The sequence below is a fragment of the Bacillus rossius genome, chromosome 1 (assembly GCF_032445375.1).
Source record: "Bacillus rossius redtenbacheri isolate Brsri chromosome 1, Brsri_v3, whole genome shotgun sequence".
NCBI classification, from domain to species: Eukaryota; Metazoa; Arthropoda; class Insecta; order Phasmatodea; family Bacillidae; genus Bacillus; species Bacillus rossius.
Window position 1 is genome coordinate 297,271,797 of NC_086330.1, and position 72,089 is coordinate 297,343,885.

Below are 72,089 nucleotides of genomic sequence, written 5' to 3' on the forward strand. Positions count from 1 at the left end.
ACATAATGAAGTAGACATTGGGATTGGAGGCATTGAGAATTTGAAGGAAGGGGACTGGGTAAAGGTAAAGTTTTGTTTTGATAAGGGTATTAAGGTTTATATAGGAAAGGTGACAGGGAATATTCTGACAGACAAGTACCGGTACAACGGAAGCTTTCTTCGGCAGTCGAACAAGTGCTCAGACATTTTTGTGTTTCCTGATGTACCAGATGAGTATGAGGTGTTGGATAGGGAAAACACAGTAAAATAAACACATGTCCCTGTTCACCCCGACGTTGGTGGAATAGGGACGCCAATAAAAAAAAATTGATTGTCTGTAAAGTCGGTTTACGGACGATAGTTTAACATGACGTCATAACAAAACATTGATGAAATGATTGATCCAGAAGAAAAGAAAATATTATATTCGGCCTGAGACTGAGCCATAATAGGTTTTTGCAACCAAACCATTTAGGCATTAAAAATATTATATTCTTTGAGGAAGAATTTTTTTTTTAATTTTTCTATCTTTTGCATGTTAAATCTACCTCTGCATACTTTTATGAATAAAATTGAATCATTTTTATTGAATTATCACTATTATGTATGGATACAAAGGAGTGAAATTAAATGTGCATTTGAATTAATAAATTTACTTTTATTTGCATTCATTAATTCAAATATATTTATTACTTTTGAAATGTTGCGTGCGCCATCTTTATTTTTACAAGTACAAAAAAAAATTTCGCAGCTGCCAGGTTTCGAACCGACAACCTTTAGTTTAATAGTTAGGTACGCTAACCACACGCCCACGAGGCCATACTAAGGTAAAATAGTTTCAAATGTTATATATATATTTATAAAAACATTGTTATAAAATCGTGTTAATATTATAGCCCTACCGTGAACAAATACGCATCTCAAATACACCAAACTTATTTATAATGTGTTAAAATATTTTTTTAAATATTGTGCAAAAGATCCCGGGTGTATTTGAATTATTATGTGTAACTGTAAAAAACCATTGTTGGTTCTCGTTCGATCACCGAGTAGTTCGCGCCAAATCGTGTGCCGCAAATTTACCGCGATTTAGTGAATAAAGTGTTCTTCGCCGCTTCAACGAGTGAAAATCGTGTGCAAATAACATCTGTGCATGCGCACAAGTAAAGGTGAGCATCGGCTTAGCCGAGTTATTTTATAAAACAGTGTATAAAGACTCGTGTATGAAGGTAAACAAACAGTGTGTACCATCAAATGTGCCAGAAAATGTACCATATGCAGATAGTAACATCAGGGATATCGCGATCGATACTAATCAATGCCCAGCAGAAACTAACCAAATAAATAAATAAATATGTTTTGGGCGTCTCCAACATGGCTTCTCAGATAAAGTCGCAAATAATTCCCAGAGAAAAATTATTAGGTAGCAACAGTATTAATTTTAGCACGAAAGAAACTATGTCTAATAATATAAATACAACTACAAATAATACCTCAGATCTAAACAAAGGCGAAATGGCATCCAACACTGTGCAAAAACTGTTCGAACTGTACTGCCCTGCAAAACGCGAATTAGTAAATAGTGACTCGGTATATGACTACTTTGGTAACCTTTTTTATGTCGGTAGTGATGGAAACAGAGACATTATGCTCCGAGTACACCTCCGAGAAATCGAACAAGAAGTAACACCAGCACATCCCTATATAATCTGCAATAGAAATGAGTTTATTCCTCACAAATTTAATTTTGAGGAGGAAGCCCTTCCACAAATTATCCGGGAGGAGGAATTTGTGGAGTATATTATCCGCAACACTAAATCCCACGGACGAGACTCAGTGACAACGACGCCCAGACAAATGACACCACCAACACCTACCCAAATGGACACAAACAATGAGTGGGAAAGTGTAACGCAAGCCACAAGCAAGAAGAGAAATGCATCACACCTCCTCAACAGTCCAAAAACGACACCCAGCACCAAGAACAGGTTCCAGGTGTTCGGTGATATGGAAGAAGGAACTGAAGACGACACACTAGCTACGACAATTGATGCAGGAGTACCAACACAAGAATGGAATACCACTCCCAAGAATGGGAAGCCCAGCCCCTCCACAAGAAACACAACTCTGACACCCAGGACTACCACACAACAAAAACCAACATCCCACCAGCAAACAAACAAGAAAATCGCACATCCCCAGGCCACATCTAACAACCCCACACACCCGACTACCACACAACAACGAACAACGACCACCATCGCAACACCCAGCTTCCGAATGCCGCCAATTACAGTAAAAACGTCAATGAACCAATCATTCAACGTGCATAAAATGGCGTTGAATGGCCTGGTTAAAAATTAATATGCCACCGTGTGCTCCAGATTCAACATCAAAATAAGGACGCAAACAGCAGCAGACCACGAAGCAGTCTGCCAATATCTGAAGCAGAAAAACTTTGAAAGCTACACCCACCCCAGACCTGACCAGCGAAACAGCCGGTTCGTGGTCAGGGGACTTGGGGCGGACTACGACACTGAAGATATTAAGGAACACATTAGTGCACTGGGACTGGAGGTAGCCACAGTTATACGAATGGACAGAAATCGCCTGAAGGTGAAATGATACCAGTGCCTCTCTACCTGGTGTCACTAAATGGCACCACTCAACTGTCATCAGTCCTGGGCACGCACTACCTGGACCACATGCAGGTCCGGTTCGAAGCATATCGGGGCCAGCAGGAGATCCAGCGCTGTGTCAACTGCCAATGCTGGGGGCACTCCAGCTTCTGCTGCGACATGCGATCCAGGTGTGTGCGCTGCCCCGGCGACCACCCCTCCACCAGCTGCCCCAGGACCAGGGAGGATACCCCCACATGTATCAACTGCGTCGAGCACCACCTGCAGGACACCACCCACATCGTGGCTGCTAGAGACTGCCCAGTCAGGATGGCCCTGCTGCATGACAAGGTGACAACCCAAAACAAACTACCTACACCACATACAAATAGCATAGGCACTTTTCCACCACTGCGACCACCAAACACCACATTCGCCAGCACACTAAAATCCTTCAGAGCACAGACTCAAACACAAGCACCTCAACACACAGCCCAGACCCAAGCACCACAACGGGACACCCGCGTACCCCTAAACTTCACCCCCCGCCCACTAAGAGAGAACAAACCACAACCTAATACTCAAAAAGTAAACAGAGAACCCAATCCCCTCAGTGAATTTACTTAACTTATCAAAATGGTTAAAGAATTAAACCTACTCAAATGGGTTCCCTTTGTCCTTGACGCAGTCCGTAAGTTCAAAACAGCGCAGAATTACGACGAGAAGTCAACAGTGATTTTCTCCCTGCTTGAAGCCCTTGAAGTGGATGCCACTTCAAACCGCGCGCCGCCGACAGCCTCCGTTCCTTTCCCCCTCCCACATTGCCGCCACCTTCCCCTCCCTTCCTCCCCTTTGCCGATTACCGTGACGTCACTGGGATTATAAATTGGTGCGCCCCCTGTGGCCTCGGGTCTGTTCTGGTCCGGAGGTGTCGCGACATGATTTTGGTATGTATGCTCAAGCAGTCGTTACCTTAAATTAGTGTGAAGTGGCCATGCTCTTGTTGTTTAGGTAGCTTAAATTCTCCTGAGGTTAGGGTTTTATATTCTAAATCCTATTTCGGCCGCCACTTTTAGAAAATTTGGTTTTGGTTTCCTGTGTCTGCTTCGTTTGCTTTGATGTTAATTTTCTGTTTGATGCACGACTGCTGCGCGATACCCGAACCATGGCGTGACGCCCCCAGAATTAATATTCACATTCTTATTGTTGCCTTAAGTATCGATTACATTGACTGGCCCTGCTTGTACAAGAATGTATGTTTTATTCATTGTTGTTGGCCGTAAATAGTTGCTCTATTTTATCACTTGGCTATGGCCATTGGATCGGACAGACCATGAGCACAAGCACCCTGAATCTCCTCGCGAGGAGCAGTTAGTTTGACCCACTCGATTCTGTGTCATAAATTGTGTTGTTTTTATGAGTTAGTTTGTTAAATTTGGCTTGCTTTGTATAGTAATGTAGGGGTCTCGTTAGGCGTTAACCTCTTGATATATATTTGTATACGTTGCCTATGGCTTGATATTGTCCTCATGAGCGAGATTATTATATATGAACTTTTATATTTATTGCAATACTATGCGAATATTTGTCATGACTATGTGTCGAATAGTAGTCTCGAATACGATGACTTGTACCTCTAAATGCATCATAAATACAAAAAGTTAATGCAATTTCATATTGATTATAAACAATAATTTGTATAATTATTTTTGTATATTTGGTTGTGTTTTACATTTCCATCCCATGTTCACTAAATTTCACAACATGTTTTACTTTCTGCCATGACCCATTTAGCTGAATTTAATTCAAATTTATTAATTGTATAATTTTGTTTGTAGCCTCCCTAAGGCTGCACCCTGACTAATGCCTTCCCTTAAAATTATTATTTGGAATAGCAACAGCATCGCCAACAAGGCTCCCGAGTTTAACCATTTCATCTCATTTCACAAACCAGACCTGGTATTCCTGGCGGAGACCTGGCTCAGGGCTGGCGTTCCGTTCACAGTGCCAGGATATGTGGCGCACCGAGCTGACAGGATTGATGGTGCCCAAGGGGGCGTGGCGCTTCTTGTGTGCCAAACCCTGTCGCATCACCGACGGCAAACACCACAACTACACCACGTGGAAGCAGTGGCGGTCCGGCTGCACACGAACCCCACGCCTTTCACTGCCGTGGCTCTTTACATCCCACCAACCACCCCATTTCCAACGGAGGACCTCAACAGCCTCCGCCACCTCGACTCACGTGTCATCCTGGCGGGTGACTTTAATGCCAGGCACACCTCCTGGGGCTGCCTCAAAAATAACCACAGAGGCACTGCCCTCCGCAGATACCTGATGGGAACTCCACTTAACCTTCATGCTCCTGACACATTTACGTACCACCCCCACTCCCACACTGGCAGCCCCAGTGTCTTAGACCTGGTGATAGGCACAGGCCTTCCCAGAGTCAGTGATTTAAAAGTCTGCACCGATCTTAAATCCGATCACTTCCCCATCATAGGGACACTAGACACCACAGTCACCCCCACGACCACTAAACTCATTTTTAACTTCAAATTATCTGACTGGAAAATGTACCGAACAGCTATGGACCAGCAGCTCGACCTGCAACGCAAAGCCCGCACAAAGGAAGAACTTGACCAACATGTTCTTCACTATGCTGACACCATCATCACCTTAGCCGCACTGCACATCCCCAAGGTCAGACCTCACCACCTTGGGGTCCCATTTCCCGAACATATCAAGCACCTCATTTCAACCCGAAATAAGGCCAGGAGCCGATGGCAACGTACCCACCTGCAGCCGGACAGGGACTGCTACAATGCACTGTTCAGGCAGTGCAGAGTGGCTTTTATTGAATGGATGACGGCGGGCGAGGTCAAAAAGCTCCAGGCACTGTCATTCGCGAATGGCTCGGTGTGGCGCTTTGCTCGGGGTCTCCGCTCCACTAGGCCAGCGATCCCGCCTCGAGAGGTGGACGATGGAGTGGTGGAGTCGGCGACTGACAGGGCTGAGTGCCTGGCTGACCATTTTGCCAACTCATTCACCCCAGCACTCATACCACCTCGCCTGTCAAAGTTACCCACCCACTACCAACCTCCTCCTTCCCCCCTGCCTGGCTCCCTCAAGCTAGCCACACCCAGGCAGGTGAGGAAGGAGATAGATCGTGTATGCAGCAGTGCTGCCCCTGGCCCAGACAAAGTCACCCCACGCCTACTCAAATCCATCTCTCGCAAAGCTCTCATCTACCTCACCAACATCTTGAACAGCATCCTCATCACAGGCCATTACCCACAATCATGGCGTGAGGCCACGGTCGTCCCCATATTCAACGGGAAGGGCACCGCCAGCCGGCCGGCATCGTACCGCCCCATATCTCTGCTATCTGTGACATCTAAGGTAGCGGAACGCATAGTCCTGGCCAGGTTTGAGGCGGAAGTGGACCGCCTCCAACCACTGCCGGAGTTCCAGTTTGGTTTCAGGCGCAAACTGTCAACGCAGCACGCCCTGGCTCATGTCACCGACCAAATCACCCTCAACTTCACCCAAAGAACCCATACCGGGATGGTGTTGCTAGACCTTAGTCGTGCATTCGATACTGTCCATCACCAAGCCCTTATCCTCAAGCTAGCCTTTCTGGGATTTAACCCTGCCCTTCGTTGCATCCTTCACTGTTTCCTAGAAGCCCGCACATTCCACGTGCGGGTGGAAGGGTCCATCTCATTTAATAGAACCATCACGGCAGGGGTCCCACAAGGGTCTACGCTCTCCCCAATCTTATTCTCCCTTTACACTCATGACATTCCTACGCCCCCAGAATGCACGATTGTCATGTACGCGGATGATACCGCGCTTATGGTAACACATCATGACCCTATTCAAATCAAAGCCAGGCTGACCTCGGCCATCCGCTCAGTTACAACCTATTTTACATCCTGGGGCATACTCCCAAACCCCTCCAAAACTGAAGCCATTTTCTTTACCAGACGACGTCCCATCTCCCCCCAGCATTGTTTGTGGGAGGCGCAGTGATCAAATGGAGCGATTCAGTGAAATACCTCGGTGTGACACTGGATCGCACACTGCGCTTCTCACCGCACTTCTCGTCTGCCACTGCCCGGGCCTATCTCACATTCAACTCGCTATTCTTTATTCTCCGCCCCCACAGCCCCCTGCCAGCTCAGGACCGTGTGCGCCTCATCAAGGCATACATAGTACCCATCTTATTGTATGCATCAGTAATATTTGCTCATGTACCCGACATCCGTTTCTACCAACTAAATACATGTTTCAATAAACTACTCAGAGCAACACTCGGGAAATACAGACACGTAACCAAAATACAGCTATATGCCCTTGCAAACACTCAATCACCGAGATCTCTAGTCACCCAATACACAGACAAATTTTTCCACAAAGCTGCACAACACCCGTCCACATTCATACAGAACATTGGTAAACACAACATCACCAGACCTCATCCACACAAACTCATTACAGACTACCACCCTGGCAGACCACTCTGACTGGGTGGCCTTGAAATCTCCACTTGGACACCAACCAAAATGCCAGTGCTGTGCTTATAGTGTATATATGTACATAGTATGGACGCCAACCACAGTGCCATACAGGTGTCGCCATAAATGGACGCCAACCATAGCGCATTGTCTGTTTGTTAACTTAATTTTAAGTCCTTTATATTTAGTTTTCTTGTGATACCTACTTATTTATAATTATATTTAGTTAATTTTTTTAATATAGTTTCTGTAAATAATGCTAAATGAAATAATGCTTACAAACCCAAAGCAAAAGACATTGAGCTGAAGGCTCCAAAAACAATAACAAAAGGTTTTTTAAATTTTTCCTTTTATAATATGTTAATACTCCTAGTGCAATGTAAATAATTAAGTGATCATATGTAAAAAAGTTGACAAAAGAGCAGGAAACTGCTGGCATTTCTGTACAAACCTGCAAAACCATGTAACATGACAAAAAATAAAAATAAAAACTTATTAATTGTAATTATTGTTCAAAACGTACTTGAATTTTCAACATTACTTTTAAATAACCGTACCGATTGTGCTGAAAATCGGTGGACTATCGTTAAATTACATAATATTAATAATTCAAACGACGAAAATATGATTTAAAAGTCAAATCGATGGTTGTTCCAATCGAGTGGAAGAAAAATGCCACGCATGCGTACAATGAGCATGAAGAGAGATGCCACGCATGCGTACAATGAGCAAACAGAACACATCCGTAGTGGGACACTTTTCCGTGCCTGCAGCCGGCGTTCATCGATTTATTAGACGTCGTCACGTCAAAAATTTCTAAGTATTTGGGGAAGTGATCAAACAAAATTTTACTAAACAGTGTGACTAGCTTGTGATTTGTAGCATTATATAAATATATTACCAAAATAAAACAAAATTATGACACCAGATAATTTTCTAAAAAACATTTAAAAATATCCCTATTCACCCCAGCAGGTCGAGCATGGTTCTTTCGCACACTACCGTCATAGCGACGACGCGTCGCCGGTATGATGGCGGTGTTATGACGGCCGCGGGAAAATGTGAGCATGAAACCCATCGTCATAACTACCCCGTCTTCGCTAAGGCGTCTTACCTATGACAGCTCGGCATTCGATAATATGCAGAGGTTGGTAGTGAATTTACAGAAAGGAGGTGTTTTATTTGGCAGTTGGTGTATGTGCTAGCAATTTACAGCCAATAGAAAAGTACCTACACGAAAACAAGATGGTGGACATTCATAAAACTTAGGCATGATGTGTCTATCGAATTATATATTTTGCACAACTATATCATAGGCGTACCCAGACATTTCCATTAGGGGGGGGCCCTGCTAAATTTTTAAATCAGAAGCTGAATTTAGAATGTTTATATTTTTGTGCAGTATCAACGAGATATGCTTACTAGTTAATATTTATATCCGTATAATTTTAACAATCTTGAAAATATGTTTTTTTCTCCATAGAAAATGTTTAAAGAGTACTTACACATTTTTCCCCCTCGAATTTTCCAATAGCTTGGTCCAGATCTACCTTGAAATGAACTTCTTTTTAGTGAATGCAAACACAGCAATTCAGACAACAGAACTTTAACAAACCTCTTAATTTTTTTTATGCTTGGCCATTTTAAGGGACCTCGTGTTTTAAATAAACTAAGGCGGCTGTATTTCCAGAATGATAAAATGTTTAAAAATATTGTTAATAAGCACGCTGCAACACTGAAAAAGTTTGAGTGTCACAGTGCCAGGAATATACGAATATTAACAAACGCATTAGAGAAAATGCCGATCTTAGTGAATACATTAGGGGGGGCCATGGCCCACCTGGCCCCCCCTGTAGGCACGCCTACGAACTATATTCAATATTTATATCATTTTTCATTGTACGCCTGTTGGTTTTCCGTAAATATAAGTTTTACAGGCTATTTTTTGCCCATTAAAACACCTGTCACGTCTGTCTCAAAATACAGGTATAATAAAATCATTTTACATAGCAAAGTCTTTTATGATTATTAAATAGTATATAAGAAGGTTAAGAAGTGCACTAGAAACTGTGAAAGTTTATAATTATTAATTTGAAAATATTATTTAGCGATCTTGTGAAACGTGTTGCCCGTTATTATTAATTTTGTTTTCAATGGTCAGTTATTACTTTAAATCATATGATATAAAATAAATATAAATCACTTTTGTGACTCGACGTGAAACATTACAATACTAGACCTGATCTAATCATTATTTGGTAATTTTCGTCACCGTTTAAGTTAATTTTCCGATTTGAAGGTAACGAAACAACTCGGTATGCTATACGTCCCTTAAAGACTGTTCAAAAAATACTACTGTTATATTTAATTACATTATCCTTAGACTTGTTTATAGCATATATTCTAGTGCACTGCAAGTTTTATTCACACTATTTTGTACTGTAGTGAATACACTGATAATATTATTTATTTAGCATCTTGCAAGCTTGAAACAATATAACACGATGTCGGTGTTGTTAATTAAATGCATGAATATAATTTAAGTAAACTGTAGTTGACAGTATTGTGTCTGTATTTTATAACAACCGGAAGAGTAGAGGAACTAAAAATACCATTTACGGACTTAATTACTTTCTTTAAATACAAGCCTCTCCTTACACAAATTATAATTTTCGTATGAACTATAAACACGAAACCTATCAACTCTAAGTTAAACACTATTATTCCAACATTTTTACCATTTTATCATAATGAAAGTATTTGAGCGAATCTTAGGTGAATAAAATGTGTTTCAATATGCGATACAGCAGGAGCAAACCTAGCCACCAACGAGGGTGGGGAGTAGGCCTAAAGCCGCGTTTACACCGGAGTTAATAACACGAGTTTTTAACAAAAAGTTATTAACTTAACTGAATCGCCAAAAAATTTCTCTTAACAAAAGTTAATAACTCGTGTTTTTAAGGTTGAGTCCTAGCTGGAATCCCGGATACTCCGCAACCAGCAGTACATGAAAACACAGTGTCAGGCTTATAAATTTATTTTGTGAGAACTAATTGTGCGATTTTAGTGATTCAAATTTTAAATTATTGATAAAACCGTAGCTATAAACCTTGGAAAATATGTTTTCCCTACTAAATCAATTTCATAAAAAATTATAATAAAAACCTTTAGAAAGTGTATTTAAATGGGTTTATTTCTTCAGCAGTTTGACGATTTCTGACTTTCTAACTGAAATTTCACAATCGTATTTAGTTTGCGAGAAAGCGTAAACTTTTTTGTAGGGTTGTTATGAGTATGACTGTAATCAGTTAGTTTAAAGTTCATTAAATTGATTTTTTCATCAGAGCTGACATTTTTTTGAAAAAAATTAATTTGCCTTTGTAATAAACAGTTTTACACTCAACAGCATGAAAAGCAAAACAACCCTAGAAATTAATGTGAATTTTAATATACAGTTGGTTTCAACTAGCTAACTGCAATACTTTCCTGATAATCATCGGAATACCGAAATAATTGTAAATTGGGTCTAGGATGTGCTGCTTTCGCTGGCTAGTGGTATGTCTGGAAACTACTCGCTGCGACCACCTGCTGTAAGGGCCAGTGAACCCATTGATAATATTGTGTTGTTCAGACTTTTACCCAAACACATTTGACAGAATGGGCTCGCGAGAAATGAATGAATACGTGAAAGCAGTATTGTGCCGAGGGAAAGTGTTTCCTCTCTATGTCATTTAGAAACAGATAAAAACGATATAATTAGATCTGAAAACAAAGGTTGAGTAAAAATGTACAAGAACAGGAACTAGCCCAGCTTTCACTTCATGAAAATGGTCAGACTAGTATTTGAACCTGGGTCATCTTGAAAGTTACTCCAGGATTTTATCCGTGCCCTACCTTTTCCTCATGTAAGTCGATACTAGCTGACTATTATTGCCGTTCTTTTCTGAAATTAGTGTTTGATTCTCGAATGTTACACTTACATTTTAACACTAACTTACATCGCAGGTGACAAGCTTAATCAAATATGTTTCATATTAATGTTTACGGATAACTGATGAAATGTACAAGCAGTGAACAGGGATGGATTAAGCTGTATGCGAAAATGGCGGTTGACAAGAGTCCCGAATACCCAAAGGGCCTTTTGCTGAGCCCGATAGTTTCCAAGTAGACCTAGTTAAAAACAGAACAGGAAATGTAATTTTTAATTGGATTAAACAATATATTTTAAATGTATAGATTCATAACCGAAAATATGTTCTACTGAATGGGGTGCCTGCGATCCACTTATGAAAATGTACAAAAATTGTATGCATTTTCTTTCCGAAACCCAAACACTGGCGACAGATTCTCTGCACGCAGAACCTACATTTTATATCGCCTTCTTGTTGCCAGAACCGGCTAGCCCAAACCTTCAAGGCTTCTCCCAACACCCATATTCTTAGAAACGGGACAATGGTCACCTGGTGAAGGGACGGCACCAGCCAAGCCCCTGCTCCCCAGATGATGTATTAGGAGCAGGTAGCTGGGGCTGTGGAAGGGGGGTTACATGCGCGTGGCTACACCTCACGACCTGGCTCGGCAATTCTACCTCACTATCCCATTGCAACGTGAGCGGTAAGGGAGGAAGAATGAAGAAATGCAAGAAACGAAGAGGATTTCCTTCTTGCAAGAAGGTTACAAAGCGTGGCAAGTACAAAAGGACACACCAGAAAAGTGCCAGGTAAGTGCAAAGAATGTAAATATTTTGTAATTTTATTCGGCATGACTAAGTATTAGTTTGCTTACTGATATATTGCATGTTACATTAACAGCTTAGGAAGGCATAGATGGAGGGAAAAGGGGTCGCCTAGTTGGATTTGTCACTTTAAACGGAAAATCGCCTTTGCTTTGTTTAAAAATTGTAAAACCTTTATAGACGATGCTGCACTCACGAAATATATTAATCTGATTACAGATATAACCTAACTGGTTAATGCGTACCAAATACCAGAATCTTACATGGTATTTGTTAGCTTGTAAAGGATTGAGTAAGCAGAGTATTATTTATTGACGTATGAAAATACAAATAAGAAAAATTTCTGTTTCCAACCAACTGGATTCAATTCATGGAAAATAACATTAACACTATGCATTATATTGAAGCTATACGTTCTTTAGCATTATAATTACAATGTTTTTGGTTATATTTTTCTGTAAACATTGAATGGGGTATTGCATGAATTTCAGTGACAAAACTGACACAATCTGCATGTACAAAGAAGCCGACGTGTAGTTAATTTTTTAACATTTTGGGTTGATGTTATGTAATCACAGTAGTTCTAAATTAGAGCATTTCAAAGCCCGCACGGCGGTTAATCATCGAAATTCTTCAAAAATGACTCGAAATTCCTCAAAATGACTCAAAAATTTTAAAAAATTTCCCATTTTGAGACAAAAATTTCCCATTTTGAGAGAAAATATCCCATTTTATTAAAAAAAAATTTAAAAAGGTGACTGTGCCCCATTTAGGCTTCAATTCCCCCGGGAAATTTTCTCTCAAAATGGGAAATTTTTGAAAATTTTTTTGAGTCGTTTTGAGGAAATGTGAGTCATTTTTGGGGAATTTTGATGAAATTTAACACCAAAATGGCCGCCGTGACGTCACAGTTCGAGGTCATTGATCCTGCTCCTCGCTCCTCGCACCAGGCACCTGTCCCAGTAGCCCCATTTACATACTACGTACAAGGTTATGAATCCAAAATTTTAACTGTGGTTATAACTGAGCCTGTATCCTTTATGTATAAATTATGTGCCAATACGTAGCTCAGGGTTTCGCGAGTGAGTGAGAAGTTGTTTTACGGCCCTTTAACAGCTTAGTTCTTGAGAGCCGATGAGGGGTGATATGACTTGAATATGGAGCGACGCCGGGAATAAAATGCGGGAGAAACAGTAGATCCCCGAGAAAACCCGCCGGCCAACGGCATCGTCCTGGTACGATTCCCACATGCGATAATCTGGGTGACCCCGACGGGAATAGAGCCCGGATCGCCTTGGTGGGAGGCTATCGTCCTGACAACTAGACCAACCGTGACCCCCTTCTCGTTTCGCGTAATCAGAGATATGCTTAAATGTAATAATACACCTCCTTTCCACAACATTAGAAATAAATTACGAACAACAGAAAAAATGCACATAATTATTTCTTTTTTAGTGTAGGGTATGCCAGTTTTCACACTCCCGCTTTATTTTTTTTGCATTTATTAATGCTTTAAAAACTTATTATTAGGTTAGTCTAGTAATTAAAAACAATAAAAAACATTTAATCTTAACCAAATTTTTTCCAATGAGAAAGAGAAAGCCGTGTTTAAAATAGTTACTTTTATATTATGTATTTTACGTTTAGCATTCCTGCGAAAAAATAAATTTAATTTCTTGCAACTAGAAATAATTTTGCTATAATGAGACAAATCGCTCAAGGACGTCCAAAAAGGGATTTGTTTTTTGGAACTTTCAAAGAAAATTAGTATATAACATTAAAAGACGTCCATTTATTAACACAGACTTGTTAACTATCGTCACATTTGTTTTTTTCTTTTATTTACGAGAATATCATTCATGAACTGATCTTTTTAAATGAAACCAAAACATTTTGGCTTTCTGTAACACGCCATTATTGGGCGAATACAAACTTATCACTTTAATATTTTTCTTTCCACAGTCACGAAAGAAATGCTATTCTGCACTCCCAAGAATACACTGAAGTGGAAACCGACGATGCTACAAAACATCCTTCAACTCCTAGGGATGGTGACGTGCATGTGACAGAGCACTTTAGTCATTTTAGCGACGATTTAAAATTTCCTGTTGATCAGCTCATGCGCCTGTAAGTATTAGCCACGCAAGTAATCACATAAACTTTCAAATGTGAAAATTTTTGTAACGCTATAGAGCATCCCACTCTTAGATTGCAGTGTGGAAGTAAATGGGAGCATTCTCTCTCTCTCTAACACACGCCAACTGCCGTTAGCGCTGTCCTTGTTTATTCGTGCGTTGTTGCCAAATATCATACGAAAAAAAAAAATTAATTTTTCGGACCAAGCTTTTTTGCATATTGTACAGCATCGAAATACGCATCAGCCAATGCATATTTTGCATACTTAATAACATTTCAAGTGTCCAAAAAAATTAAAAAACCTAACTTCTTCATTGCGAACTGTTCCGAAGTATTCCAAAATGTTTCACATCAATAAAAAGGTAACCTACAGATATATTTAGTCCATATTTTTTTCGTTGATAAATTCATGTCTTAGGACGCCACCGAACAAATTTCGAAACAAAAACTCTTAATGTTTCAGTTATATAAATTTATTTATATACTGAAATGCATTTACTCACAAACTGAAACATCAAAAAGTTGATCAGCGGCAAAGTTTTTTGCTATTATAGATAGATGGGGGAAGAAAGCGAGAAAGATGTTCCAAATGAATTGAATTTGTTTTTAAAAAAAGAAACAATTCAATTACTCCTACAGTTTCCGTGTCCATAGCTGTTGAAGACGCGTCTTATGAGTGCACGAGCGCGCGGTAAAAGACGTTCGCTCACAAACTGCCGGCCGGCGCAGTGTTAATAAGTCACAGGAAGGTGTGTTTAGATAAGTGGGGTTCAATATTTTAACCTGTATATCATTATTAATAACATTTTTAGGATAATAATCAACTGAATTTATATTCACAAACAATGATATTAATTTGACTTTTACAAAGACATGCTATCACTTTTCAGAAGTTCTACACCCACAAGAAAGAATGGAGACCCAAGTAACGTAGGCGCAACAGGATCTGATGGATCGATATTGTTGGATATGGACACTTGTCAAATAAACGTTATTGAAAGTGCATATACCGAGCCTAGTGCAGCAAACGATTCTTTAGCGAGTCAGGAAGTTTCTCGTTATTTGCTGCCGTAAGTACAACATATTTCTGTATTTTACATATGCTTCTTTATACAGGGCATATTTCAGTTACTATTAGCGAAAAGAAATGTCTACAGTGTCTTGTTTTTGCTACTGTTACTGTAAGGTAATTTCAAATAGCTGTTACATGAGCGAAAACTCTCTTTTGCGTCAAATACATTTCACATACAATGGTGGGTTTATATAATTCATCTTTACGCAAATACATGCTATCATTTTTCAGAAGTTCTACACCCACAAGAAAGAATGGAGACCCAAGTAACGTAGGCGCAACAGGATCTGATGGATCGATATTGTTGGATATGGACACTTGTCAAATAAACGTTATTGAAAGTGCATATACCGAGCCTAGTGCAGCAAACGATTCTTTAGCGAGTCAGGAAGTTTCTCGTTATTTGCTGCCGTAAGTACAACATATTTCTGTATTTTACATATGCTTCTTTATACAGGGCATATTTCAGTTACTATTAGCGAAAATAAATGTCTACAGTGTCTTGTTTTTGCTACTGTTACTGTAAGGTAATGTCAAATAGCTGTTACATGAGCGAAAACTCTCTTTTGCGTCAAATACATTTCACATACAATGGTGGGTTTATATAATTCATCTTTACGCAAATACATGCTATCATTTTTCAGAAGTTCTACACCCACAAGAAAGAATGGAGACCCAAGTAACGTAGCCGCAACAGGATCTGATGGATCGATATTGTTGGATATGGACACTTGTCAAATAAACGTTATTGAAAGTGCATATACCGAGCCTAGTGCAGCAAACGATCCTTCGCTTACACATGAAGTTCCTCTTTCACCACTGCCGTAAGTAGAGAACGTGTTACTGCGTTTAATTTTTCTGGTTGTTGATAAGTATAAATCTCTAACAAGAGAGATTTAAAATATTGCAATGGAGCAGTATTTCATTCTATTTAATTAAGTTTTATATAAGAGTTTGATAATTGTGGTACAATTAACTCTTGTAGAAACATATCATTTGCTCAAATAGATGTGTGAAACATGCCTCGTGGGCCTATGCTGCTTGAATATTTTTGTTTCCAAAATTATTATTAATTGGTAAATAAACATTAATGAATATCAATCATTTTTGGCATTTCCGGAACAAATTCTGGAATACCATGCGCTTATATTATGTCGAACTATGGTCGAATAGAATTTAGGCTACAATGGAAACCATAGTGTAGCCTACTTAAATTTTTCTCCTTGACAACCGTTTCTTGTGAAGTGCTCCGTTTTCGATTGAAATCATTTTATTTTTATAAGTGTTTCCAAAACGAATTTCGGAAAAAGAAGTAGAAACAATGGGTGTATTTTTTTAGTGAATTTTAAATTATTAAAGATAAAGTTATCTTTAAAAGATTTGTGCAATGGGAGTGCATGACTTGATGTAAGTTTTTGGACATACGCCATTGCTAATGGCGTATGTCCAAAAACTTACATCAAGTCATTAAAGATAAAGTTGATTTTCTTTAATTTAAGTCTTCCCATGTAGGTTGTAAGAAGCGTTTACTATTTATTATATTAATTGTTAGGGTTTTTTAGTCATTGCATTGTAAAAAATTAAGTGGATTTCGTTGGATTTTGGATATGGTAATCCACAAATATTTATTTGAATTTTTACTTTATAAAATTTTTTTATATTTTCCCATGTTGGTTTCTTTTTTTTTCATATCTTTCCTGGTTTGATAGCACAGAAAAGCAAAGCATTGCATGGTTATTCCGCAATATATAATTTATAACCTGCACTCTTCGAAAACAGTGTAACAATATTTTAGGTATATTTAAATTGCGATTACTCACCACATATTCCCAGCAATATACATGTATACATATTACTATACGTTATAACACATTCACTATGTTGCCATGTGCTTATAACCATACGGTATTATTTCAGAGAACTGTTGATTGAATCACGACATGAAGTGGGGGACAAGGACAGCAACTTGAATAACATTGAAGGAAGGAGAATTTGCGACATACGTCATGTCATTACTAAAGCCAGACAGTTGGAGAAGCACAATTTGGAATGCAAAGCTCGCATTAAAGGATATTTTACTTATACAGGGGAAAAACGCATCGGCTTGAGAAGTGTGTTACATTTCAAGTGTACTTCCTGTGATGCCAGGACATCTATTGATACTGATCCCAGTGACACAGTAAACACTGCAGCAACATGGGGTACAGTAATGAGTGGAAAAGGACATGCAGTAATAGAACAATTATTTTCTCTGATGGAGATTCCACCAGCAAGCAGCTCAACGTTCATGAAAGAAGAACGGGAAATCGGAAAAGTAAGTGCATGTAAAAAAGGTAATGCTAAGAATAGATTACAAGTTGTATCTTGAACATGTCTTGGACATATTCCAAGATCTTGGTAAAACATTACAGAGATGCCAATTTGATGCTTTAGCAATCAAAACACCCATATACCTCAAATATTTTGTTTTAATTAAATTAGGGTCTCGGTTTAAACAGTCAGGACTCTTGCTTACACCACCGTGAACTGAGTTCGACCTCCTACGAAATCAACACATATTTTCGCATACGTGAATCGTGTATGATAATCTTGCTGGCGGTTTTTTTTTTAGTGTGTTACCCATGTTTCTAGGTATTTCTTTCCTGTATTGCTCCATTTTGAGGGTTACATTTCATAGGATTTAATATTTTATAACACTTAAGTTTATAATAACGTTTATCTGCAAAAGGGTAAATCAGAAAGAACCCATTTCCTATGTAAGTAATGCTGAAGATGAAATATTCAAATGAATGACTCCAAACAAAGAAATCGTATCGTGTATTAATTATAGCAGTTATATATAATATATAAGACAGTTCTTCTTATTTGTACAATACATTTCATGAACGTTACTTGTTATTCACTTGTATCATAAATAGTTTATGTCATGACAGATGTAAAGGTGATACTGCATCTTATTACAATCAAGTTGTCTTTGCATTACAACTCATAGGGAATTGCAAAACAAATGAATAATGAAGGGACTTAAGAATTTTTTTGTTTTATTTTGTTACAATTTAACAAAACATATACTGCTAGAAACATGAACTTATTTGTAAAGTACTAAATGACAGTGCTACTACCGATGTCACGCCTGACATTTAAATTCCGTAAAGATAGATGTAGAATAATTAATTTGCTGTCAGTGATTAACAAATATTTGTAACCTATTAAAGTGGTTCAACAATTGGCCGTTTTATATATCTTAACTTAGTATTTTGGCATATTTTTATTAACATATTATTTTCTTTAAACAGGTATGGTTCGAATCGTTGACAGAGGCTATGGAACAAGCTGCAAAAGAAGAGCATCTACATGCCTTAGAAGAAGGTCACGTTGACGACGATGGCATACCTTACATAACTGTTATAGTAGATGGAGGATGGAGCCATCGTTCGTACGGTCACAGCTACAATGCTAAGTCAGGCGTAGCTATAATTATAGGTAAAAAAACAGGTAAAATGTTATTTCTAGGAATTCGGAACAAATATTGCAGTATCTGCTCTTTTGAGTGAAAAAAGAAACGAACAACCTACCAAACACATCTGCTACAAAAACTGGTCTAGTTGTTCATCAGCCATGGAGAGTGACATACTAGTGGAAGGTTTCAAAGCCAGCGAAGAAACCCATGGTCTACGGTATTTTAAATACATCGGTGATGGTGATTCCTCTGTCCAAAAGTCTATAGTAGAACGTGTGCCGTATGGTTTGAAAGTTGTTAAAATTGAGTGCACAAACCATCTGCTAAAAAATTTGTACAAACACTTACTGAAGCTCTCCAAAGAAAACTCTGGGAACAAGAAAATTTTAACTCCAGCCAGAATGAAGCACATCCAAAATAGAATACGTCATCTCATAACCGAAGAATCTCGGAAAGATTGTCCAAGCGTCAGCTCTCTAAAGAATGACATACGAGCTACTATAGAGCATGTTTTTGGAAACCATGGCAACTGCAGAATTCAAAATTGCCCAAAAGCCAACATTACTTCCATCACTGATTTGGACACAGCGCCTGGTAACTTAGCGGCCAGAATTATTTCAATTATAGGAAATCTGGCAGCAAAAAGTGACAGCCTTGTGGAAAATTTGACGAGTAATGCAGCAGAAACTTACATGCATCTTGCAGCAAGATTTAATGATGGCAAACAGAGTTTCTTTGGCAGACGTGGTTCGTTCAATACCAGGTGCTATGGAGCTGGCCTTAGTTTTCAGCACGGTCCCGCGTGGCTCCACACAGTTTGGAAAAAGAAGGTAACCTTTGTGGCATAGCTTTATGTTTCATTGTTTCATTTATGTACAATACTTTTAACAGCATGAGTTAATAATTTTATGTTTTCAGGTTGGAAAAAGTCCAGGCCAATGCGTAAAACGCCTAATAAAAAAAAAACTAAACAAGAAGTCTTCAGCCAGGAAATGTCTCAAGTTTCATCCAAACAAGCAAAGTATTGGGGAAGCTAACAGTAGTATATCCAATCCTCATTATGGTGAAAACTGTCAGTTACCAGATGTCCCAGCGGAGGAAATGAAAAATATGATATCACGCCTGAAAATGCAGCTAACAGTAAATCGCCAGAGGAGAAATGAAATTGAAATTCACACAAGAGGACAGCGCAACAATGACATGTGGTACAGGTATGCGAATAATAGAAAAATATACATCTACGTGCTGCGTTAAACATCATATTTTTCATGTTCTCAGTACATTTCATTTGCTGCCAAGAAATATATGTTTAAAAATTTCTATTTTTAGTTCTGAAACTATTGTACAGCATAAGTAGAACCACGATTATTTCGCGGATTCCTTTCTCTCCATCGTAGACCTGATATGCCTATACGTAATCAAGCCATTTTAGTGTGCTCAATGGTCGACAGTACGTTTCCCATGATTTGACGAGTTGAACGTGATTGGATGAAGACTTCCTCACCTTGTTTGCTACTGGTTTAGCATCGTCAAGGGCGGGTCGTCAGAACTTACATCCAATCATCAACGCGAAGCTGATGTTCATCTACTTCCAGTTTACTTTGGCACTCAAGGAATCCGCGAAATAATAATGGCTCTAAGTATAAGTGAGATAAAAGAACATCGTTAAACTTAGTAATAAAATAATTTCTTTGAACAAAATTCCTTGTTAAAAAAGGTTTCAATTTTAACCATGAAAATGAAGGAAAATGGGAAATTTGGATTATCCTGCCATTCAAAGCTTATTTCGTTACGGTTGTATCTAAATTTACATAAAATTGTAGTAAATGACATGTAAGGACACATTTAAGCTGGAACAAAATATAATATAGTGAAGCAGTTTCATTGCTCATTATATTTAAACAAGCATTTTCCTAACCATATGTATATAACACGGCTAATTAAGTGATTTTGTTTTGGGAAGTGTAGGCTTGCGAATTTAACGTTTCTTGTGTGGGTATTTACAAAGCATCATAAATGTGATTTCACTGATTACATGTCATTCAGTTAATCACTTTTTTATAAAAATATTTCTTTTGGTTATCGTGTTTATTTTTAATTAGTTTAGGGATACTGAATAACAAATTGACATAGAAATACACATTAACAACGGAACTAGAATCAACCAAAAAAAAAACAGATAATTTGTCTCCACACAAGTGAATAGTAATATTGATCGTAAGCAGAGGACACATGTGACTGATTAAGTGTGGAACGTTTTGCAATTGGAATTAGGCGTATGTTGTATAACGTGAATAGTAAAGTTTGTTTTTTAGGGTTTAACAAAACCGCTGAAAGAACTCTGTGTGCAATAATCTATCAACTTCTTAACACGTCATTTTGTCGTGAACAAAATAACATTTCTTCTGAGCACATTCATGTCGGCTTTGAGACAGTCTGGAAAACATTACTTTCTGGTAATGCAGCGCTGCAACGATTACTAGGTGTTTATAGATGATAAATGACGTCTGAAAGTATGACTACGATGGAATACTCATTTCATCTTAGGTAAAGCCGTTTTATAAAGTAGTACACGATCTTCCATTACAACATCTTTAATATTTTCACTCTGGAGAAATGGTACGGGTATAAAGCAGGAAGCGTACTGCAAGAGAGATTAAAAATTATTTTCCTCGAGAAAACGCGGTCACAAAATTCTACTTTAAATTTTCTGATACAGCTAAATTCGATCATAAACAAATGACTCCTTTCAGTTGATGTTGGGATAAAGTAGCGCGAACGGCACACCAAACGCGAAGCGAATATTGTAGCAAACCAATCAGAAGTAGACGCGACGCGACGCGACGCGACGGAGTTTCCGATCAGACGAGAATTCTATTCGGTAAATACGCGTCGCGTGTGTTGCGCCTTTCGCGCTATTGTGATTTCAGCATGAAATGTCACGGGTACGTCTGCATTATTTTCAACTTCATAGTAATAAACACAATTTACTTTTCCTAAGGTACTTTATTTATATTTAAAGTCTTTGCGTTTCAAAAAGTAATGTAAAGGGGTTAAAACAAAAAATTGTTTACATTTTTTAGGGAAAGAAAAATGAGGCTCACTGCTTCGAACTTCGGTGCTGTCTGTAAGCGACGAACGGCAACAGCAAGCTTAGTAAACAAAATTTTGTATTCTCAACCCACATCTAGTGCCATACAATATGGTATTCTGAACGAAGAGGTCGCCCTGAAGGAGTATGCGACCGCAAATAATGTCCGTGTTTCAAACTGCGGTCTCTTCGTCCATCAAGAAAGAGGTTGGCTGGGTGGATCACCTGATGGCCTTGTTGGCACTGAAGGTATTGTAGAGGTTAAGTGTCCTTACAGAGCGAGGGATCTAACTCCCGCGAAGGCTGCAGAGAACTTGAAGAACCCATCATTTTTCTGTAACCTGGACGCTGAAGGAAATCTTAAACTGAAGCATACACACGACTACCATTATCAGGTCCAGGGGCAGCTCGCAGTTACAAACAGACAGTTTTGTGACTTCGTTGTTTGGACACCTATTGGAATATCCATTGAGCGAATTGAAAGGGACGAAGACTTTTTGCAGGAAATGATTGGCAAACTTGATTTGTTTTATGATGCATATTTAGCACCAGAGATACTAGATTCCAGGAGGATACGTAATATGCCTATAAGAACTCAACCACCATGTTAACCTGTTTCAAGTTGTTTTGAGTTGTTATTTGTTGTTTTAGTTTGCTAATTAATAAGAACTTTTTATAAAAACAATTAAACCGCCAATAAAACTGAAAAGCAAAAAATAAACCTTTTTGAGTCGGCGCCAAACAATCAATGAACAAAGATCACTAAGGTCCACATGAAATAAATCAAGTCCATGTACTACAACTTTTCAAAGGAATTTCCGTCTTGCAGGAGTGTTATTAATTCACGATAGATTCCAATGTGACTGATAGTATGTAGCCAGCTTCCATCAGTTATTCTAGCGTGGAGATTATTTTTTCCATGTGCTAATATTTTCCTGTACAAAGCGAAGCCATCAGCTGGTTTTACATGAATACCAACTGTGTCTGTTTATGTTGTATTTGATGATTCAAAGTGAGCTTTCACGTCACTATAAATTACAAACCACAAATGCAGTGATACATTCTGAGTGACCAAACTTCTTTTCGAATCCTGTTCCGAAATAAATTCGTGTTACAGCCACTGTGTATAAGAAATTTATTTTTAATTACTTTCTTTTCGGTGTGGAATGTGAATATAAAACAATTCAATGTTTAATATATTGAAAGTTTGAAACGTCGGTATATTAGGTATACGTATCATATGTCGATTTTAAAGATATGAGATATTTTCTATACATCTTTCTTTTCGGATTTTGCTGAGGAAAATTATGATTTGTAGCGTTTTAGATAGCTATTAAATAATATACAAAACCTATGATGATATTTATAACACATTTTATTAGACGATAATAATTCCATACTAGGCAGTAATTTTTATTTACATAAATCATCATCACTATTTATAACTTGCTTCTACAACTATTATTCGTATTTATTTGGTTCTTTATGTATGTACGTATATGTATGTATGCATGTGGTATAAATAAAGTTTAATGACAGTATTCTCATATAGAGGTAACCGTGATTAATTTTAAAATTGTGGTGTTATGAATGCGCATGTTTGTAAGTTCTGATTTGTATATTTAAATTTAAAATGTTGGTGAAAATAATATCAATAATTATAAAATGTGTTAATTTTGTTTTATTTTTTAACTTAAACCAGTTTTAACATTAGTTCATATGTACGACATGGTTCAGTATGAAAGCAGGAGAGCCTGACTCGAAAGACCGCTCTTTTTTTTTCCTAACCTAAACTAATTTAATCTAATAGTGTGCGGGAGGGGTCTGGGTAGGAAAGGCGAAGTGCGTTTCAGGCCGAAGCCTATATGGCCGTAACCTTGAGACACATAAGGTTCGTTTCTTTCAAACTTGGTGTAGCTACACAGGCTACACAGGCAGACAAATCTGTATATTATCGTTTCTTTCAACCAGATATGACGTCAGAGTCTTCCACATTGTGCATTTGTTTCAACTGTTGTAGCTCTGCCAGTATAAGTTTGTGCTACACAACTTACACCAGCTCTGGATGTGGTGTAGCTGGTGTAGTGTTGTTATGCAGGCGGGCAGTTCGAATTCTTTGGAAATTGATCATTTCTCAGAGAGAGTAAAGCTTGTACTATGATAGTGACGAATAATAGTGGAATATTTTATGTGAAAAAGTAAAGTATGAATATTAGAAATAATTTTTCCATTTCTAAGTGAAAGATAACCTCACTTCTGACTAAGTCAAAATGGCTGCTTCAATAACTTATGCTGTTGCAGAGGATATTGTATTATTTCCACTAATCAAATTGAACCATTCGTTAATTTTTAATTAATTTTATCTGAACTGTAATGAAATTGCGTAACGTGGCTGAAAAAATTAAATTCGGAGAAATCATGCAAAATCATTGAATTCATTCAAGCTTTCTCAGTGTAGCTACATTGGTGTGAATATCTGTGCAGCTGCACTACACTACACAGACCGCACCAACCATAGTTGAAAGAAACAAATCTATACCTACCGCATTACTGATACAGTCTTGTTTTTCAGTGGTGAGTAATGTGGACAATCGTTCAACTTCATTTAATAAAAAAAATATTTTATTGATCGTGTCCATATTTATAGCAATTACTGTACAAAATAAAACTGTTCTTCACAATGAGTATTTACATGTCGTTAAGCCATTATATTTTTTATTGTTTTTAGCGCAACATTTGGGAAAATGTGTTTTACATCGACACGGCCTTACGCAACAACTACAAAAATTATTTAAAAAATAAAATATAGACACAATTTGTAGCTACAAAACAAACAATCTGGAACAGCTTGAAAAAACAAAAAAACTTTTTTTTAATAATTACCCCTTTACCAAACTAGCCAAACTTACGAGTACATACATATTTATTCTATCTCTTTAGCTAAGTAGGTCAGGGGAATACAAATGGTGAGTAAATTTTCAGTTTATATGTACTTTTTTAGTAGTAAAAATAAGTGACAATTTTTCTAAGTATAGAACATTTTCTGAAAATAATAAGAATATCTCGTTGAATAGAGGCACACATTTAGTAACTTACATGATTTTTATTGATAAAAGTAAAGATTTACGACACCTGAAAAAATTTCGTAGTAGGCCTTACATACGATGAATAAATGCTGTAGTCACCTCTCTCTAGAAACCTTGACCATGCCTTCCCTTCAAGAACCGGTGTGTGCCTGTGTGCTGTGGATGAGAAGCGAGGGTTTGTGAGCTTGAGTGACAGGGGATTATCTCTGGAGACAATGGCACTATAGTCCGGTCGGCAGTCCACTCTCGCCTCCTCCTCTCCCCCCCCCCCCCCTCTCTTCGTTCGTAAGGACCGTGACGTGACGTAGGCGCACGACAAGTTGCCTAACGCTACAGGCGTTTCATTCGTTTAGACGAACGTTAGTGCTGCCATCTACTGGGCCAGAAACAGACCAGAGCTGGCTAGGACTCAACCTTAACAGAAAATTCCTTGTTATTAACAAGATTTATGTTATCCATCAAGAGTCAGTAAAGATCAAAGGAAATGTGTTATGTTTTAAACAAATGTTAATAACAAAAGTTAATAGCCTCTTTTAGCGCGTTAACTTTTGTTAATAACAGGTTCCTCTCTTCCCCGCAACCCCCTCGCCCGGCATCATGCTACACAGAGCGTGCCAGTGGCCCCTCAGTACACCAACTACAGCAGCAGACGAAACACGTGGAGACAGAGTGAGGTTAGTTTGTGTGTTTTGCTGCGATTTGTTAGAGTTTATTGTTGACGTGAACTGTTTTTGTTTATTTTAATGATGGAAAGTGAATGGAATCAGGAGCAAGTGATTAATTTGATAGATCTGTATCGCGAGCGCCCAGTGTTGTGGGACCCAACCAATGCTGATTTCAAAGACAGAAACTTAAAAAACTATGCTTGGACAGAAATTGGCCAAGCTCTACGCATGACGAAAGTTGAAGCTAAGAACAAGATGACAAAAGTGATAGGACAATTTCAACGAGAGAGCAAGAAACAAAAAAGTGGGTCTGGAACCAACGCAAAAGTAAAGTGGTTTGGTTACGAACATCTATTGTTTTTGAGGGACAAAACCGTGCCCAGATCAATGAGCGAGGTGGGCATCGGGAAGACTGAAACTAATGGAAGTATCAACACCGTGAAAAGTGAGAATACATTCAAGCCTATATTCAGTAGATCCTCCATTCTGTGTAAAAATGATGGACTCCTAAATAGGAAACATGAAGACGATGAAGACACTTCGACATCATCGAAAGCGAATTCATACGGTAATCTGGGTGAAGAGGATGTCTTCTACAGTGATTGTTACAGTGACTCTGAGGCTGACTACAATTGACACACACAGGCATTTCATCATCAGACTCACTTGAAAGATGCACGTGATATATGTCTTGTAATTTGTTCACAGCAGAAGTTTTTAACTCATCAACTAATTTTATCTTCTTTTTCCTCGCATAACCTTCTCTCCTATCCAATCTCACCTCTGAAGGGGATTTCAATGGTGATACTTCTACATTTAATGTTTTAATGAGACTGCTATTTAAAACACTTACTAGTTCATCCTCCGGAATAAAATTCTCTGATGTGGATGTTTCTTCTGCATCTTCAGCAAGTTCCAGAAATTTCTTTTTATAAAAAGTAACACAGTTGCTACACAAAATATCATTTTTATTTACTGAAACAGATACACCCACAAACTTTTGAATATCATCTGCTAAATCATTCACCTTACACATCCTCACACATTTACTTTTATACACACTTTTTTTGTGCCTTTTAATGTAGTCCACACATTTAATTCTCTCCGTACTATGAAAGTCAGACATTATTTAGTTCACTAGCTGAACATCACCCATGAACACACACAACACAACTGTAACAGCAAACGATTGGGAATTCCCTTGTAGTCTTGTAGTTGATTCCCCCTATGGTCACCAGGGATTTCCCTCAAGCTACCAGAGATTCCCCTTACAGCAAGCGCCTGGGAATATTCAGATAGGGACTCCCCCTTCATATTTCCCAAGGTTTCCCCTCATACAAAACCAGTAACAAATTATCACATACTATTTAGATACCAACAAAACATTTATTAATTGAGCATGCACAACATACTGAGGGCTGATCGCGCATTGCCGGTGATTTCGAGATGTTAACTATGGGCGCCACCACGTGGAAGGGCACGTGGACCCGGCGGAGTCTCTCACTCAGGGCGTGACGTAGCCCAAGTGGGGACGAGTTACCAGCCCTTTCTATCCTAGCTACCCAGACCTGGCCCGCTCTAGGCGTCGGGCACGCCACACTCCTAGACTCACTCACCACGTGATTAAATAAGTACTCACTTTATATTTATTCTCCAGATTTAATTTCACTAACACGTCTCTCTACACGCCCGTTACACGTTACACATTACACGGTTAAAAAGCCTGAGGCACGAATCGGTTTAGGTGAAGGCATGGTCCACACACGTGGCCATGCTGCAAAGTATACTTATTACACGGTGATGAAAAAACTCGACTGAGACAATTAATTAATTAAACAGCCCGCTGGCCGAGAGCTGCCCCGAGGATGACGAGCGAAAGAGATTCAGAAATACTTAACGAGACAGAATTACTTGGTCAGTGCAGAACAAAGGTTGAAGTCCCCGGGGTGCTGGCGCGTCTGCTCTCGGTCAGTGATGAAGATCGACTGGCTGAGCTCATCGCTCGCAGGTGGCAACATGGCGCCCTTCGCGCCAACACAATTACCGTTACTGTATTCTACGACTCCGTGCCCCGGCGAAAGTTGAGTAAATTACAGATAAACATTAAAAATATATAAAAATTACTGACAATGGAAAGTTTGTTACTATTTACTTATTTAATGATAATTCATATAAAAGCATTCCTATCCTCGTCCAAGTCCGTGCCTGTTCGGGTCCGCCCGGGCAACGTCTATAGTTATTTAAGGTAACTTATTTAAATTAAAGAAACACAAGTAAACTACACAGCACTGGGGCGAAGATGGATGAAAACAACAAAAAGGCTTACAATTAATATTAACATAGCAATTTTAGGGATCGCCGCACTGCTTCTAAGCGCCCTCTTGTGGTAGTTCGTGGCGCGCAATTCAAACACACGACTACGTACATGGCGGTACAAATGCCGGGGAAGGGGAGAGGAATGTTGAGGAAACGGAGACTGACTAGGCTCATGGGGCGTAGCCCCGGCTGACGTCAATTGCCCCCCCCTCGAATAGCCGGTCATGTCGACGTTTCCGCTGGGTCGCCTGTGGGCGTGGTCGCCCCCTTATCAACAACAGCTGTGCTTCCTCGCGATCCCTCGGGGTCGTAGCGTGTATCGCGGAGCCGGAACTGGGTCTTGTGACGCCCGGTCTCCCCTCTCTTCCCGCGGTGTTTCGTCTTCCTGCGGTTCGGTTACTGTCACCCTGAACGTGGAGTCTGCCAACGAGTAATGCAGCGGCCATAATGGCTCGTCCGGCGAACCCGGCCTACTCTCTACTTCCTCCGGCCACCTTATCAGTGGTTGGGATGTCGACTGGCCCTCCGTCACTCCGGGCGTGTCCCTGAGAAATCTCCTGAAAGGCGAGACGTCACTCCCCGAGTCTTCGAACAGCCGCCTCGGCCGGACATCTGTGACTGCGAGGGGCGTCGCCTGTCCCGCCCCCAGGTCCGGGAAGCCTCTGAACCCGCCCCCGTCTGTTGGGGTGGACGTGACCAGCTGTGCGGCCGCCCTCCCGTCTGTCTCGTCCGCCGCCTCCGTCTCTCTCTGCCGCGTCCCTGCTCCGTCACGTCTCGTTCCCGTCTCTTCCGCCCCGCCCGCCGCCTCCGTCTCTTCCTGCCCCGTCTCCGCCTCGTCCGCCGCCTCCGTCTCTTCCTGCCCCGTCTCCGCCTCGTCCGCCGCCTCCGTCTCTTCCTGCCCCGTCTCCGCCTCGTCCGCCGCCTCCGTCTCTTCCTGTGCCAAGCGCACATCGTCCCGGTGATATTTCGCGGCCCGGCCTGAGGGTAACTTTATCACGACCGCCGTGGGCCCCGCCTTGACCACCGCCACCGGGCCAAACCACTTTGGCGCCAGGCCGGCGCAGAAGTTGCGTCGGCCGGAGGAGAGGGGGTGGAGCCTCGCGTAAACCAGCTGGCCTGGTTTCAGTTCAGGGGGCGGGCGGGTCGTCTCGGGTGTGCGTTGTGCTTGGTAAGCTGCCTGGTTACGTCGCGCCCTATCGTGCGTCTCGGCCAATCGCCTCAGGCGTCCTTCGGGGCTCTCTACGTCCGGGTCCGTTTGTTGTTGCCGCACGTGATATTCCCCGGGGAGGGTGAGGTTCCGCCCCTGGACCATGGTGGCTGGTGTTTCGCCGGTTGCCGCGTTCACCCGTCGCCGGATGCAGTACAGAACGTCCGGGATGTGCGTGTCCCATTGGGCGTGGTCATCCGCGAGCCTCAACCGCAGTTGAACCTTCACCTCTTGGTTGCGTCGTTCCGTGGGGTTCGCGCGGGGGTGGTACACGGGGGTGGTGTGTAGGATTACCCGCCATTTTCTCCCCAGCTGCGCCCACCGGCGCCCGACAAATTGGGTGGCATTGTCCGACAACAGGACCCGGGGGTACCCCCACCTAGGAAAAAACTCCGTTTCCAGGCTGCGTGCAATGGTGCCGGCGCGGATGTTCGCCAGGGGGTAGGCCTCCACCCAACGCGTGTAGCAGTCTGTCACCACCAACAAAAATCTTTTCCCTCGGGGCGTGCGGGGATATGGTCCCATTAGGTCTATGGCGACTGTATGGAATGGCTCGGTGGGCTGCCTGGGTACCTGCTGGGCTGTCCCGTCGGTGCGGCGCGCCTTGTGCCTCTGGCAATGTTTACATCTCCTCACGCAGTCCCGTACAAACTTGTTTACCCCTGGCCAGTAGAACTGTTCCCGCAGATCGCGTCGCGTCTGGTCTGCGCCGGGGTGTCCGGCTAGCCTGTTCACGTGATACATGTCAAACACCTCCCGGCGGGTGGCGGCTGGCGCGAACGTCCGCCATTGGCCAGCTGTCCCCTTAGGTCGCGCCTGCAGTGTCCCGTCCAATACACGGTAGCCTTCACATTCTCCGCTCCCGCAACGGCGCACGATCTCCTGTGTGTCTGTGTCCGTGAGTTGGGCCGCTCGCACGTAGGCGTCTAAGTCATCAAGCTCCGCGCCTGGCGGTAATGTCGGTGTGACGTTAAGGTTTAGGGCACACAATGCGGCTTGGGTTGTCGGGGTGCGCGGGGTCCTGGGTATGCGCCCGCTGGGTGGTGGCAAAAGCTCCTCCCACTCCGCATCGTCACAGGCTGTGACGGTGACGTCCGGATCTCGCGACAGCTCGTCCGCTAGTTCGTTCTGTTTTCCCGGTACATGCTCGACTTCGAAATCTAAGGCCTGTAGAAGCATGGCCCAACGCGTCAGCTTCGAACGTCGCCCCTGCATCGTGGCCAGCCATTTGAGACATTGGCTGTCAGTTCTCAGTACGAATTTCTGCCCCTCCAGGTGTGGGCGGTAGCGTCTGAGGGCCCAAACTACGCCTAGACACTCACGCTCGTTCACGCTATACCGCTGCTCGACGTCGCCGAACTTGGCGCTTGCATATTCAATCACCCGAGGCTCGCCGTCGTCGCCGAGTTGTAACAGGATGGCCCCGATGCCCTTCTCGCTCGCGTCTGTTTGTACGATCAGGGGTCTGCCTGGGTCCAGCCGCGCGAGTAAGTGGCACTGTTGAAATCTGCGTTTTAGCTCGTCAAAAGCGTTCTGGGCTTCCACGGTCCACCTGAACGGACGTTTGGGTGACAGCTGTTCTGTCATCGGCGCCGCTACTACCGAGAACTCTGGGACGAAGGCTCGCAGCCAGTTAGCTAGCCCCAAGAACTTTTGCAGTTGCTTGCGCGTGCGTGGGGGCTCCTTGTTGATAATTACACTCAGCTGTTTTTCCGTGGGTCGGTTTCCGTCCGCGTTAACCACTAAGCCCAGGAAATCTAGTTCTGTGGTCCCCAGGTGGCATTTTTCGCGATTGCATGTCAGACCATGGCTCGCCAGGCGTTCCAAGACTAATGCTAAATGATGCGCATGTTCTTCCCACGTCTGAGACCAAACAATTATGTCGTCCAGATACGCGGCCGCAAACTTGCCCGAGTAGTTGTCTAAGACCCGTGTCATCATCCCTTGGAAGGTAGCGGGGGCGTCCTGTAGGCCGAATGGCATCGCGCAAAACTGAAATCTCCGCCCGTCTGGGGCTGTGAACGCCGTCTTGGGTCGGTCCGCCGGACGTATCGGCACCTGCCAATACCCAGATTTTAGGTCGAGGGAAGAAAATATCTTGGCGTTACCCAGGCCTGAAAGTGTGTCGGCTATGTTCAGCAGGGGGGGTGGGGCATTAATTGTCACTCTATTGATAGGTTTGAAATTGACACAGAAGCGTAGTTTCCCGTCTTTTTTTTCTGCCAACACGACCTGGAAATTATACGGACTTTCGCTAGGCTCAATTATCCCGTCATGCAACATGTCCTGAACCTGGTCTAGGATGGTCTGTTTACCAACGTGGCCGTAGCTACCGGGTGGGATAAACATTGGCTCGTGAGGATGGGTCGGGATGGCATGCTCAGCTATGGTGGTACGTTTCAGCGGGTCCGCGGACGCAAACACATTACACTGATGATCGAGGACCTGCTGGATGGTAGCACGAAACTCGGGGGGAACTCCGTGCTGGAACTCGTCGAGACTGACCTGGTTTACTGCTGGTGGAGTAGGCTTACCCAGCCCGTGGATGGTCCGCCGCCCCTGGGTGCCGACGTGGACGCAGCCGGCCCGGATGTCGATGGCTGCGTGCTGCTCGTAGAGCCAGGGTAGCCCCAGAATGACGTCATCACGTAACTGCTCCACCACCAGCGCCGTCGTGACGGACCGTTGGTCCCGCACGTCCACCTCCAGCGTCGCGACGCCCTGGGTGTAGCAGGCGTCCCCCGTGGTAGCCAGCTGGAGTTGGCCCGGGTGGTACTCGAAGTTGTCACGGCCAATCACGCGTGCCGCCACACAGTTGTGGCTGGCGGCGGTGTCAACAAGCGCGTGGACTGCGCGCCCGTTGACAACCACCGGAATGCGCAACAGGTCGGCCTCCGCCGCTCCCACGTGACCCAGGAGAGGCCCCGCCGCCGTAGGTCTGTTGTTGTTAGGTGAGGCGGGGGAGGTGGGCTGTCTTAGCGCGCCGCCCCCTGCCGTCCGTTTCCCGACGGCTGCTGCGCCGCGAAGTCAGGCCGGAACTTGTTCCTCACCGGGCAGTTCTCGTGCCAATGGAACGTGCCTGGTGGACACGTGTGGCACTGAGGTGGTGGGCTGCCGCCGGTAGTCCGTCTCCGCCATGTCAGCTGCGCGTGGCCGCTCGGTCCGGGTTCGTCGCGCCTAGCTTGGTCTCGGGTGGGCGCCGTGTAGGGCACCAGCGCCTTGGTGTCGGCGGGCGTCGTGTCTTCCTGCTTGGTGCTCAGGGTGGCGTGGATCCTGGTCGGTCTGACAGCTCGTAGGTCCTGCTCTAAGACGCGCGCCTGTTGGACGAACTCCTCTGCCGGACGCCGCGTCATCGGGCGTAAATACGGGCGAAATTCCGGGCGCATCAGCTCAACTACCCGCTCCAGCACTCCGGTAGGTTCTTCTCCGGGAAACAGCCGCTTGTACAGACGTATTTTTTTCATGATAAACGCCTCCGCCGCCTCCGTCGCGCCTTGCTCGAGACAATACAGCTCCGTCCGCACTCTCATCTCTGTCTTCACGTCCGCGAATCTGGCCTCGAACAATCTCGCGAACTCGGTCCACGGCATGTCATACTCCTGGATGATCTGCCACCACGTCTTGGCGTCGCCTTTGAGCGCGGTGCTCACCCTGTTCGCCCACTCACACTCCGGCACTCCGTAGCGATTCAGGCGTTCCCGACACGCGTGTACAAATCTCCGCGGATCGTCGCTGGTTCTGCCCGCAAATTCCGGTAGCTCCACGTGTCCTATGAGAGGTACCCTGCTCCGTGGTGTGTCGGCGGCGTCTCTCACCGGGCTGCGGCCTGACGGGCCCGCTATTCTCACGTGGTGGCACCACTGGCACGTGTACCACCCGTCTTGAAAGGAGATTATTTCGGACTTCGCGAAACACGCCGTGTGCTTGAACGCGCGACAGTTCCGGCACCAGCCTCCCTCCCGCGTCTTGCCCTCACACTCCGCATCCGTGCACTTCCCGTGTCCCGCCTCAAACTGATCCGCCCGTTCTGCCTGCTCGTGGTTCGGCTGCGCTTCATACTGTCCTACGCACACGCACGTGTCCGTCCACGAAGAAATCGCCGTCCCGCTCACCTGGCGCGGTCGCGCGCACATAACACAATATAAGCTATTCTTTTGAAACAACTCACTTGCCTTAATCGCGCCCGGATTTTTGTCAAGTCCGTGGTTGTCCGACATGGTCGTGTGGTGGTGAGGCCGGTCGATTGCCCCTCTTCCCTTCGCTACGCGACGCGACGCGGATGGCGGTACACACACACACTGACCTGGCCCGGCTGCTGTTGTCGCGAGGAATGCGGCCACCTGGCTGCTCGCAGCGAATTCCTGGAAGCGCGCGCCCGGCTGGTCACGTGGCCGGCGCGCCAGAGTCCCGCTATGCGCTCCGCGCGAACAATAGTTCCAGCGCGAACTTTAGTTCCGCGCGCTCCGCGTAACAACCGCCTATCTCACACGCTCGTACAGGTCTGGTTTTCGCGGAAGATGTAACTCGCCCCACGCTCTTGGGCGCCATTTGAGGGTTGATCGCGCATTGCCGGTGATTTCGAGATGTTAACTATGGGCGCCACCACGTGGAAGGGCACGTGGACCCGGCGGAGTCTCTCACTCAGGGCGTGACGTAGCCCAAGTGGGGACGAGTTACCAGCCCTTTCTATCCTAGCTACCCAGACCTGGCCCGCTCTAGGCGTCGGGCACGCCACACTCCTAGACTCACTCACCACGTGATTAAATAAGTACTCACTTTATATTTATTCTCCAGATTTAATTTCACTAACACGTCTCTCTACACGCCCGTTACACGTTACACATTACACGGTTAAAAAGCCTGAGGCACGAATCGGTTTAGGTGAAGGCATGGTCCACACACGTGGCCATGCTGCAAAGTATACTTATTACACGGTGATGAAAAAACTCGACTGAGACAATTAATTAATTAAACAGCCCGCTGGCCGAGAGCTGCCCCGAGGATGACGAGCGAAAGAGATTCAGAAATACTTAACGAGACAGAATTACTTGGTCAGTGCAGAACAAAGGTTGAAGTCCCCGGGGTGCTGGCGCGTCTGCTCTCGGTCAGTGATGAAGATCGACTGGCTGAGCTCATCGCTCGCAGGTGGCAACATGGCGCCCTTCGCGCCAACACAATTACCGTTACTGTATTCTACGACTCCGTGCCCCGGCGAAAGTTGAGTAAATTACAGATAAACATTAAAAATATATAAAAATTACTGACAATGGAAAGTTTGTTACTATTTACTTATTTAATGATAATTCATATAAAAGCATTCCTATCCTCGTCCAAGTCCGTGCCTGTTCGGGTCCGCCCGGGCAACGTCTATAGTTATTTAAGGTAACTTATTTAAATTAAAGAAACACAAGTAAACTACACAGCACTGGGGCGAAGATGGATGAAAACAACAAAAAGGCTTACAATTAATATTAACATAGCAATTTTAGGGATCGCCGCACTGCTTCTAAGCGCCCTCTTGTGGTAGTTCGTGGCGCGCAATTCAAACACACGACTACGTACATGGCGGTACAAATGCCGGGGAAGGGGAGAGGAATGTTGAGGAAACGGAGACTGACTAGGCTCATGGGGCGTAGCCCCGGCTGACGTCAATACAAAAGGTAATGACATTACATTTTCAAAAAATTCTAGAAATGTTTACAGGCAGAAACACACTATCCAACAAAGTGCATGCTATTAATAAAGGTGAGGACTACAAAGTTACAAATTTTCAGATTTTTAAAATATGGGGTTTTTCAGTAATTTTCAATCAAAAATGGCTCTTTTGTCAAATTTTGAAAATTTTAAAGTTAAATTTTAATAATTCCATGCATCATAGAATTAAAAACAATTTTTCCTGTAAAGCTACTGTAATAGGTCTACATATTACCAGAATTACTTTTTATGAAAATTGATTATTCCACATAAAAATTTTTTTTTGAAAATCCAAAAAAATCTAAATTTTTTGCCAAATTTTTTAGTTTCCCCCCCTTAAAGATACTGTCGTTGGGCTCATTGGAACTATTCCACTCTGTAGTTCACTATAATAGGTACAAAATAAAAAAAAATCAACAAAATCAGTAAAATAGTTTTGAAATGCCGCTCATTTAAAAAACACCCCTTTTTCCACCTTTTTTGATTTTGAACCAACTTCAAAAGGCTATAACATGGGGAAAAAATTTTTTGGGACAAAATCCTTTTGGCATACTTCTTGTCTGCACTGGTTGTAACTGCTGTAATTTTTTAAAGCAAATCTGAGATGGTGACCTGACACATTATCTTGCTAACTGCCTGAATTGAGGTGGAATGGCTCTACTACCTACTGTAGCCGTTACGAAGGTGAGACTTCTGGAAAATTTTTATTTAGTTTTTCGTTTCATGGTCCATAGACCCCAAAACCATCGTCAACTCAAAAGTTTATATATATATTTAGGGTAGCCGTGAAGTGACCATGGTAAGTAGATGTTCCAAAGATGTTTTTTTCAGCCTGTGCTTCAAGGAAGATAGGTTTTTTGATTGTCTTATTGCCTGGTCTAATTCATTCCAGAGCCTCCTACTCGTAGTTGCAAAATATCCCGATAGACATTTGTATGAGTGCACTAGAATAACCAGCATAGAGTTGTGTGTGGATCGTGTGTCATGACTATTGTAAATGTGTAGGTAATTAATAATGGCTGACATTTATAATGAGGTTATCCTGGCTTCAATACCCTGTAAGCAAGAATAAGTGTGCACATTTTGTGTCTTTCAGTGATTTTGAACCATTTTAGCTGCTGATAGTATACACACGTACAGAAGAACTATATATTTGTATATATTTATTTATATATAACTTTTGAGGTGACTATGAATTTGAGGTCTATGGACCATGAAACGATAAATTATGTAAACATGTCCTGCAATTAGCATCATGGATACGGCTACAATATGTATGTAGTATTTCTTTTAAATCTACCTAAAAACAACAACATACAGACAAATTGAGAACCTCCTCCTTTTTTTAAGTCGGTTAAAGATTTAGACTTCATTTTGTTAAATGTGAAATTTATTTCACTATTTATCGAAGCTGGTATAAGTTCCTGTTTTATGAACTTTACTACTTTACTAGCTGACCCGGCAAACGTTGTTTTGCCATGTAAATAATTTTTAGCTGCAGTACCCGGGCTGAACACAGGGTGATATATTAATATTAATCTTGGTAATGAGACTGTATGTCGATAAAAGTAACAAAAAAAATATCTATCAATGTAACAATTATGAGTGAAATAAGCTGTGGATACATTCATAATTACTTTCTACTTAAGAAGAAAAACTACCTATTGTTGCCGTTTCCATGACTATTAATAACACCAAACAACATTGATAATCAGTTTATTATTAATTATAATTTATTAAGACCATTAATTGAAATAAAAACTATCCTATCTCTCAAGTTGGAAAAAAATTACATATAAATGCCAATTTTCATCGAAATTGGTTGACTAAGAGTTCACTGGAAACAAACATCAGGACACTGGATTTATATATATTAAGATTTAGGAACACTGGGCTAAACTTATTTATTAAATAAAATCTATTTCCTCTAATTTTCACCACTTATTGAAATGCAAACGGTAATGACGTGTAAAGATTATTTGTGTAAATTTGCAAATTTTATTTCTCATTAATCTCATAAGCAATGTCACTTTAAGGTTTTGTGAATTAAGTTGCTAGGAGACAGCACGAAAACTGAAGTCGCGACGAGTGGGCACTAGTTCTTTGTAGGTACTTCCTAATACATATTGCTGCCATTAGTGCTAGGATTGGTCACAATATTTTCCTGGTTTGGAATTTTTAATTATGTATTTACTAACTGAGTTTTGAGTGAATGTACGTGTCACGCACACAAAGTTGTTTAATTGTAATTTATTTCCTTCCTTACGAACATGTTATGACAATTATTTGACAAACTGTGTGAATGTTGTCTGGAACAACTTTGTACTGAAGTAGTTATCAATATACATGTTTATTATTTTAATACTGCTTCAATTATAAATTCAATGATATTAACATCAAATCTGGATGGTCATCGAGTTACTAATAATGTCTCATAGGCACTTTTCTAAACTTAGTATGCCACTCAACAGTGATTCTTTTCTCAGGGCAGTGATTGCAATTCGCTAAGGCAAAAAAAATTTTTTGAAAGGAAAAAGAAAAGCCTAGAAATCAATTTATACGTACCTTATTGTTGCCAAAATATACATCTTGTTTGAGAGATATTCTTTGTTTCTTTACAGGTTAATGGGCGCCAGCAGAAGGACGGACAACATTCACTGGAATACTCAAGGAATGTTTGCAGTCATGGGTTTTTTTGAGAAACCATCTGTAATATTACTTATAAGGGCTATTCTTCCATTAAAATAAAAACGAAGTAATTTGTAATTTAATTTGTAACATATTTTCACAATTGACCTTGCAATTGCGATTATAATTTTTATGTATTTGTTAAAGTGCAGTTTCCTTAACCTCTCTGTCGGATGTATTATCTAGGATTTTCAAGTTTTATGTACGGCCAGTTATAAGTTTCCTTTGTTATTTTATACTAGCTGAAATAACCGGCGTTTCGGAAAACTTAGTTTTATAGTTGATGACTATTATGAAGGCAAGGTTCATATAACATTGAATGGATATGCAAATACTTTCATTTTTTTATTTATTTCTTTAATGTATTTATCTTTTATGGTCATTATATTTTTATGGCAATGTGAAATCTTTCTGTGTTTTGTTCTATGCTATGTTAAGTTTTGAAAGTTAGAATTGTCGATTTATTTTACTTTTATACCTTAAGATATACAATTGCAGTATACAAATTAGCGGATATGTTTTTACTATGGTTTAAACATTCGTCTTATGTTTTTAGAAAGAGTTCGATAGTTGAAAATTGAAGTCAACGAAATAAATCTTTCTAATTCGATAACGTTGATACATGAGCATATTCAGTTTGGAATTCAAGTCAAGATTTAAACCGCTAATTAAAAATTTTATAATTTTCCAGAAGAGACTGTAATGGTATGTCTTTGCTATAAGAATTCGTCTCGTAACATCAGTTACGACCACTAGCATAATCCATGCAATGACTCTCATCATTACGAGTCGTGGCGTACATCCTCGAGGTGGGTTTTCGATGTTACTAGAGATCAAACAGTGTCCCTGTAAAGTTAAACTGTTGTACGACCTAATAACTGTTCGCAAATTGACTAATTTTCTGGTTATTAATTTTGCTCCCATATTTGTTGTTATTCTGCAATCGAGCACATAATTTTGTTTCATCGTCAACATTTAATTTCAAGGCCTATTCTTTGTTTTGTCACCAAGTTGTAATGAAACTGTTCCACTTCACATGGGTCCTGTTTTTCAATCGAATAATAGACTAATCAAATCTTACGAAGTAAGATTGGATTAATATTTACCTTCCTTGTGATTTGTCTTTTGACCCAGTGGTCCGTTTGCTAACCACTGAGTTTTGTTAGCCGCATAATTATTTTCATAATAAGTATTGAATTATTTTAACTGATAACTTCCAATATTTGGAATATTTATTATGAACACATGATTCAAACTGATTTAATCATTTATTCATTTTACTTACCCATTGCATCTGAAGTATTAAATACTTTACTAAATTAATCCTACATATTCTTTAATTGTATCTTGATATCATATTTTCAGGATCCATTTGGTTGAAACTTTTTGTGTTAAGAAAATTAAACAATTATTTATTTCTTATTTAAATATTTTTTTATTTTTATATTTTTTCTCACATATAACATTCCCACAGACAACCACACATAGACATGAGTTCTCTATTTACAAATTCTAAACATTAATCTGTTAGTGTTAATTTTCATGTTCTATCAAATCATTCGTAAAAGAAAATCAATAGGAAATGTCTCGATAGTTGTAGTTTAAATATTAATTTTCATATGAATTAGGTATATTACTAGTAAGCCCTAAATTATACCGAGTGTAATGAGTGTCGCACCACGCAGTGTGCTGCAATGTCGCGCTGGCCCGGCCGTGAGAGCTTAGAACCACCACAGTACGACGGTAGGAATAAAAAACATATTTTATACCCTGCGTTAAAAACTTTATACGTTCTTTGAATTTTTGATGCAATGGGGACTTTTGATGAAGCCAAGTCTTTTGGCAACACGCCGTTGCAGTTTTGCACTGTTTGTCATGGTATAATAATTACGAAAATAAATAAAAATAAAAAACATGAAGACGGAATCAGTATAAGTCGAACTAAATGAACCAGCGAGGAAAATTAAACAGTAGTATGGACAACACAATGACGACAGCACAGACAAAAATATTTAACCTTTAAAAAACCAGACAGCACAAAAATTCCATGGAAGTAACTTTTTTGGAAGTTATTTTTCTGTATGCGTATTTTTATTTATTTTCATAATTAATACCAGACAAACAGTGCAAAACTGCAATGTGTTATGTCCAAAATATTTAACTACATAAAAAAATGTATAAATGTAACTGCTATAAGTCGCTGTTATCTAGGACTTAACTGCACTTTTTCAGTGACATGCACAAGGTCTACAGCGGTAAACTTCAAGGCACATAAACTCCAAGGAACAGAACAGAGCAGCAACAGCTAGTTGCAAGACAGAAACAACACACAAACTGTAAGGACGTTACCAAGCCAGTTAAAGACGGAATACATTCCTGGATCTTTTCTATTTTTAAACTGACTGGAAACTTTCTATAGCTAAAAATGTCATTGAAATAAGTGGAATGTTTTCCTTCTTAATATAAATCAATGCGGCTTTGCACAACAAACGAAATGGCTATCTCAATTCCTTTTGTCAAAAATAAGGAATCTTTTCCTTTTTTATCTGGCCAATTCAATTAAAAAATTATATACATATCTTCACAACTTATGTGTAAGCTTCTGTGCAGTCGAACGCCCTTTAATCATAAAGTAGTACCAGATAAGACAGACATCACATAAGCACATAATTAACAAGATGGTTTATCTGATGTAATGTACACACGAAGTTAGTGTGGCTAGAAGTTTGTTTCTACTTTCATTAAACAAATATCAGGTGTGTAAAATTCTACAGTTGGCTCATTTTACATAGTGCATTGTATTTACAAACATAAAATACTAACTATGGTACTAATTCCAGTTTTTTTTTCATCGGAAAGCAGAATGAGACACTATTTCTATAGCTGTTAAAATAAGTAATACTATCTGCGGTGTAGTCACCATAAAGTGGTACGAAAGTGATATATTTCTATTGTATTATTAAATAAAAAAATATTAAGGAAACAAAATTTTCATTGAAAATCGAAACGAAGGCATTAATGCTAAAGTGTAGATGCGAATTATCTATGTGAAAGGAATGTAATGATTATCCCGCAAAGATCGATAAATTTTTATTTTTCCTAAGCTTCAATAACGTAAAACTGCTAGGTCAGTTACAGAATTAGAAATTGTATTTTCAAAGGCAAATAATTAATGGAATAATCTTGATTTTTAAAATTTCGAGGAATGAGTGATACGAATCCCTTCCTCAAACCTTTTACACGTATTAATAAGTAAGTAATCATAAGTTGATCTAATTAATTTCAAAAGTAATGAAGTGATTAACATTCTGTCATTTGTTTGAACGCTGGTAGAGAATTATATTTTCTAATTTTTAGTTATTTCGTTATTTGTAGGTTTTCTGAGATAAATTTATAATGGAAGGGCCATTTTCAATGCCAAGTTTTTACCCTAAGAATGCAAAAACAATGAGTCATGCACTATTTTGTAGTCATTCTGTTTTCATATAGGCAGGGTGTCTACTGACCCTGGAAAACCTGAAAAAATCAGGGAATATTGTAATCAGGGAAAAATCAGGGAATTTTTGTTTGGTAGGTTGTAGTTGGCAATTTTTTTTTGTTTATTGATCAGTTTGCATTAACGTAGCATCAAGTGTATCCCCTCCCATTTTTATTTTTGAATGGCAAATAATGAACAGTTCCCACGTCCATTTTCGGATTCGGAAGTGGCGTCAAATCACGTGATACAAACTGGTTCAAGCTGGTCTGTTATCCTGCTGACGTACGTGCTGTGGCATATGCTTCCCACGTTCGGATTATACGGACAGGTGCATTTAATTTTAAGTAAACTGGGCATTTATGTTAGCTTTGAAAATACGTATCACAGACACTTTTGGTGAAGATTCGCCATAATTGCTAGAAATTGGTAGCTGTGGGCTTCATACGGTCCATGGTGCTTTCAAAACTGGAATTTCTGCTACACAATGGGACGTTCTTAGTTTTTTGAGGCACAGTTACTTTTTGTTTAAGCATGTACCTGCATGGAGGGCAGATTACATTAGAATAACTGGATCAGAGCTTTTTCCCAAGAAATTTTGTGCAATCAGATGGTTAGAAAATACTGCAGTTGCTGAGCGTGCCATGAAAACGTTACCCCACCCAAAGAAATTTGTTAGTGAAGTTTCTATTTCATCTATCTCTTTCAATGTAGTGAAAAGTGCTCTTGAAGATAGTCTTCTAGAAGTAAAATTGACATTCTTCCACTCTTTATCATCAGAGCTGGAATTGTTTCTTACAATGTTCCAAAGTGAAGCACCCATGGCACTTTTTCTCTATGATTCACTGGTAGACATTTTATTAACTTTGGCAGGAAAGTTTGTGAAACCAGAGGTACTGAAGAGCTTTAGGGACAAACGCAATGTATCTCGATTGGATGTAGATAACCAGGAAAATCTATTGACTGCTAACAATATCAAGTTGGGTTATGCAGTACGCCATGCCATCAAGAAAGAGAAAGTACCAGATGTTAGGACTTGTCCAAAGGTTATGGTAAAAAAACTTCAAGACAAAATTCCCCTGTAGTACAAACATACCAAGGGAATTTCCTGCTTATGTCCGTCTGTGGCTTTAAATTTGGGTGTGAGGAAACAGCGTGTGAAGTACAGTTTATAATATTGTCTTCGAAACAGGTGGCTATCAGGACAAGAAGCTGATAACATTGAGTGATCATATCAGTTGGTAAGTTCCTCGCAAGACTCTGAAGCACTGTGGATGCTCATTCTTAAGGCACATACAGTAGCTGCTAAAACAGGCATTCTAAAGTTTGTGAGGATGATGTTGGTACTTTCCATGGAAATCCATCATTGGAAAGAGGATTTTCAGTGAATTCTAATCTGCTGACTGAAAACTTGCAGGAAGAAACACTGATTGCACAAAGACAAGTGTGTGACTTTGTTCAACGTTCTGGAGGTGTAGAGCATGTTGATATCAACAAGTCCATGTTACAGTATGTAAGAAATGCTAGTTGTAGGCGTAAGGAAGCCCTGCGAACAAAACAAAAAGAAAATGAAGCTGCAGACAAGAAGAAGGCAGAAAAAAGAAGAGTTGAAGAGGAGATCAAGGCATTGCAGTTTAAGAAGGATTGAGTGTTGGATTTGGCTCGTTCTGAAGCAAGTGCAACAGACGCAAAAGTTGAGTCACTGCGAAATTGACGGGAGCTTCCTTTTACTAATGTTTTTTGCAAAAGTAATTGTGTGAAATATTTGTAGCAGCATGTTTTATTTGCCATCAATTGAGTTACTTTGGCCACGTCTGGAAGAAGGTAATTTTTTTACTAATTTAAGTAAGTTGAAATACTTTGAAACCCGTCAATGTATTGTTATGCAGTTTTTTTCATTTCCTGGGAATGTCGTAATTGTGTTAAAGAAAAACCTGGAAAAATTTAGTTTTAGACCTGGAAAAATCAGGGAATTTCATTTACTAGATTTGGTAGACACCCTGTATAGGCCTAAATGCACATAATTGTTAACTGTCTCTCTCTCAGTTCCGTTAAAAGAACAGGATAATTTTGTATCAGTGTGACCCATCATGACGAATAAAAAGAGAGCTTAAGGTTTCTATCTATACGCGTGAGAACTCGGTATGTGTCCGGATAACCTTGAACGGAGCGCCCTGGAGGTGAGTTTGTAGCTGGGTATGTCACCTTTCTGGGCTCGCCGTGTATCTACAATAGGTAGGGAGGGGATGACGGCGCATTACCCTCCCTCCCTCGTTATCAGTTGGCTACTGGCGCCGTAGAGGAAGAAGCGCTGGTCTCCACCAGCAGGTCGAGCATGGTTCTCTTTATCGCCCGTCACAGGGACGACGCGTAATCAGTATGACGCTTTGCCACTAAAAGCGAGCATGGATCTTATTTCGCCTTCCAGCAAGATGCCTTAGCCCCGACAGACCCGTCATACGTAAGGCGCAATGGCTTGTCAGTCATAGACCGGTCATAGCCGTCATAACCCTGTCATACAGCCGACTACGTTTGTAACTTTAATTTAATACTGGGATATAATTCTTTCAAATGAGTTAAATAATATACTTTTGTGAAATTTAAGGTTTTTCCTCAATTTTATTTACGTATGTGAGATATATGATGTATCTAAAAAAAAGTTATGTTTTTCTCTGAACAAACTTCCAAACAACTTGTTTCCGATAATAATCATGCCGCATAAATAAATAGTTTCAATGTTTTGTGTGAATTAGACACATTCTTTTTTTTTCCATTATTTTTAACTGCACAATACTCAGTTTACCAAAATATATCATACTAAAAAAACTGCCAATCTGCCTACTTTTGTCATATCACACAATAAAAAATAAAGGTCAGGACAAAATCACGTAATATTTCAACAAGATAGAAGATAAAATCACATTAGTTAATTATTCTTTATAAAAGGTAAGTGTAAAACACCTATAAGCGTGTGGCTTATTAAACTTCTAAAAAAACAACTAATTTTCCCTTCAGCTTCCTTACGTGTAATAAAAAAAACACTTGTAAAAATAAAATACATGCATTGATAAGGTTGAAAATACACAAGAATGCCGCTGATAAATACATAGTAGTCTGATAGTTATTTTAAACCTTTGTTTTATCGCATTTTAAAGAAAGCATTTCCTCCCAAGATTTAGTGACTTTGAGGTTCGCTCAAATCCTTTCAGTATGATAAAATGGTAAAAATGTAGGAATAATAGTGTTTAACTTAGAGTTGATAGGTTTCGTATTTATAGTTCATACGAAAATTATAATTTGTGATAGGAGTGGCTTGTGTGAAAAGAAAGTAATTAATTCCGTAAATGGTACTTTTAGTACCTTTACTCTTCCAGTTGTTATAAAATACAGACACAATACTGTCAACTACAGTTTACTTAAATTATATTCATGCATTTAATTAACAACACCGACATTGTGTTATATTGTTTCAAGCTTGCAAGATGCTAAATAAATAATATTATCAGCGTATTCACTACAGTACAAAATAGTATGAATAAAACTTGCAGTGCACTAGAAATTATGCTATAAACAAGTGTGAGGATAATGTAATTAAATATAACAGTACTATTTTTTAACAGTCTGTAAGGGACTTATAGCACACCGAGTTGTTTCGCTACCTTCAATTTGGCAAATTAACTTTAACGGTGACGAAAATTACCAAATAATGATTAAATCGGGTCTAGTGTTGTAATGTTTCACGTCGAGTCGCAAGAGTTTTTTTTTAAATTTTTTGTTTCATCATACGATTTAAGTAATAACAACTGACCATTGAAAAGAAAATTAATAATAGCGGGCAACACCGTTACAATTAACACATCTCCTAAACAATATACATTATGGAGGAAAAGAAACCAGCCCTTGCAAGGAAAACAATGTGCGGAAATGCAGTTCTGTATAGATGTAATAATTCTTTGATTTCCGCCCGCCTGGCCCATGTACTGGCCAGGGGTGTGGGCCCGTGGGTCGTGCCTCGGGGGTCCAGAGGAGCCTGAGGGGCCAGGCTACGGCTGGGGCTGCGCTGCAGCTCGCTGATTTTCGCGTAAGTCGTGGCGAGACTGCTTCTCGCGCTGCTTGCGCACCTGGGGCGGGAGATGCCTGCGGCTCTCCTTATAGGCATCGCAGCCCTTGTGCAGTGCGCCCTCTTTTTGTGGGCGGGATCACCGCCATTCGGGCAGTCCGGCGCTCGTTGCGGGCCACTGCACCACCTTCAGACAGGTGCAGCCTCTCAGCCTCTGCCAGATTGGGTGAATCTCTGGCACTTGCTGCATTGTGTGGGGCCAGAGGGTCACCTGTAATCGTCGACACGCACTTGCATACCGGCGAATTCCTTTAGCACGTAGATGCGCTCAGTCGCAGGACTGGGGCACCTCAATCACCAGTGAATTGCACTTATCACGTCGCTGCCGTTTCTCGAGGAACCAGCAGTTCTGGACTGCAGATTCGCTGCAGTGAACACAGATATGCAGTTATGTCTGTCGGCAACTGTGTTGGCTGTATTATTTTGCACGTTGGGTATCGTGTGTATGGAGTAACAAATTATTACTTATATTATTCCATATAATCTGCCCATGGATGTAGCACAATGTGCAGAAATTAGGCATTGTGCAGAGTGGGTGTTACCGACGTAAGTTGCATCTGATAGAAACTAAACGCTGGTTAGATTTTATTAATTTGTGTGGAGGAGTATTTAAAAGTGTGCAAAATAGTGTAAGTTTCACAATTTGTGAAATTTAATATATCAGTGTTGATACCTTTAATTTCTACATGCATATGTATATATAGCTAAGTTTTCAGGACTAGTCGCCCCATGTTTGAGGTACGCATATGTCATAAACCACAACAAACTTCCACAAATTCTCCCTTTATGCAAAATAAATATGTACTTAAAATTTGTTTGTTATGTTCAACACGTAGGCTTTGAAGTTTTTAGTGGTTGATATTAGGCCTGTGCGAATATTCGAATATCAAAACGAATAGTTTATTATTCGTATTCGATTCGATTTCGAATACTAACACTTCGAATAAACGAATATTCAGTCATTTATGAAAAAGGCTGAGCGGGATCACTACATCTGGCCACGTAAAGCCCGTTTGAACACAGTAATTCGGAGCGATAACTAACGTATTTTAGAAGAATGTCGTCAGGTCGTTTAAAATAGATTTGAACTGTCAGCATACTGATAAAGATAAATACGTGTCTGTAAAATCCATACAACCGGGACGTTATAGGTGACAGTTTTCAGATTAGAGGGTGAAACATGGTTTGTCGGCACTGTAATTTCGTTCCGAACATGACGGCGAAGAGAAAGTAAATTGTACAGACCATGTGGAAAACATCTGGCTGCATACTCACAGAAAAGACTCCAAAATCCTAACATGCTACGTCAATGTTTTTCAATAGGATAATACACAGCAAACGACCGGATGCAGGCGGCAAACACCCCCCCCCCCCCCCCACACCAGTTAATACCCTTCCCACCCTTCCCAAATTCCTAGCGTAGTGACAGCTCAGGCAATTATCCTGTCCCGCACGTCAAAAAAAAAACTCTTGCCAAGAACTTACTTAAAAGCTTGCAATCACGTTACATGGTGTACCAATATTTTGAAGTAAATGTGTTTTATATGGGTTGGCCATCATGGAATTCTCAGATAATACATATTTTAACGTTGGTTGTCTACACAAACCAAACTTGGTCCTAAAAAAATTCATAAATAGAACGCGTATCAGAATATTTAAAATTGAATTGCGATTAAAATAATAATTGTATAATGTATTAATTTTTGTCATTCATTATTTCATTGTTATTACTACATGTGCAATCGTAACTTGTGATGAAAGTCGGCATTACTGTTGTATTACTAAGTAACATATTTCTCTGTTAATTTATTTAGAAAAAACAATATTCATATTTAGTCTAGATCCCAAAAATGTTTTATTTTATTTTTTAGCATATTCTGAGAAGACATACCGGGGGTATAACTTTGCCCCACTTCTGAGAAAAGTTGTCAATTCCATACAGTGGCAGTTTAGTGTAACGTAATGACTCAGTTACAGGTTTCCCCACTAGATAGCATCACTAATCACATTTAGATACAATCTTGTGCTCTTTGGCCATCTTGTTTAATTGTTTTGGTAGTTTGAAGTTGATGATGCAAACGTGGTTCTAAGTTTACCTCCAAAAAAGTGTTACCTGTACGAGATTCAGCGTAATTCTGAAGGTAAGCAGACTAATATTTCATTGCCTAAGCTAATAATGACTTCATTTATGCAGTAATTTCGCATATAACACATATTTGAACGTGATTTCCATGTCAAACAAAATTTTAGGTTAGTTTGTGTTGAGAAGTGGGGTTACTTTGCTCCAGTTGAAATCTGGGGCAAAGTAGCCCCACATCACATGTTGTTTTTAGTTTTCTTTTTGTATGGATCTAAATGCCAATTAAAGACCTGCTCGAAGTTAATCCATGAAGCATTACTGTTGTGTTACTAATAGCCTGGATTTGTTCCAGAATGGCCCGAGTATACAAACGGAAAGTGGGAGCTTGTCGCTATGCCGATTATAACCCTGAAGTTCTAGAGGAATGCTTAAATGCTATTAGAACTGGCGCATTAAGTCACAGGAAAGCTTCTGTTCAGTTCAAAATCCCAAGACGAACAATATTAAAAAAGTTAAAAGATTATCACAAAAAACCACATGGCAAACCAACAGTTTTTACTCGAGAAGAGGAGGAATCTTTCGTTTCATATGTAGAAGCCATGAGCGATTTTGGACTCCCACTAACCTCTGAAGATCTGGGATACATTGTGAAGGCCTATTTGGACAAGATTGACAGAAAAGTCAACCAATTTAATAATAATCTACCTGGAAAAGACTGGAAAAAAAGTTTCCTAAGGCGTTATCCTCGTGTTTAAGAGCGTTTTGCGTCGAACATCAAACGAAGCCGAGCTGCTGTGAATGAGCAGACTGTGCGTGAATACATATCCAATTTGGAAGCGGTTGTAAAAGACTGTCCTGCAGAAAATGTCTGGAACCTTGACGAGACCAACCTTACAGACGACCCCGGGAAAAAGAAAGTCATATGTCGCCGTGGAACTAAATACCCAGAGAAAGTGTACAATTTTTCTAAATCAAGCACTTCATTAATGCTGTGTGGGAATGCCGCAGGAGAACTTCTGCCCCCATTTGTGGTATACAAAGCAACACAACTTTGGAACACGTGGACTGAAGGCGGTCCCCCCAAGTGCCGCTATATGAGCAGTAAATCGGGCTGTTTTGATACGGTATGTTTCACGGAGTGGTTTGAGAGTACTCTGATGCCTAGATTGAAGAAGCAAAGCGGTAAGAGAGTTGTCATTGCTGATAACCTCTCAACACACATAAATGTAGACCTATTAAAGAAATGCCATGATCAGGACGTTCACTTTGTGTGCTTGCCCCCTAACAGCACACATTTCAGGCCCATGAAGGTCGCCTGGGCCCCGATTAAATATCAGCCCCAAACGATTGCACCGGCGCAGCGCAGAGCAACGAAAATTGCTCTGCACTTGCGCCAGCCAGCGCGGATGGAATTAAAAACGCAAGACGCAAGTGGGCGGGACTCTATCAGCGGAGCAACTTTGCACCCCCTCCCAAAAGCATTATAGCCAATCACATAATTTGTAACATGGCATTCACTGCCACTTGGATGACCGTGGTATCCATATGGTGCACTAATTCTGATACGCAGTTTGTGTAACGACAAGGCCGTGAAATATATTTGGGCGCGAGAAGTAGCATTTCTATTGATGTTATTCTGTGATATTTTTCTACCACGTGTGTTAACGTGTTAAGAAGTTTTGTAAGTTGTTTGCAATTGTAAGGTAAAATGGAAGAACAGGGAAGAAGAAAGAGAAATTTCAGTAAAAATGAAACAGAAATCCTTGTCAGCCAAGTATCAAAATTTTATGATATTTTATTTGGGAAGCTATCGGCGAGTGTTTGTAGTGGAACGAAAGAAGAAACGTGGCAAAATGTATTGAAAAATGTGAATTCGGTCAGCGACTGTGTAAGAAGTGTTAGTGAGGCAAGTACCATTTTTTTTATATACCTAATGGTATGCAAAAGTCGCTAAAATCAATAGGACATATTAGGTTATGTTTTGATTTTGATGTTTCGTTTTACATATGTAATTATTTGCTGAAATCGTTATACAATTTAATTTACAGTATATTTACCTTAATTATCATCTGCAGCTGCATTAAGTTTCCATAATTGGCTGTGTTGTTGATTTTAGATATATTTACCAATTACATTATACCAAGTGTTATTACTTTTTGTTTATAAACGCAGCCTACAGTGTTCTGTAAAATTTTTTATTGATTCTTAATTTTCAAAAGCACTGCAATATAAATTTACTGACATTGAGAGTTGTAACATATACCGTATATACTCGTGTATAGCGCGCCCTTTTTTCCCCTCAAGTAAAGGAAAAAAATAAGGATGCGCGCTATACACGAAAAAAAAAAAGTTTGGTGGTGGGGGGGAGGCGGGGAGGAGTGGAAGTCGTTAACTGCCGGGTGACGGGTGACGTTTCTGGCCAGCCCCCACACATACGCACAAGCAACAAGGCCTCTGTTTCACACACACACACGCACACGCGCGCGCAAGCTCGCACATCATGGTCTCTTGTTTATTTTTAGACCTCCCCCCTTTACAGAAAGCCAGCTCAGAAGCTAGTAAAAAGAGAGAGAGAGAAAGAGAGAATGTTGTCACCAGTTCCCCCCCCCCCCCCCCCCCCCCCCGGTCAACTTCTTCGCTTCCTCCATTCCTCACCGGTGAGTCATCTAGTTCTCCGCGCCAGCTTAGCAACGTAGCGCGGCACGCCTCCCTCCCTTCCTTCCTTCCACGTACCAGTTGTGACGATATAGCGCTTCATTATCTTCCGTTTAGACAGCAGAGTTTATGTATTTTCCTGACGCATCACCACACATCAATTTAAATAATCAGGTACCACAAAATGTTAGTAAAATTTATTTATAGGAAAAAAAAAAAAATTTCAATTTTTTTTCTTTGGAATTAGTTGCAAAAATCGTGGTGCGCGCTATACACGAGGGCGCGCTATACACGAGTAAATACGGTACTTACACGTTAGTGGTACATCACTGAAACAAGATTCAAATTCAAAGTATATGTGTGTGCATTCAGACAATGAATGTGTTGTGGAAAGTTTTACGGTCCACAGAATATAGAAACAAGAACCCTACATTTGTTTATTTTTGTTGTTGTTGAGAAAGTTCAATAATTATCACTAGAAGTTAGGCATGTCAAAGTAAATGTTTTCTTTTGCTTGCAGATAAAGAACAAATGGAAGGACATGAAACAAAGGACAAGAGAGAAAGAAAGGAAAATTAAGAAGGAGATCAATTTAACAGGTGGTGGAAAACCCATTTTCAAACCCTTAAGTGATATTGAGGAGATGATTATTTCTGTTATTGGAACAGAAACCATTCATGGAATTAAGGGTGGAATTGATACAATGAGTTGTAAGTTAACTATTTATAATAACTTGTAACACTGTTTCTTTACATTCTCAACATATCTAATTTGTTTAAACTTTACAAACCACATGCTTCAGCATCAGTAAACTATCAAAAGTTTTCATGTGTGGTAATATTGTTTAATGGAATTTGTGACACATTGAGCATACAACTGAAGGCCTCACACTAATAGTTCAAGTGTAAGTTATGGTACAGTAATAAATACCAAACAAATCCATTAAAAAGATATTTATTTGTATCAGTGTTACATATTTCTATGTTCATTATTGGAAATTAGGAATATATAAAAGCAGTGGTTTTCCTAGGAAATAGATGCAAAAATTATAAAGGTATGTGGCTTAACATTTCTCCCTAATTGGTCGCTAGATTGCATTGCAGCAAGTAAAATAACTATTCATTTTGAAAATTGTGTACTTAACATTTGGGGGATCAACAGAGTGAATAAAATTAAATTAAAATAACTTATACAGAACTCAAGTTCGCATTGAAAGAAAGTTTGGATAAAAATATTAGTGCCAGCAAATTTAATTCAGAATACTGCAGAGGCATAATTACAACCCAAACATACCAAATAATTAAAATTTATAACTTTCAAACACTATGAACAAGTGCAAATTTTAACATTTAAAAAAATAAAAAGCTAATCATACCTATGTGAAAATTTACTTGACCCAATTATAAAACACGACAGCATAGTTCTAAGTATGTATTATTGAAACGAATATTATTACAGATATGCTGACAATATTTGTTGTAACACTACCTAACCTTTAGGATCCATATACAAGTTACAACAAATGTGGTATGTGTTATGTAAAAATTACTTACCCAGAAGGAAACCACCATGAAGCAATCCATTGCTACATTCTTCTCTGAGGACACTATCCCTCCAGATAAAACTGTCATGCACTGACCCCGGAAATTTTGCTGACACATCCAAGATCTGCATGCTTGCATCGCACACTACTTGCATATTCATAGTGTGCCTTTGTTTTCTATTTACATAGTGTTCTTCGTGCTCTTTAGGTGCCATTATGGAAATGTGGGTACAATCAATAAGACCTGTAAACATTAAGTTAAATATGAAAAAAAATATTGTCGGCAGTGTATGATAACACAACTCTCAACCTAATCCTAAAGTGCAATCCAGTAAATTAGTCATAGTTAGAAATATAATTTTGTTTATATTTTAATACATTATATTAAAATATGTCAACTTCGGTATCAACGAACACTAATTAAACTTAATTAGCACAACACAACTATAGACATATTATGTTAGTCGTTTAATTAACTTACCTAAACATTTGGGCATGCCAGCAACTTCGTACAAATCGTGCGTCGTGGCCATCCTTTCTTGCGGCAATCTAGGGAATCTTATGAAGTTCGGCACTAGATTAATCAACTCATTAGTCACTTCGTCGATAATCAACGAAACTGACGCCTGAGAAACATTTGCACTGTTTCCACATATCCACTGAAAACCACCACTGGCATAAAAGTTTAGGGCAACTAACAGCCTCGTGTCTGGCTTTATGGCGTGATTTTTCCTTGTATGCAGAGATATGTTATCTTCCAACAAATTCAATAAAAAGTTAAATGATGCTCGGTGAAATCTTGTTTGTTGCTTTAGTTGGAAATCACTTATGTCTTGCACGCATACTCTTTCTCTTCTCCTATTTAGAAAAAGCGCAGCACCAACTAACGCAGCCATTGTGAATGTGTTTACTATTTATTTACATTCGACGTCCACCCTCACAATTTTCTTCTTCTGCGCATGCACCAACGGCGCAAATCCATTTGCGACGAGGTTCTAGCTCGGCGCAGATTTCTTTGCGTATTGCACTAGTCACGTGAGCATTTGCACCTCTCACGAAGCGTATTTAGTGCCAAAGCGGCGCAGCGCAGAGTACATTTTGCGTTGCGCCGCCTAAAGTAGGTATTTAATCGAGCCCCTGGAGAAAAGTTCTTAGTGAATGGAAGGCAACACCTGATGGACTAAGCTGTTCAGTATTGCCCAAACAACACTTCCCGCCTCTCCTCAAACATGCTATGGAAGAGCTTGAGCCAAAAATACAACAAAATCTTGAAAGTGGCTTAAAGAAGAGTGGCATTATACCCTTGCGATGTTCAGCCTCTTCTCGACAGGATTGGCAGAAAAGTAGAACCTTCCGCAGTGAGTGAAGCATTCCTTGAACACCTTAAGATGTCTAGGGAAGCATATGTTCAACCCATAAAACTGGTTCAGAAGAAAAAGATAAATTTGCCTGCAGGAAAGTCACTTTCTCATACCGAACTAGCTGAAGTAAGTGCACAACCAACAGAACCGCAGCCTAGCACAAGTGGAACGGTCAATCAACATCAGAAGAAATGTAAGAAAACAATTTCCTCAACCAAGCACAGACTACAGAAATTAAAAAAGAAGGGTAAAAACTGCGGAGAAGAAATCTACGATTCTAGCTCCGATGATGACTTGGAAACAGCAAAAAGGAAGCTCTTAGGAAAAATGGAACAAGATCAAGAAGATGAACTTGATCCGGTGTATTCAGAATTTCTACCGACCTTCAACAAAATAATTGGATCTTTTGTTGTTTTTAAGTATGAGGACAACATATTTCCAGGCGTAATTGAATCGTTTGATGACGAAGGAGTTTCTATAAGCGCTATGAAAAGGTCTGTGAACAATTGGAAGTGGCCCGAGAACAAAGATGAACTGTACTACAAGTGAGAGGATGTTCTCGGAGGTATAGAACCTCAAAAAATGATGAACAAAAGAGGTGTTTTTGCTGTGGCCGAGCTCCATGGTTTGTTCTAAAACTGCGTTTAAGTGAATTTTGTTTCAATTTTTTTAGCACAGGTAAATTTTTTTTTAAAGATAAATACTTCAGAGACATTCCCTTAGGGGCAGTATATTTTAATGAACTGAACAAGACACCTAAGTAGTGTATTAATTAACAGCTGTTCACTTTCCTTTATTGATTTAGTTAAGAAAATGTAGATTCTTTTACTTCTTTTGTTTTTTTTTCCAATAATTTACCTGTAAAATTTATTTTTTGGTCAAATGATATGATCCATCTTGTTCAGAGATAAATTCTCTACAAAATCAGCATGGTTAACTTTGCCCCACTGCCATTTCAAATAATAATATTGATGATTTATTTAGTTGGAGCAAAGTAACCCGCTCCTATGGGTTACTTTGCCCCACTTTAAAAAAAATAAAAAAACATAATAAACAGTTGATTTTCATGTTTTTGAGGGTAGCAATGCACTTTCACATTAGTGTAGAGTACATATCAATATTTATCCCTGAATTTAAGTGGCAAACAGTGGTGTTTTTTTAACATAATGAAATTGAATACTCAAAAATGGAGCAAAGTAACGGTATGTCATTTATGCCTTATTTAATGCCAATGTAGCGACAGTGCATCCATGTTCATGAATATAAAGTAAGTTTCCCAAATCAGTACATGCTTCATAATTTTTTTTATATAATAACGAATTAAAAGTACAATACAGTAGAACCTCGTTAATCAGTGATGCGCTAATTCGGGAATAGGATAATTGGGGAATCGGATAATCCGGGACGATTTAAAAGAGAAGAAAAAAAAAGAAGTAAAAATTGTCAGCGCTTAAAATTAACGTCACGTGGGCCGGCAGCCGGCAAACACTGCAAGCCGTCGCGTGGGCCGCCAAACTCTGCAAAGCTGTTTGTACCGACCCTTTGTGTCGCCCCCCTTTCAGCTGTCACATTTGTCACTCTTTAAACTTGAGGGGGATGTCCTGACTTCTGCTTCCCGTCTCCCTTTGTTTGTTTCCACCCGCCAACGCACGGCAGGCGCCTGGCGAGTGACGTGTCTGGCTGGCATTCGGCTGTACGAAGTGGGCGAGGGGGGAGGGTGCAAGGTCAGCACGATCTTATCTTTCTCTCTTAGTCTGTTGTAAATGACCGTGAACTAATGGCTAGGCAGTGCTGTATTTTTTTAAGCCGAGACACTAATTCGAAGACGGCCGGCCCTTACCGTGAACGGCCTTAACCCAGCTGCACGCCAGTGTCTGAGAAGCTTGACAAGACCTTCCGGGCTTTTAATCGCTAGTCCGTGAAATTCGGTAATCCGTGATTATCTCGGTCCTGACCATCACGTATTAACGAGGTTCTACTGTACTTCAATAGGATGTGTTCCAAGGAAAACGTAAACAGGCCAAGTAAATTGCCCATCCCTAGATATAACATGTTTTATGGGATTTCAATTCTCATTACAATTATTCGAACTCAATATTTGTATTCGAGAATAATTTGGTATTCGTATTCGAATTCGATTCGAACTAAAAAACTGATATTCGCACAGGCTTAGTTGATATTATTTGAAAATAATTCAGAGATATTATTTAGCGAACTATTATAATTATTGTACATTTGTTGTATTTATATAAATTAAACACAATCATAACAAAACCTTAGTGGGTATATTGTTCTGGTAATATATTGATAAAATCTTCATACATTTTAACGAATTGTATCTAAAAACCTCTTCGAATATACCAACATGTTTCCACTATCCCAACGAACCTCGTCCAATTTCAAGTTGTAGCGTTGCAGAACCCTGCCCTCCAAGATAAATAATTTTCTTTTAAACTTCTTTTTGTATAGGTAAATATAAATAAGTCAATGTTTTTAGAGTGGTGTGTATGTTATGAGACAGTAGAATCAGACGTTATTAATATTAATATATGTTATTTGCACATGCTCTGTGTTTTAAGAAGGTATTTATTATCTTATTAGACATTTTCAATCATTACTATCTTTTATGTAATTATTCACAAATGAGCCGCTGTACTAGATTTTTGTATGTTTAGGCCTACTTTTTCAGGTTATTTCTAAATGATTTTAATGTTGTAAAGTGATTTGTATTATAATTGCTGTTTATAATGTTCATTAACGTATGGAATAATTATAGATCACGGGACTGTGTCTGGGCTGATGTGATGTGTAGAAAGAGAGAGGCATAAGAGGCCTGTAAGTGTGAGTGAGAAAGGAACAGTGCTTCCCCGCCAACCGAGATAAAGACGGTAATTTCCCCCCTGCGTGGGAACTGAGTGATAACTGCTCTCTCATGGTGTGAGAGAGAGAACGAGAATGGAAGTCCCCGATTTCGATGTGAAATTGAAAAGAGATAGATCAGGGGAAGCCCAGAGTTCTGTGTGTAAAAGGTTTGTTCATGTATTGTAACTTGTTCTGTGATTGGCTTGTATCTGTAGCATGAATGAAGCGTGCGTGTGATTGGTCGGTGAGGTCATGTGACGTCTACTCCCTGCGTGGAGAAGAGTGTGGCAGGACTTCACCAGTCGTCTGTCGATCGCTGCCCCAGTAGGTCGCGTTCGGTGGCTTCTCGCTAAATTATGCAGTAATTTGCTAATGGATAATTTAACGTTGGTGGTCAGAGCCAGGCAGAGTATTAAGTCAACCTAATTTGTTTTATTTTCTTTCGGACAATAATTAGAAATTGCGGCCACCTTTGTCGGCATTTGGCTCGGGGCGAAATTCGGTTTCGCTGGGTGCGGCCACGTTTGAGGCCGCACTGACTTCATGTATTTGCAGCAAAACATTGATGAAGGACGCTATTTTTTCGTTAATTCTCATCATGCGAAATACGAGCAATTTTCGACAGTCAGATATACATGTGGAACGAGTGAATGAACCATTGGAAGTGTTTGGATTCGTCGGGGCATTCTGTTTGAAAAAATAAAAACAAAATTACAATCGGCGTTGAACATCTGTTTATTTTGTATATAACGAACCGTTATAAAGTATTTGTAATACACACTAACGTACCTAAGTAAGTGAAAATTCTTAAACTTGTATTTTCTTTACAGTGTCCTGCTATTCACAGCACACTTCTACTTAAATATTCTGTAAACATCTGTCACTCTGAAAGAACACATCTACGTATCACCTTGCTGTAATACTGCGGACGTTCAAAATACTGTCAAAATGGCATTGCTCCAGAAATTAAGCCTACCTGGGACAGATTACAAGCACACGTTGCTTTTCATTCCAACTTTGAAGTAGCTTACTGTTAGTAGGCAAATTAAATTCTGTAATTGGTATGGAGTTTCTATAGTTTAGTTTTATGCATGCAAACTAAATGCAGTATCTCTTCGTGCTCAGTCTTCATGTTCAATAAATAAACTTGGGGAGATGTTGGGACAATTTAATGTAATGCAATAAGACCCAAATTGCTACTTGCAAGTGGTGTCACGATAAAAGGACTGTTACCAGTGATTTGCAATTTGTACTCATACAAATTGACATGCAAGCTAAACTGATGTGCTACTGAAAAGAATAGATGTATACACTAAATAGATAACTGTTTGATTTTGGACAGTGGTACTACCTACCTAATAGTTCAGCAACTTAAGCAGTATGTATTCTTCAACCAGGTATAGTTTATTTTTTTAACAAAACATATATGCGCTAGAGTATTTCTGAAAGTTTGATAAGTAGATAAATGGGTTTTTGCCCTGGATTTTAAACAAAGATTAAAAACATGATATAGTATTTCAAATATAAAAGTTTTAAAAAATTGAATGAAGGCCTGATTACACTTTCTCCATAATTACACCTGCCACCTTTCAAGGTAACAAATGTTTATATTGTAATAACGAAACTGTTTATTCACATTTATAACAGTATTTATTATAATACTATTTAATCAATACGTTGACTGTGAAACAAGATAATGAAAATAATGAATATATTTGTGTGTGCAAGAGAGAGAGAGAGAGAGAGAGAGCGCGTTCACATTCTTTACGGAAATTAAATACAGTAAGATTGCATGTATAAAGTATATTTTGAGTTCATCATTTTGTAATGCGATAATAATGGTTTACTGGACGACCTTAATGGGATTCACATAGTTTTAGGATACTGCAGTGACTTTCCTAGGGAAGTCTTTTCCTACATCGTAAGAACTCGCACATATATAAGGATCAAAGAAATGAACAAAATATTGTATGCCAGTGTGGCCGAAACGTGAAAAATTAGTAAGAAGTTAAAAATATTTTAAAGAGATGTCATTTATTTTGTTCAGATAGTAGACTTGAGTGTTTGTTGAAGTCACTTACCTTAAAAGTAACGTAATTAATTCTAAAGCTATGTTTTTATGTTATATGTACATTTTTTTGTGACAGCTGTCACTAAGGAAACGTTTATCTGCTACGTAGAATAAATTTAATGTGTTTCAAAAAGATATCAATATCAAAGTACCATTGAAAATGTTTAGTCGCAGTTCACTGTGGTGAAATGATTAATTTGACTGCATAATCTCGCAATATATTATTTACTTCCTTATAAATATATTTTTGATCTACAAATCCTTACTGATTAAACTGTTTTTAATACAATTAATAAAGTTTGATACATTTGTGTATATTAAATTGAGAAAAGCTTGTTTTGCGATATTTTTTCATGGTTATGTGCTGCATTATACACTTTCAAATTCAAATGAAATTTTTCAGTAACAAGTATATGTAATATTTATGGTAATGTATTGTTATGGTAGTGTAAGTAATAATCTCACAATGAATTTGCTTCCATTTATATATATTCTTATGTTAATCCCTAAAACTGATTCAACTGTTTTTATATAATGCAAAAATTGTGCTCCAGTTATGTATATCAAACTTTAAAAAAAAAAATCTTCTCCTGTGATATGTTTTTAAACTGTTGTGTACTGCATTTACTGTTTGAGTTTCAATTTTTTTTTTAAATAATAAATATATTTATTAAGTATTTACATTATTCAATATTTTATTTACAATTTCGTAGTTACCTGCCGTTCATTATTATCCTTCAGATAACTACTTGCAGCATAATGTTCAAGTACAAACTATTATGCGGTTCAGAATTGAATGAAATTATTTGTTTTATTATTCATAAAATGTTTTATCGTACAAAATGTGCTCAAAATGTTTACTTGGTTAATCATGTTCTACACTTAACCACACATTCACTATATGAACAATAACATACACTAACACTTTAGGCCTCAAAAGTTCAGGTATTGTGATTTTAAAGTTATACTAAGGTATTTTATAACATCGCAGCATCTTTTTAATGTTTTAATACAAACAGTATGACAGTAAAACATGAGCGAAACTTAAAATACATTAAACCATAGTAGGCTCTTAAAGCCTGCACTCTACCCGCCCTAAACAGCTAAATGAATGCCAACTGGTTTTAGCAGCTGCAGATTTCATGTTTCTAGCAGAATCTGAAACTATGTAAATAGGTATAGTGTTTGGAATTTCCCACTTTGTATTTAGTATAAGCAGAGTATTGGCAATTGCTTCTCCACTATGTTCTCCGGTGAAAAGAACATTCCCCAGCATGTGATGAACAGGAACGAAATCTGTGTCCACATAATAACATGTTAATGGTAAATGCCACAGAATTGACGCCTTCTTCGAAGTCATTATTGATTTTCGTGTGCATTTTTTCCACCAGACCATTGTACAGCTCTGGCACTACACGCCTAGAGAATGTTGTTCGGTCTGGTAGGAAGTACTTGGGTTCAACTAGCGCATCAAGTCTTTGAAGCCTTCATCTTGAACCATACTGTATGGCTGTAGATCCACAGCAATCATTTTGCCAATGGCATTGGTTATGGCAATAGCTTTGGGATGGTCTCTACCATACTTTTCTTGGCTACTAAACGAAGCTGACAGAGTGAGTTGTACTTTGTTGTTGCACGAGTTATTTCTTTCTGTAGTTGTAAGTACTCTGCATATACACTCTCGTGTAATGTTAAGTCCTTCACCATGCTAGAAGTGCTACCATGCACCTGTTTGAGTTTACTTCCACAAGTTTTACATTTGGAATGGCTTTCTGATATTTTGACATAAAATTTCTAAAGATGACTGCGGCCCTTAAACTTGCCACAATTTTCATCCATTACTTATTTAATCACTTCACCACTGTTTAAAGATGTCAAATGTTACCAACGGTAAAGTCAGCTGCCTCACTGGAGTCACCAAGATAGTGTAATGCGTGCTGCGCACAGAAGTATAATTTATTAATTAACCTACATTTGCACATATGACGTATGCATCATGGCCTAGCCAGTAAGTTTATTTAAATTAAAACCAATAAGTAACATATATTTCTTCGTTTTTCTTTCTTACATAATGTGTGTACTGTAATTTGCTAAATATCTGTTTATAAATAAAAACCTAAGCAATAAGAAAATTTATTTGTACTAATTTCAACTTACCTTGATATTTTCCTTTAACACTTCAATCAACGCTGAGCAGACTTCTGGAACAATTCCTCCTATTGCCTACTTTGAAATTCTGAATAGATAATGCAGGCTTGAGTACGAATCTCCTGTCGCTAAAAACCGCAACGTCACTGCTAACCTGGAATATTAATATTAAAAATTTGTTAACTACAACGCAAGAAAATTGACATTTTTAATAATGCTGAAAAGGTAATTGTTGTCAGGCATTAGTAAAAATGGTGAACAATTTGTAGGCTACTTACCGATGAATAGGAATCTGTTCTCGCCAGTGTGTTTCCTTCTTACAGATTTTTGGTCCGATTTTAACCAATAAATCTTCAAAAGTAGTCAGGCTCGTTCGTGTGAAATTCTTGTATTGGCCGCTTATTTCTTGAGGTTTCAGGCAACTAACAACTTGTTATTAGACACACAATCTTTAAAAATATTTGAGCGCCACCATCGTCGAGATCGACGTATATGTTTTCGTTGCATACAATGGTAAGCAGCTATTACAACTACAGCACTGCTCACAAGCAGAATTTCGTCTTCCTCGTTGTACATGGCCGGCTGAACTGTGGTGTTCGTCAGTTTCAGGTGGTTCGCCCCGTGCACAGCCCGTGCTCGAGGCGCGCTGTGTCGCTCCGCGTGTAACGCGCGTTCCATGTTGCATTGCAGCCGCGGCGCGCATGTGTGTACGCGCCTTAACACTAAATACTTAAATAACTAAATTTTTACGCATAAATTACACCACAATGCTAATTCAAAATAGTGCGAAGCATGCAGGTGAATGGTCAGCCCCCTGGGGTTCTCTGCCTGTCGTGATAGTACTGACCCTCATGTCTGATGGCATGGCTCGCCTGGCAGGTCTCACCTACAGTGCCGCCTGCATCCTGAAAGGCACGAGATTTTGAATTACAGCTTAAATAATACAACTAAATAATTTTCTTTCTTCGTAATTTAAGTGGGCTGGCTGGCAGCCCCCGAAACAACCAGTGCCACCCAAACCAATGCGCACAGCAATGTGCAAGCCCCCAACCCCCCCACATGGTAGACTCTGTCCAACTCTTCTTCCGGAACCATCCTTCTGTTTCCTGTTATCAACCTGCTTGCCAATAATGCATGAAATTTTGCATCCCGCATGTAAGTGCCGAGTGTTTTCCTTGTGTCTATGCACGTTTTACCTGGGCCCAACTTATCTAGTTTATAGTCTAGAATAGTCAGTGAGGGGAGTTAGTCATGGTGCCAATCGCTGCCATGGCTGGCCAATCCCCCTCCTAGCACATGATGCATGCTCCCTCTCCCGCATGGCTTAAACCCTGCATGATTAGAGCGTATAGGCTTCGGCCTGAGAAGCACTTAGAATCTCTCCCTAACCCAGACCACTCCCAAATACATTTAGTTTTAATTTAGGTTACGAGAAAAAAAATCAGGAGGTCAGTTGGTGTCAGGAGGGTGTAACTTAAATGGGTAAAATGGTTCCTTGATAAATTTTTTTGGACATCCAGTAGATGGCAGCAGCTGCTAACTAACTAGTCATTACGAACAGTTTGTTTCCGTAGGTCCTGTTTGCTTTTTTTGGCCATTTTTTTGGTGTGTTTCTGGGTCATTTTGGTGGGTATTGTGTTGTTAGTTATTTAAATTTATAGAAAGTATTTAACTTGTTCTTAAAACTGCCATTATCATGGCAAAGAATAGTCATCAATGTTTTGTGACGGCATGTGCGAATAATGTTCATGTCAACCCAGATGTCTTCGTCTTCAGACTTCCAGGGCTCCAGAAAAGTAAGCATGGTATCTTAACGTACATACTTTTATGACTAGTGGATTTAACAAAATGTGCCTATATATTTATTATTTTTTTAAATTATTTTTAAAGGTAAATTCATTAGCACAAAATTTCATTGATTGTAGTAATTTGACGAATTAATGACGAAAAATTCAAGGATCGCGTGTTTAAGTTTTACACAGAGAAAAAAAATTTACCTAAGCACGTAAACAAATGCTACAATGCAAGTTGTAGACAGTGATTTCTTAGAAACTTATATTATTTATGAGTTCTCATTGAGCCGAAAATTAGTATTTTCTTGGCTCAGTTTTTCAACATTTATTTATTAAAATCTTTTTACTTTCTCATAAGCTAGGCGGCCTCAATAAATTAATTTTCTCAGCTATATCACCCAGGGTTATACATATTAAAACTTTACTAGTGGGTCTTAGAGAGTCTCAACGTCTCAGTAGAGACATGCGGACGCTTACACGCAGCGTACGCTAGCCGAGTCAATTTTATCTTGCCTGCAGGCAGGAACAGGCATGATAACTCTCCCTGCCTAACGTGCCTTCCATCTAGTTTCTCACGCAGGGGTACCTGCCTCGTCAGGCGAGCCTAGCTCGCTTTCCCAGGCTCGAGGCCCTGGCGAGCAAGGCGGATGTGCTGGTCTCAGCATAAAACAAGCACTTCCCCACCACCCCTGGCCATCTTAGGTTTTCTGCTATGCTTCCAGGAACCATGACCGAGGCAAGGACCATGCCCCTTCCCTCGTCAACCCCTCCTCTCCTTTAGGAACAAGCCTCGCCTATGCTTGCGCTCCACTAACGAGGCTTGTGCGCGATCTCTCGAGCACAACCGAAACTAAGCATACTAATGTCAGTTTTTCCCGCCAGGGAGCACCACCTTCCAATCCCCCTTTGCCTTAGACGGCATACAGCAACACCACCGCTCGGTGCGCTACCTCATGGCGCCCGTGCCAACTAAAGATGGCGCTGCCATAGAGAGTTTTAGATTTTTTTCTTTGTGGCACAAGCCCTGACCAATCCCAAGGCACTTTTCCTCTCATGGCCCACTTAGCTCCGCCCACTGTTTCTCTCTTCCCCCCTCCCCCTTTACGGGTTTGAGCCCATGCAGGAACTAATGGACTCTCTCAAGTAAAAAGAGTCGTCAATCAACTGTGGTACAGGGAGCAACCTACATCTGCCGCGCTACTTCTACTGCGACCGCGTCTCTCCTGAGAAGTCGGACATCAAAGATAATAGGATGTAGTCACGACGACCAGGGGAAAAACCCCTTACAATTTTAAAGTTAAACAACATCATATTAGTATTAGTGTTTTTCTGGTGAATTAAGTGCGTGCAACCGCGCTAGTGGACGTCTACCATCACATGGACAGATAGTACCACTGACCTACCCCACAATTTGGTGAGTAGAGATATTAGTGCCCTTTTTTTATTTCCTGTTTTCTTGAGCCCATTCTGGCCGAGAACTTTCTTGCTGGCCATAACCCCATATTAACACTGTGCAAACTTTTGTTTTCACAGTGGGGTTTTCCATCCCCAGTGATGGGTAGACAACCACATCTACCCGCACTGAGTTCCTGATTTCGGCCATCTAAATTCCACGCATCGTGCTGTCAACTTTAGTCCGCTATCCGCCCCGTCACGCCGTTCTGATGTCAGCACTTCGCATGAAGCTAAGTCTATGTTTGGAAGACACAATGTAAGAAATCTTAAAGTTTTAAATTCTCTACGAAAGTGAACTATTCAACTACCATTTAAAGAAAAAGGTATAATCTATAGTAATGAAAATGACTTGTCAATCCAAAATAATGGAAAGTTGTTTATTTTTGATTTTATTACTCTGAAACCTTGTTTGTGTAACTTGCTTTAAAATAAATGTAATCTGTAAAGTAATTATCAAAGTATCCACGGCCGGCCTGCGTATAGTTAAATTAAATTCTATTATAATTTAATGTACTAAATTTTGAGTTTACTGAACCTGTGAATTTTCATAAAAAAAAAAATTTATTGTCATTCGTTTGTAAGTCATTAAAGTGGTGACTAAAAGTATTAACTTCCACACTATGATAAATCTGGCTTGTCAAAATAAAATAAGTTAACCATTAACATAATCTAGAAGTAACCAGATTTCAGTGTTTTATTTATATTTTTATATATTACGATTCACCTTAACACCAACCAATCTCTTGGGGTGTTAACACCTAAATTGTTTGTATATTACCTGTGTTCTGCCTTTGTTCACTGTTCAAATGTCTTCTTGACGTATGCTATAGCCCGTATGTTTCTAGCCTTTTTGTATTGAAGTATACCTACTAAGTCTACAGGAACACGGGTATATTACATCTTTTCAAGGTGAATTCTGAGCCATTTCTGGTGTTAAAAGAAAGAATCTTACTTTTTTTTTAATTTGTGGAACAGCAACAACATCAGAAAATTACTGGTATTTGATTTCAGAGCATAAAAGTTGTAAAAGTACACCCACAATAATTTATTGATAAATGTAGCGTTAGTAGGCTAGTGTAAGTTTTTTTGGTTATTTTTTTCATATTTATGCATGGACATATATTAGGTTTAAAATTTGCTATATTGTGAGAAAATTGCTTAAAATTTTTTGTCTAATAGTTTATTATATTTTCTGTTTCAGGTTGATGAAATGGCTTTCTGCTGTCTCGAAATTTGCAGCTGGCATTACTTCTATCAGTGATCCAAATGAAGCACTTACATATTCATCAAAGTTCATTTGTGCAAATCACTTCATTGATTCAGATTTTGTAAATTAAAAGAAGGAAAAACTAAACCACCATGTTTTGCCCTTAGTTTTTCATGCAGCGCTTGCCTCATCTCCATCGCTAAAAGTAACAACTGAAAGTGTGGTGCAGCCATCAGTTTTCCAGTACCAGACAACTTTGTCTCCATTCTCACCACATATTCTGCCTGTTAAGCATGCTTATTCAAAAATTTCTACTTTGCCAAATGTAGAGAAGAGTACTAACCGTGACTCCTTTAATGCATTTGTCAACAACAGTATGTTATTGCCGTCTACATTATCTACATCTGTGTGTCCACCGAAAGCACGTTGCAGACTGCAAATGACAGATCCTGTAATGTGCTCCACCAGTAGAGATGAGGTCTCAGAAGAACTAGCCGTGCAATTGATTGTTACAACAGTTGAATCAGTTCAGACACCACTGTATGTTAAGAGCAAAAAATGTGCAGGAACTACTCTTCTGAAAACCTGCGGTGTTTCAAGGATGTCTATGTTGACACCAAAGAAACAGAAAATACTAAGACAAGTTCAAGGGAAAGTGAAAGCCATGAAACGTGTTTGCAAACAACTAAGAAAACAAAATTTGAATTTTTGTGTAACTGTAGATAAGGCAGCTTACCTTCAGCTTAGAGAACTCAAGAATATGTCGCCTGCAGCCTATCATCTCCTAGCATCACAGCTACGCTTCAAAAATATTACACCCCAAGGAAGTCGTTGGACAGTAGATGAGAAGATTGTAGCTCTTTCCATTTACAAAAAGGGCCCTTCGTGTTACTCTCTTCTTCGACGCATGCTTGTTTTGCCATCCAAGAAATCATTATTGAACTTTCTGAATGCTGTACCCTTCAAGTGTGGTGTTGACAACCGAGTAATGCTTCTCATCATAGAAATTGTTTCATCACTTTCGTCTCCAGATCGTTATTGTACGTTAATGTTCGATGAAATGTCTTTGAAAGAACACGTTCAATATTTCCCTAAAGAGGACAAAATTGTGGGATTTGTTGACAGTGACAGCTCTCGATGTGCTGATTTGGCAAACTATGCTATGGTGTTCATGTTGCGAGGTCTAAGGAAGAAGTGGAAACAGCCAGTTGCCTGTTATTTCACACATGGTGGCATGAAAGGTGGAAAACTGAAAGCTGCAGTTGAATAAGTACTAGCTCGCTGTTTTGCAGTTGGTTTAAATGTTGTTGCCACAGTTTGTGACATGGGCACCAACAATGTGTCAGCATTGAAGCAGCTTGGAGCAAAATTTCCAGACCCGGTGTTTCATTTCATTGGACATGACATTGCTGTTGTTTTTGATCTGCCACATTTATTGAAATGTACTAAGAACATGTTTCTTTCTTTCTGGTGCTGCCAGGTGGGAACACATTGAAAAATGTACGAGGAAGACAAGAAATCAATTTTCAGACTAGCACCAAAAGTTACTGAAGGACATCTGGCTCCAACTTCAAGTGAGCGAATGAAGGTATCGACAGCAGCTCAAGTCATTAGTCACACTTTTGCAGCAGCTATCCACAGTTTTGTCAGTAGAGGTGGGTATCAAATATTTATTTTTATATTCTGAATCTGGTAATGTAAGTTTAATGGGTAGCAAGGCTTCAGCTTATTTATTAATTTATCTGGAAATTAATTGATGACAGCAGCAGTCATTTTATATTTGTGAAACATCACGCCATCCTTACCTAAGCCTCACATCAGGACTGTGTTCTTGCAAGCAATTTTTAAAAATGAACATTTTATAGTTCACACATATAGTATGTCAATATAATTTACTCTGTAGGCTGTAGTACAATTCCCAAGAATAGTGTTTGAATTTTTTTTCCCCACCTTAGGCTATTTTACATATCAAGTAGTAAAACATAAGCTGCCTGTTTTATGTTTATTTAGCCATGTGGCACTTGTTTTAGATTTATCATTAATTTGGTAATTTGCTACTGTAAAGAATGTACCTCTCAAATGTAATAGTAAGACTCTGATAGTTGATATTTTAGCATCTGATATCTTTTTGATTTCAGAATACGAATAAGAAAATGTTGGGACTAGAAATATGATAAGGGATGTTTTATGATCCTGTTTTGCCTATAGGTTAAGAATAACAATTGTCAGGAATTTTTACAAACACAGCTAACTTTCAAATTTTTTTCACAGTACTTGAAATGTAGCTGACCTAAAATAACAAACTATTACCAGTTAAAAAAAAAAATATTTAATGTAACTAAACTAACCTAACCAAACATTTTCACAGTTTTGTAGTTTAAGGTTACCAACCTAACTAACCATTAAACTAAGTAACCATTAAAATGGTAAACTACTTTCTGTAAAGTAATGCCTAGAATTTTTAAAAAATAAACAAATATATATTTACAGATTTTATTTTTTTAGGTGGCAACCCTTTTTTGTACATATACATGTAAATGTTTCATAGATGTAATACTGATCGTGTTCTCTTTCAGATATACTTCCTCCAGAAGCTACTGTGACTGCATCGTTTGTAGCTGATGTCGATAAATTGTTCGACAGTTTCAACAGTTCTGACAGATGTACCGATGCTGGCAAGCCCCTCAGGTGCTGCTTGTCGGAGTCAAGTCCACATTTAGAGTATTGGCAAGAAAAAGTTAAAGCCTTATCCACAACTGGCAGTTTTGCACTGATCCTGTTGCTGACCGGAGGTTAAGGCGTGAGAGAAAACCAAAAACACCACCGTTGAGACCAGGTAAGAAACAATGCACTGTCTCACATCCACCTTTACAGTGGGGTTGGATAACGTCCATCAATGCAGTCATCAATGTTTGGAATGTTGTATCAGGTTTCAGCTATTTGCAGCTGCGAGCACTTAATCAAGATCCACTCGAAAATCTTTTAGGGTCGATTCGTTCGTATTGTGGTGCAAACACCAATCCAACTTGTGTTCAGTTTGCTGCTGCTTTGAAAACTGCCATTGTTAATGGATTGGCTTTCAAGAGTTTCTCAGGTAACTGCCGAAAGGATGATGCCAATATTTTAAATGATTTGCGGTGTTTCCTTGTAACTGAATGTCAAGGAAGTGAACAAGATTCAACTTGTGACTATACAAAACTTCCATCAGATATGTTACACAGTGCTGTAACTGGAATTGACTGTGCAGTTGAAACAGGAGATGCATCCATTCTGTCATCAGCATATGTTGCAGGGTTTATTGCCCACAAGCTGTTGGAGAAAGTTAAGTGTGACAAGTGTAAAGTGTGTTTGTTAGGAAGTAACGTTGATTTTTGTAATACTGGTGTAAGTTTCAAAGATTATTCAAGTGTGCCTGACAGTCTGACCTACCCCTCTCAGAAATTGGTCACTTTTGTTGCAAAGTTTGCAAATATATTTGAATAATTCGTGGTTGTCAAATGCCACATTGATAATCTTTTGCTGTCACTATCTCAGCATGTTCTGGATATTGTTAGTATGCCATGGCTTGAAGAGACTGACTGCGAACAACAAACAGATTATCTTCAAGAGGGTATTGTAAAAGCAGCTGCAGAAATCTGGTGCGCTGGTGGTGCAAACGTATGAATAGAAAATTGATTGCAACAAAGAAGAGTAAACAGCAGTACAGAAAAATTCGCATATTAACACACAAGTAATTTTGATTATTGATTCTCTGTTCATTATGTTGAATGGCTCATAGTTGATGGAGAGTGGTGTTGGAGGTCCCCTGACCTCCCAAGCTTTTCACGAGTGTTTTCCAGTAATACAATAGATCAGCTGATTATTTGGTTCAATGTCATGGAGACCTAGTTTTGTTTTTCATTTATTTTTTTAGCATTGGAAATATTCTTGTAACTAATTTTTATATTTATTGTATGCAGTAAAGATATTGTACTATGTTTTTACAAATTTTTCAGGTTATTAGGTAGATTATTTTTATATAAATGCATTTATCAGTATTTTATCTATTGTAATATTATATTAATAACTATATTGTTATGTCTGTAGTTGTTTGGAAGCTGCAATTAAGTTTCTTGAGATTGTTATTTGTTTTGGTAAAAAGAAGGATGGGGGTGGCATCAATTTTTTATACTTCTTTTTTGTATGCAGGATTTTGACAGTTTCAGTATGTGTTCTTATAATGGGAAAAAGACAGATGTTTGTTCGCTGTGTTCTTATGGGATACGGTAAATCAATCAGTGGTTATGATTTTAGAATTATTCAATTACAATAGGCATTTGTAGGTAACTAATGTTGGAAATTTTTTTACCAAATATGAGTGGTGATCATGATCAGTTGAATTGAAAAAATTAAATGAATTAAAATTTACAAATGTCGTGGCTGCCATTTGAGTTTTACTTTTTACAGACATTTTCTTTTTTCTTTTCTTTTTTTAATAATAACAGAATGCTGATGTCAACAATTTATTTGTGTCATGCAGTTTGTATTGGAGGAAAGTCTCCAACAGTCTACCAGTGTACAAAACCTCAAGTGAATACTAATGATCTGCTAATATCAATGTTGTAAAAGTGGAACTTATGTGTACTTTTCTTCACCAACTAGTGGTTGTGCGATCAGTGGTCTGCATCAGTTGAGGCCGCCCTAGAAGCTCAAAGTCAAGAAGACAGCGGCTTCGAGGAAGACCTCTAAAAACCTTATCAACTTTGTACAGCAACCTATGATGTGTCGCATCATGTAACACGTACAAAATAACGAAGACGATACTAAAAAGCCAGTTTTTACGCTCCATAATACTGGTCCTTACTGGCATCCAGCCTAGTCCAGCCTCCACGTCATCCTCCAGCAATGAGCCCAGTCTAGCAGCACCTATGTCGTCCATCGTCGAGCCCCGTGCAGCATCCACATCAGATGACATCACATCATCAGCACGCATCGACCAGCGTCTGCCTGCAACCGACAAGCTACGTCAGCTCTCTCATTAAATGCTGACTCGTTCCGCATTCATCGACATTTCGCTTCCATGGCGGCAGAGTAGTTAGTTCAGACAGCGACTCGGAAAGCATCCGAGACATGATTACAGGTGAGGAAAACGTGGACGCCTTTCAAACCGAAGACATTACTATTTACAGTGAACATATTGTCGGTCATATATGTGTAGTAGACCTTCATTCTAACGGTGTTAAACTCAATTCTGTAATGAAGTTTCCTTGTTCAACGGACGAAATGAAAAACATAACTTCACACCAGTGCATCATGTCAAAATTCAAAAGTGATACCCTTGCTTTAGAACACGTAATTGTTAGTCGGCAAGATTCTACGAGATGTCTATAATATTGTGACGGGGCTACCTACTCATTAGAAATTATGCAACACAATAATGAATGGGCCCGTATAATAACATGTATGTGCATCCGAGACCTCTGTGATGTGTACCGCATAAGTTTGTCAGATTTTAAATTTTTGCCACTTCAGCATCTCAATTGTCAATCTGGTTTAAAAAATAAATAAAGTACTAGTATTTTTTATTGTAAAACATGTATTTGTTTTTGTATTGTACTAATAGTTTGCAACCAAGCCTAGTGTAGTAAACGTGGGTAAATGTTTGCTAATAAAATATAATCTAAAAACAAAAGTTTAATGTAAAATTAAAAAAATATGTATTCATATATGTATGTGAACACAATAAAAACATGTAATTAATAAAATCTGAGAGTGTGTTATCATTTCAAATTAAAAACCAATGTTGATTTATTCCCAAGTGTGTGTGTAAAATGTGTATTTATTCTATAAACAACGAACTTCGTAGTCTTCTTACCTCGTGTAGCTAATAGCATACAAATCACATGACCAGTCAAAGTATCATATTTTAAGCTCTTTAAACACATAGTTTTTAAAAATATCTTCAAGGCTAGAGCCAGTGACTGCCGAATGAAGCCCAGCTTCTCTTCCTCTCTCACTCTAATTCCTCGGCCTTTTGCTTGGTTGAGGAGGGGGGCTTATCTAGGCACGTAGTTACGTTTTTTCTAACAATAGCCTACTTTTGTTTTTCTTGCATTTTCAGAATACGGCACATTGAAGTTGTACCAATATCGCATGGTGCGATATTAGGAATACCTTAAATTTTCTACGACTAGCAGCTAAATACAACATAATGCAACATAGATTACATCATTATCTAAGCAGAGATTATACATTATTGTATGTGGCATGTTACTTACATAGTATATAAAACTAAATATTAGTCATATAAGTAGAAAAATACCTAACTATTGAAATTACTTTTGCATAGTTTGAAAATAGCAAGTGATACATTAGTTAAAACAAACACAATTTTAAAATTGTTAGCATTGATTAAAATAGTTAGCATTCATTAAAATTCACTAAATGTGTTATGGCGTTTTAATTTTTCTAATTAGTATGAAACAAAATAAGTTTCGTTTAGGGTTTATAAAATGGTTTATTTCTTTAATATTTTTAGTGTGTGTTCATTATGACCAAGCATACTATACCTAAAGTCAAGTTAGTAGAGATTTTGGTGGCTCTCAACAGTGCATATTTGAGAGCAGATGAAAGATGTTATGAGATCGAAATGGAACACCAACCGAAATGAAAGGTGGGATAAGGTTGAATTCCCAAGAATAATTGCCAAACAATGTCATCGTTCAGGTAAGATTACCACAAAAGTTAGGCCGATAAAATAATTAAATATTTTAATAATCTAAAAGTATTTGATTTCTTTATTCATGCCTGCTGCAGGATTTTGAAGACACACTTGCTAGAAATTGTTTAGTCACACATGCAGGCAGGCTACCTGTAATGCTATCTGAGTGAATGATTTGTGATGTGTAGCTTACAGTTTTGTTTTGGAAATGTTATATGTATCAGTTTAAGAGTTTATTTCAAAAGAATTGTCCATATTTGTCATTTTTATTTACAGATGGCGCCAAAAAAGCGCAAACAGGGGTCACAAGAAAACATGAGAGATGCTATATTAGCAGTTAGAGGAAAAGAAATGGGATTGTCACGAGCATTGAAACTGTTTGATGTTCCTAAATCTACATTGAAAGACAAAGTAATAGTCGTGAGGATAAACTAGTTGCTACAAAACTTGGAAGGAAGCTAGCACTTGGTGATGAAATAGAGGAGGCATTGGTACGGTACGCATTGGAAATGGAGGCTAGGTTTTATGGGTTAACAGCTAAAGACATTAAACGAATGGCTTTTGAAATGGCAGAAAAGAACGGTAAATGCCATCCTTTTTCTAAGGGAGAAGAAGCAGCGGGATGGAAATGGCTACGTTCATTCATGAAGAGACATCCACAACTTAGCCTCAGAAAACCCCAAGCAACATCACTGGGAAGAATAAGAGGGTTCACACAAGAAAATGTGAACCTATTTTTTGACATCTTTGAGCCATTGATGGACTTAGCCTCAGAAAACCCCAAGCAACATCACTGGGAAGAATAAGAGGGTTCACACAAGAAAATGTGAACCTATTTTTTGACATCTTTGAGCCATTGATGGATGTTATTAAACATTCTCCAAATAGGCTCTACAACTGTCCTGGCTCCCTGGCTCTGGAATATGTTTTTTGATGGTTTCCTCAGGCTCCCGCTTCCACCCGGATGCCAAGTTTAGGGGTATTTAGGGGTATTTAGTCTTAATTCCTGGGGAATCCAGAGCGGAATTGGAGCAAAAGGCTCTAGCAGCGAAGCAGGTGATCGAGAATTGGAGAGCAGATGCAAAGTTGTGCTTCCAAGTGCATTATGCTGAGTGGCCAATTCCAGGGGATATGGCCGCACTATCCCAAAATCGTGCTAGTCGGGGAAAGGCTCGGTTTTGTTGACTACCATCAGGTACTTGGGGGTGCTGTTGGATGAGCGTGACGTTCACACATCATGCCACCTTTGTGTCTCAAAAAGCGGCGGAGATATTTCTTAAGATCAGAAAACTCGCACCTAGTTGTGGAGGTCTTACCTTCACAACAATGATGGTTTTGTATCGTAGTGTCTT

At 39.5% G+C, this 72,089-nt stretch overlaps 1 protein-coding gene and 1 long non-coding RNA gene across 5 annotated transcripts; both read left to right on the forward strand.

The window, feature by feature from the left end:
- Positions 1-1,021: 1,021 nt before the first annotated feature.
- Positions 1,022-37,345, forward strand: LOC134527788 (uncharacterized). Its single transcript, XR_010074267.1, has 2 exons — positions 1,022-1,148; positions 37,201-37,345. It is a non-coding gene; the product is annotated as an uncharacterized LOC134527788 (long non-coding RNA).
- Positions 13,371-21,486, forward strand: LOC134527787 (uncharacterized). 4 transcript variants are annotated; one of them, XM_063360735.1, is made up of 6 exons: positions 13,371-13,979; positions 14,879-15,058; positions 15,292-15,471; positions 15,705-15,884; positions 16,978-17,374; positions 18,357-21,486. In XM_063360735.1, the coding sequence occupies exons 1-6, from the start codon at positions 13,972-13,974 to the stop codon at positions 18,612-18,614; spliced, it is 1,203 nt and encodes a 400-aa protein (XP_063216805.1). In that variant the 5' UTR covers positions 13,371-13,971; the 3' UTR covers positions 18,615-21,486. The 4 variants fall into 4 exon arrangements, with proteins under 4 accessions (XP_063216805.1, XP_063216808.1, XP_063216804.1 ...); XM_063360738.1 differs by having other exon boundaries at positions 14,879-15,471; XM_063360734.1 differs by lacking the exon at positions 13,371-13,979 and having other exon boundaries at positions 14,290-15,058.
- Positions 37,346-72,089: the final 34,744 nt, after the last annotated feature.

Coding starts and splice junctions, on each gene's coding strand:
- LOC134527787 (XM_063360734.1), top strand. CDS start 14,862: ATGCTATCACTTTTCAGAAGTTCTACACCCACAAGAAAGAATGGAGAC. Junction 15,472..15,704: donor GTTTCTCGTTATTTGCTGCC/GTAAGTACAACA, acceptor ATCATTTTTCAG/AAGTTCTACACCCACAAGAA. Junction 17,375..18,356: donor AAGAACGGGAAATCGGAAAA/GTAAGTGCATGT, acceptor TTCTTTAAACAG/GTATGGTTCGAATCGTTGAC.